At 37.9% G+C, this 72,089-nt stretch overlaps 4 protein-coding genes and 1 pseudogene across 5 annotated transcripts; 1 reads left to right on the forward strand and 4 right to left on the reverse strand.

The window, feature by feature from the left end:
• Positions 1-10,109: 10,109 nt before the first annotated feature.
• Positions 10,110-11,048, forward strand: LOC125079540 (olfactory receptor 51A7). The gene has a single exon (XM_047693219.1). It carries the CDS (start codon positions 10,110-10,112, stop codon positions 11,046-11,048), a length of 939 nt encoding a protein of 312 aa, XP_047549175.1.
• Positions 11,049-16,144: 5,096 nt separating this feature from the next.
• On the reverse strand, positions 16,145-23,706 carry LOC125078939 (olfactory receptor 51G2). Of its 2 annotated transcripts, XM_047692216.1 has the most exons (2): positions 22,791-23,706; positions 16,145-16,179 (listed from the first exon to the last, which is right to left on the reverse strand). In XM_047692216.1, exons 1-2 carry the CDS (start codon positions 23,704-23,706, stop codon positions 16,145-16,147), a joined length of 951 nt encoding a protein of 316 aa, XP_047548172.1. The 2 variants fall into 2 exon arrangements, with proteins under 2 accessions (XP_047548172.1, XP_047548173.1); XM_047692217.1 differs by lacking the exon at positions 16,145-16,179 and having other exon boundaries at positions 22,765-23,706.
• A 7,418-nt stretch (positions 23,707-31,124) lies between these two features.
• LOC125079725 (olfactory receptor 51G1) lies at positions 31,125-32,084 on the reverse strand. The gene has a single exon (XM_047693503.1). It carries the CDS (start codon positions 32,082-32,084, stop codon positions 31,125-31,127), a length of 960 nt encoding a protein of 319 aa, XP_047549459.1.
• A 12,033-nt stretch (positions 32,085-44,117) lies between these two features.
• On the reverse strand, positions 44,118-45,057 carry LOC125079312 (olfactory receptor 52J3-like; annotated as a pseudogene).
• Positions 45,058-67,311: 22,254 nt separating this feature from the next.
• Positions 67,312-67,923, reverse strand: LOC125079488 (olfactory receptor 52J3-like). The gene has a single exon (XM_047693118.1). The coding sequence runs from the start codon at positions 67,921-67,923 to the stop codon at positions 67,312-67,314; it is 612 nt and encodes a 203-aa protein (XP_047549074.1).
• Between the last annotated feature and the right edge of the window lie 4,166 nt (positions 67,924-72,089).

Raw genomic sequence — 72,089 nt, forward strand, 5'->3', positions numbered from 1 at the left:
ATATTAATTACTTCCTTTCCAATCTCCTGTGACTCATTTTATTTAACTTGGTTGCCCTCTGGCCCCTGTTCCAAAGTTCTTCCATTAACTGAAACCATAGTGTCATCTCAGCTGCTCTTTCTGCCAAGACTAAAGCCCTTTCTGTGATTCTAGTCTAACAGCTGAGACTCTGTTACCCATGGTCTGACTCAACCTGGGATATCTGCCTTCCCATTCTTTGCTTAGGCAGGTAATTTTTTTTTTTTTAATTTAAATTCAAGTTAGTTAAGATAATAGTGTTGTATTGGTTTACAAGAGTAGAATTTAATGATTCATCACTTACATATAACACCCATTATACGTGCTCATTACAAGTGCCCTTCTCAATACCTATCGCCCATCTAGCCCATCCCTCACCCACTTCCTTTCCAGCAACCATCAGTATGTTCTCTATAGTTAAGAGTCTCTTAACTAGCCAGATAAAGCTAGTCTCTTATCTAGCCAGATAAATTTTATGTTTTAAACAGACTGGTTTTCCTATTTCCCAGTCCCTCTCTCACTTTGTCTAGCCTTTTGTCTAACTGTGTGAACAATTGGATGCTTTCTAAGATGAACCATGGATGGGTGAAGTGAACAGTGCCATTGGATGGCTAAAAGGAAATTCAGTGCATTTTTAATTTTCATAGCCGAATTTTCTTCTCCGAATTTAAGTTGAACTCTCCTCTTGTGTGGCAAACATTGCTCTGAGAAAAGCTCACTCTGTTCCCTTCTCCCCTTTGGAATCTATCTTTCTTTCTTTCTTTCTTTCTTTCTTTCTTTCTTTCTTTCTTTCTTTCTTTCTTTCTTTCTTTCTTTCTTATTTTCCACCTCATAGTGCTCCTTATATCAGCTTCCATGCAGTACCCCTCATTCACAGTTCCCTTATGTGCATTACCCAGTTCTTTGAGTACTCACCTTTCAGACACATTTCAGGATACAAAGCCATTCAGGATACAAATGACAATTATGTTAGGTCCCCTTTGCACTTATCCATTCCACCACATAGTGAAACAGAAATGACTTTAGGTTACAGGCTTCTCAACCTCAGTGTACCACATCTGTTGACTAAGACCTTTATCTATAGATTCCAGGCTCTTTGAGCTGTCCTCTGACTTTTGCACTCTTGGGACAACAATTCCTCCAGCTCTGCTACCCTCAGTAAACAAATGATTTCCCTGAGAAATTTCCTAGAAATTCCTGAATGAGAGCTTGGTTCAGGACCATAGTTTTAATTCACTGGTTCCCACAAGACCATGAAAAGGTCAGACTTGGATGTCTCACAATTTTGGAGACCTGCACATATCAAGGAGAGTCTGCCCCAGAGATTAGGGAAAGTACTTGAGGCTCCAAGAAATCATTTAATTCCAAATTAATTGATATATTCTTTTTGGTTCACCATTTCTTTGTGTCTTCTTATCATCAGTAAAAGTGTTTTTTCCTGTTTTTATTATTGAAAAATAATTTACATATAGAAAGAACAGATTTCTGATTTTTACCTATATATGGTACCAAGTAACAATGAAGGATGTGCTAAAATCTCCAAATCTGATTATGAATTTTTCTTTTTAGTTGTTACTTTTTCTTTGTGTATTTTGAAGCTTTCCTATTAGATGTATAAACATTCAAGTTGTTATGACTTTATGAATTCACCCTTTTTATGATTGCAAAATGTCCCCTTCTTTTCTTGATGCTATGTCTTGCTTTAAATTCCATATGCTCTGATAATTTGGCCATTCACCATATATTTTGGTATGGGTGATACATCTTTTCTATCTTCTTCCTCTTAACTTATCTGTGATTTCATAGCCAACTTTTATAAATGGCATGTTTTTTCATCCAGTTTGACTAGTGTTAGTTTTGTAATTGGGGTCTTTAGCCCATTATATTTAATGTAATTATTAATACATTCAATTTTATGTTTATCATTGTTTTATTTGTTCCCTCATTGTCCCATCTATTTTCTCTTCTCTGTTATATAGCTTTACTTACTTTTTAAGAAATCTTTAAATCAAATCAATTCAGGTATGTTTCAGTATTCTATTTTATTTCCTCAGCTGGGTTTTGGCTTTACTTTCTGGGTTTTATTTTTGGTAGTTGCTCCTTGGATTATGGAATGCAACCTTAATTTCCAGAGTCCATCTTAAGTTACTATTATACTTCCACATAGGTAATGCAAAAAACCTTTTTTAAAAGATTTTATTCATTTGATAGAGAGAGAGAAAGAAAGGAAGAGAGTGAGCATAGCATAGGGGAGAGAAAGAGGGAGAAGCAGACTTCCCACTGAGCAGGGAGCACAATGCAGGGCTCAATCCCAGGACCCTGGGATCATGACCTGAGCCAAAGGCAGATGCTTAACTGACTGAGTCCCCCCCGCCCCTTTTAAAGATTGTAGTTATTTAGGAAACCTTTAACAGTATATTTCCATTTATCTCATTTTAAAATTGTAAGCAATTATTGTCATGTACATATTTCTACCTGTGTTACAAATTTCTCAGTATATTGTAATTCTTTTATTTTAAAAAGTAAATTATCATGTCCAGAAATTAAGAAAAGACAAAATATTTTATGTTTTCTCACATATTCATTCTTTTGAGCATTCCTCATTATTTTCTATTTATCTGAATTTCCATCTTATGTTATTTTACTTTAGCTTAGGAAACTCTCTTTAGCATTTATTGCATGCAGTTCTCATGGCTATGAATTTTCTAAGGTTTTGTTTGTAACTATACACAACTGGCTTTCTTTTTGAAAGATAAGTTTGACAAATACTGAATTCTAGGCTGACAGATTTTTCTTTCAGTACTTTCAAAATGCAATTCTATTGTCTTCCATCTCAGCATTCTTTACCATTGTTTCTCTCTTTGTATTATCTTTTTCTTTTCTGCTTTTAACATGTCTCTCTTTTTCTTCAGGATTTGGTTGTGATGTGTCTGAGTTTCAGTTTATTTGGACAGTCTCATTTTTTACATAAATTAATGTATTAAAAACTTTTCCACATTCTAATTAGGGACAAATAAATTTCTGAATTATATTATTAAAAATAAGAAAATAGATTTCTTTTTCTAATTTAAATTCATTAGTTAACATACAGTGTAATATTATTTTTAGGTGTACAACTTAGTGATTCAACACTTAACATATAACACCTGGTGCTCATTACAACAAGTATACTTCATAATCCCCATTACCTATTTAACCCATCCCCTACCTACCTCCCCTCTAATAACTATCAGTTTGTTCTCTAGTTGAGAGTCTGTTTCTTGGTTTTCTCTCTTTTATTCCCCATGATCATTTGTTTTGTTTCTTAAATTTCACATATGGGTGAAACCACATGGTATTTGTCTTTCTCTGACTGATCTATTTTGCATAGCATAAAACTCTTTAGCTCCATCTCTGTCATTGCAAATGGCAAGATTTCATTATTTTTTATGACCAAGTAAAATTCCATTGCATAGTGTGTGTGTGTGTGTGTGTGTGTGTGTGTGTGTGTATAATATTCCATTGTGTGTATGTATACATATGTATATATGCCACCTATTCTTTATCCATTCATCAGTTGATGTATATTTGGGCTCTTTCCATAATTTGGCTATTGTTGCTAATGCTACTAAACATTGGGATGTATATATATCCCTTTGAATTAGTGTTTTTGTGTTTTTTGGGTAAATACCTAGTAGTGCAATTTCTGGATTGTAGGGAGGTTCTATTTTTAACTTTCTAAGGAACCTGCATTTCTGGTTTTCAGAGTGGCTACATCAATTTGCATTTCCATTGACAGTATAAGAGGAGTCCCCTTTCTCTGCAACCTTGCTAACACTTGTCATTTCCTGTATTGTTAATTTTAGCCGTTTTGACTGGTGTTAGGTGATATATTTTTGTGGTTTTGATGCTTATTTCCCTGATGATGAGTGAAGGTAAGCATATTTTCATGTGCCTATTGGCCATCTATCTGTATGTCTTCTTTGGAAAAATGTCTATTCATGTCTTCTGCTCATTTTTTAAGTGGATTATTTGTTTTTCAGGGGTTGAGTTTTATTTCTTTATATATTTTAGATACTAACCCTTTATTAGCTGTGTCATTTGTGAATATCTTCTCCCATTCTGTAGGTTGCCCTTTAGTTTTGTTGATTGTTTCCTTCACTGTGCAGAAGTTTTTTATTTTGATGAAGTTCCAATAGTTTATTTTTGTTTTTATTTCCTTTGCCTTAGGAGACAGGTCTACTAAGAAGATGCCATGGTTAGTGTCAAAGTGGCTACTGCCTATGTTCTTCTCTAGGATTTTGATGATTTCCTGTCCCACATTTAGGTCTTTCAACATTTTGAATTTATTTTTGTGTATGGTATAAGAAAGTGGTCCAGTTTCATTCTTCTGCATGTAATTGTCCCATTTACCAACACCATTTGTTGAAGAGACTGTCATTTTTCCATTGTATATTCTTTCCTGCTTTGTTGAAAATTAGCTGATCATATAGTTGAGGGTCCATTTCTGAGTTTTCTATTCTTTTCTATTGATCTATGTGTCTATTTTTGTGTCAGTACCATACTGTCTTGATCATTATAGCTTTGCATATAGCTTTAACTCCAGAATTGTGATGCCTCCACCTTTGGTTTTCTTTTTCAAGCTTGCTTTGGCTATTCAGGGTCTTTTGTGGTTCCATACACATTTTTGGATTGTTTGTTCTAGCTGTGTGAAAAATGTTGGTGGTATTTTGATAGAGATTCCATTAAATGTATAGATTGTTTTGGATAATATAGACATTTTAACAAGAGACGATAGATTTATATTAACATTATTTATCTGTCTCAGAAATGTCCATGGGAATGTTATTTAACAGATAAAATATGTTTACTTACCTTCTCTGTCAAAAAGAAACTCAGTAAAATCCATCTCTTCCAGAAGTTATTGGTTTGATTCTATTTAAGGTAGGGTTCATTCAAGAACAGACTCTTAGGTGAAAATTAGCAGGAAGGATATCTTTTTTGTTCTTTGTCTCTCTTTCTTTGTCTCTCTGTCTCTCTCTCTCTCCCTCTCTCTCCTCTCTCTCTCTCTCTCTCTCTGTGTGTGTGTGTGTGTATGTTTAGACTTTCAGTAAAAATGCCTATAGGAGTGTGGAAGAATCTTGATTGGTTAGAAGGATAATTTGATATTCAAGGCAGTTGTACTGGGTGGCTTTGTCAATCCTACAGAAAACTGTGCACTGGGATAGCTTTTGAGACAAAGAGGTAAGATTTATGAACTTCTGTATCAACCAATCACTGAATGAAGTCTGTTCCACCAGCGAGGAACTTGGGTGAGGCAGCTTCATTTTGATCAGAAAAATTCCAGTAGAATTCAGTTATATTCCAGTAGCTGCCAATATTCCTGGAAGCTGGGGAAGTAGTGTCTCAGTTTTGCAGTAGTGCTGACTGCATTTATGAGAGTCTGCTGTAGCACAGTTCATATCTAACTGCTTCATCTAGTAAATTCACCCAGTCTGGAATAGCCCATCCAGTGTTTGGGTTGGTTCCTTTGCCTGAAGGAACATAAATATTGAAGGTTAGAGAATAAAATACAACAGGCACCACTCACTTCAGTATTCTTGAAGCCTCAACTCATTTTCTACCTCTACCACCCTTTCTAAATTCCCCTCACCTAGAACCTTTATGGTCTAGGTGTATTTCATGATGGAGTGACCCAGATCCTTATTGCCAAAAGGTATGAACCTCTAGTTACCATGCTCTTCTCAGGGTATGGCTGCTGCCCTTGTTCATTCATCATCAAAATTTGTCAGGAGAGTATGAAGAGATAACCAGCCAACCATCTGAGTACTGAACATTTTCTTTCATCCTCCCATTGTTTAGCAGCATCCTTATTTTTTCCTGATTAGGGATTAATTACCCTGCCAAGTTAGGGACTTCTTTTTGTGTCTGCTGGTCTTTGGACTTGAGAAGATAAAAGTTAATAGGCAGGAGCTATAACTTAAATTTTAATTGTACCCTTGCTATATCCCCCACTCTGGGAATCAGAACCTCCTGCCCAACAGAACCTAAACTACAAGAATGAGAAGCAAAATGCCCAAATATGTGACTGAAAGTTATGTAAGTGAGGCTACTCTTAACTTTCTACATCTTTGTTCCCAGATACATGTATGTTAGTTATCATATATATATATATATATATATATATATATATATATCTTTTTTATACTTAAATTATCAAATTTTCATACTGCTTCATAAGCTTGAGTAACTACTATTCAATTTAGGAATTAAACCACTATAGGACTTTTATAAAAATTAGAAAGATATGAATAAATTACAGGAGATAGCGTTCAAATAGTTCTACTGAATGCAAGATATAACGTAGTAGGCATGTAATTTGTGGATACCTGGTTGGAAATCTAACAGGGATGGCAGGAAATGCCTATTTCAATCTTTATCTAATGACATTTGCCAAAAATGGATCAAAAAAATAAATGAAATAACTGATAAGTCATTTTATAGCTTGTAAAGTGCTTTCATAAATATTTGATACTTGTCTCCATTTTGTGGATGATTAAACTCAAATGAAAAAAGCAAAGTGGTATGGTCAACTAAAGTATTTTGATTACAAATAATTTGTTCTTTTAACTGTATTGCCCAATTGCTATGAATGCTACATATCAAGCTTCCTCTATCAGTGTGATTTCTAGCATTTACCTCTGACTTGAGTAGTTCTCCAATTGTTTTGCCTCATAATTTCTCTCTAGCTCAGGTTGCAGTTCTTTGGCATCAAAGAGTTAATGTACTAGGCCCACCTGTTTTCCTGTAAGAAGTTTACAAAAAAAAAAAAAAATCAGGCTGTTTTTCTATTCCTCCCAAAGTTCCCTATCCCAGAGGGAAGTAGAAATAGGTACATCTAGATAAAATGGAGGTCAAAGTTGAAAGTTCTACTTTTATTTTCAGGGACATATTGAGCATCTAGTTTTGGTAAGTGGAATTAAATGAAAATTCATTTGATTTTGAAGAAATGATTATGGAAAGGAAAAGGAAGTGGTTTGCGTGTGTGTATGTATGTGTGTATGTGTGTGTGTGTGTGTGTTCTATGTATGTAAATGGAGTGTGAATGAAATTTAGGAAAGATTTTATTAACACTAGTATTAAGAAGGTCCCATTTGCTGATAATATCACAAATCAAAGTAAACTGTATTGTCAATTAAGATAGAAAAAGTCCTCTTCAGTCAGTCTAGGACTTGATGTGTGGAATGGTTGGTTTGGAAATTTTGGTGAAATAATTATTAGTAGTTGGTATTTATTGATTATCTTCGTATGTTAAAGACTGTATCAGACTACTTTATATACATGGTTTTAATAGTTATATAATAACTATTTTAGATAGATATTGTGTTTTTTTATTATGTTCAGTTATCCATTGTATAGTACATCATTAGTTTTTGATGTAGTGTTCAATGATTCATTAGTTGTGTATAGACACTGTGTTTATAATATTTAATGGAAGAGTATATACATCTATTTGGAAGCCTAAGCAGCTTACCCAGATTCACACAGATGGCAAATGGCCAAGCTGAATACATATCTGGAGGTTACTGCATCAGATCTGAGGGCTTATTTTGTACCTTAAAGATGGAAATTCTAAGAGGTCTGAGCAATGTTTGATACAATGACTATCATCCTTGAAAAATTGTCTTCCTTTGATATCCACTATATCCCACTCTGCTAGTTTTTCTCCCAGATATCTGGATATTCTTGGACAAGATCCTCTCAACAATCTTGTTTCTTCTCCGGGTTCTGAGATTTAAAATTTGTATTTTATACATTTTTCCTGGGTGATCTCATCTACTTTCATGGCCCATTTCTGCTAAAGTTTATACTGCATGTCCAAAAGAATAGTCTGAGTAAGAACAAGTTTACCATTAAGGATGTAGGTGAGCAGAGTGAGCATAAATATCCCTTAGTTACTAGTAGAGATGAAAAGGAGAAGGCATTAAGATTGCAGGGGTGCCTGGGTGGCTCAGTCAGTTAAGCATCTGCCATCGGATCAAGTCATGATCCCAGAGTCCTGGTACTGAAACCCATATCAGGCTCTCTGCTCAGCGGGGAGCCTGTTTCTCCCTCTCCCCTCTGTTCTCTCTCTCACTATCTTCCCTCCCCGCCAAATAAATAAGCAAAATCTTAAAGAAAGAATAAAAGAAATTATTCTACATGTTTTACATTTTTTCCACTCACATTTAGTTTTTGTACTTTTGCTGAGAGCCTTTTATGTTCCAGAAACTATGTTGATAACAGATAGATGAAAATAAATAAAATTTCTTCTGTGCCTTTCAGTATTTAGCAGTTGGTTTATATGGTGATGGTGGGGTTGGCTGGGGAGGGGTACGTGAAAACAGTACATTATAAAATAGTGTAGATGGGGCACCTGGGTGGCTCAGTTGGTTAAGCGTCAGCCTTTGGCTCAGGTTATGATCCCAGGACTCTTGGATCTCTCTCTCTCTCTATCAAATAAATAAATAAAATTTAAAAAAAATAATGTAGAAACTTCATGGTAAAGGACATACAACAGATGTATTCTCTGAAAGACCCAAGTCAGTACCCATCTGCCAAAGAGGAAAAGAAAAGATGAAGAGGTATCAGAATAAAATTTGCTAACTGGGCAGTTTGACAGATTAGATACAGAATGATTTTCATGGTATTTGAAAATCTACTATCACCCTCGAAATGTACATTTTTGGGTGTGGCATTAGGCATACTGCCATGATGGGAGACAAATAAGACCTGTCAAACTACTTAGGAGCTCCCAGCCTAGCATTTATAGCTCAGCTCAGAAGCCGGCAAAACACATCTGCATCGATAATGCCCAGAAAATATCAAATATATTGGTAGAGGGCTGCTTGTTACATATTATGTTTTCTCCAGTTATCGTCTAGAGAATTACAAAATACAATATCAATTCATAATCAAACTTCAATTTAGGTGATCCCAATAATTTCCTGTGTCCTCTGTATTCTCCACTGAAGACTGATTTTTCTTCTATTGCCATTCGAACTTATAAAAATTATGGAGTGAAGTTAGCGTCATGTGTAAACTCTACCCTTCTACTGGCTCTCCTTTCATTTTTGAGTCTGCAATTGAAATTATTAATTTAATAATTTTCATTTACTTATGTATATATTCATCAGGCTTACTAAAAACATAGATGGGAATTATGACGGTTATCTTAGATATGTATATTTCTCCAGCAGTTTAGTCTGATTATTCAACATCGTGATATCCTGAAGCTCAACAAATTCATAGTAAGTTGAAAGACTATATATTTTTCCTTGGAAAATATAATTTGTGAACTCTTTAATAGAGACCCTAAAAATAAAACGAGGGTTTATTTTAATATATAGGTGGATTTAAAATTTTTACAAAGGGAAACTGAACGATGAGATTTTTTCATTTAGAATGTCTTTGACTAATTCGGTCATGAATATAAAATAGAAGATAATTTGATCAGGAGAGATACGGTGAACATACAGCTGATGCTACTATATGGGATCAATACTTTCCCTTGGAATAATAACATATACCCTGAAGTGTGGGTGCACAGTTGCTTGAAGTAGGAACTCTTTCATTTCAGATTAGTCTATAAATTTACTTTCTAGCATTTAATATTTACCATAGTGTATATATTCTCAGGGGTCTTTGATTATTTTCTTAAAATGTTATTTTTAACTTTTTACATGAAGTCAGGATCTTGTTATAAAGCCAATGAGACAACTACTAAAGATCATGTGGAGAACAGTGAGAAAGATTCTGCATGCCTATCATTGACGCAAGCAAAGCAGCTCTGTTTTGATATGATGAGTTCATATTTGGCTAAAAGTGTTGGAAAGCCACAACCATAGGATAAATTGTTATAAGTGAAATTCCCATGTTGGAGAACATAAACATGTTTAAGGACTTTTGATAAATGTTGAAAATTGCATTTTATTACTATTATGCCAAATATGCCTCTGAGCACAGCATGTAAGAGAGCTGCTTATCTCCACAACACTGAATTTTATCCAGAAGTGTGACTGCTTTTTATTTATGTGATTTCAGATTTGGCTAAAAAGCTCCTATTCCCACTCATGTCTGCTTTCAATAATTCTGAGGTCCAGCTTTTTCTTCTGATTGGAATCCCAGGTTTGGAACATGCCCACATCTGGATCTCCATTCCTATTTGCCTCATGTACCTGGTTGCCATCATGGGCAACAGCACCATCCTCCTTATCATTAAGACAGACCCTTCACTTCATGAACCCATGTATTATTTCCTTGCCCTGTTGGCCATCTCCGACCTGGGCCTGTCCTTCTCCTCCCTTCCTACCATGCTGAGAATCTTCTTGTTCAATTCCATGGGAATTTCACCCAATGCCTGCTTTGCTCAAGAATTCTTCATCCATGGATTCACTGTCATAGAATCCTCAGTGCTTCTAGTTATGTCTTTGGATCGCTTTCTTGCCATTCATAATCCCCTGAGATACAGTTCTCTCCTCACTAGCCGCAGAGTTGCTAAAATGGGATTGACTATAGCCATCAGGAGCATTCTTTTAGTGCTTCCATTCCCATTCACTCTCAGGAGATTAAAATATTGTCAGAAGAATCTCCTTTCTCACTCATACTGTCTGCATCAGGACACCATGAAGCTGGCCTGCTCTGACAACAAGATCAATGTTATCTATGGCTTCTTTGTTGCTCTCTGTACTATGTTGGACTTGGCATTAATTTTTCTGTCATATATGCTGATCCTGAAGACAGTATTCAGCATTGCCTCTCTGGCAGAGAGGCTCAGAGCCCTCAATACCTGTGTCTCCCACATGTGTGCTGTGCTCACTTTCTATGTACCCATCATCGCCCTGGCTGCCATGCATCGCTTTGCCAGGCACAAAAGCCCTCTAGTTATAATCCTTATTGCAGATATATTCTTGTTGTTGCCACCCCTAATGAACCCCATTGTGTATTGTGCAAAAACTCAGCAAATCCGGGAAAAGGTCTTGGGAAAGTTGTTTAACATATGTAGGAGATAGGGGCTCCTGGGTGGCTCAGTGGGTTAAGCCTCTGCCTTCAGCTCAGGTCATGATCTCAGGGTCCTGGGATCAAGCCTCACAACAGGCTCTCTGCTTGGCAGGGAGCCTTCCCCCACTCTCTTTCTGTCTGCCTCTCTGCCTACTTGTGATCTATGTCTGTCAAATACATAAATAAAATAAAAAAAAACATATATAGGAGATAAAAATTTGAATATGGAAGCAATAAATTATCAACCAGTAAATATGAATTGGCACCTATTTCAGTACCACAGTGGTCACTATCTAGTGGAGGACTGTGGGAGTTTGAAAGGAATTTACAATAAAGTCAAGAATACATTATTAAATGGGAAGGATAAAATAATCAGGTGATAGATGATATGATTCACAGAGGATTAATTCATGTTTTGAGTAGTTGAAACAAAACACTATATAATGGAGCAGTTGGGTTTGAGTCATCTCCTAAATAATGGATAAAATTGGACAGATTGAGATTATTACTCCAGCAGCATTTATTGAATTTATATATTTACAAAGTACACTTACTATACTATCAAGGAGAAATGAACTAGCAAGGCACATAGAAGCCATGAAGGCTGTTAGTCTGGCTGGAATAAGAGTATAATATGGCAAATAGTGAGGGATAATTTTGACTAGTGTGAGTGAACCAGATTTTGGAGTATCTAGAAAAGCCTTGAATAGTCTAAATGCAGGAAGTGCTGGGGAGACAATTTAATCTCTACAGCAGACAGCTAACATGATGGATCAGATGTTACGAAAAGCATGTCTGAAAGCAGGAGCAAGATGGATTCTATTGAGAGTGATGAAGAAGGCATTGATAGGAGGCTGCCCCAACAATCCCACTATGGAGTGATTCTGGGAATGGGCAGAGACAGAATAAAATCATTTAGGTTGCTTTTTGTTGTTGTTTTTGTTGTTGTTATACAACAAACATAATTTATAAGAAATTCACAAGTTCCACTAAACAATGAGTGTACAGACATAAGTAACTGAATATTCAAAGACAGACATGCTGAAAGAGGAGGCTGGCATACTGCTTATCTGTCACAACTGGAAAGGTAGCATTGCCCTCATTTGCAAGACGATAATATTTAGTTGTAGACGGGGGAGTAAAATATTTTAAACAAGCTTCAGTCATCAAACAGTGAAGATCCTCCCTTATGAAGCTATTTAAAATTCCCCAGGTTTATCCTATCATCCCTTAAATTGAGATGGACTGTTTAAAGGATCTTTTTTTTTTTTAAGATTTTATTTATTTATTTGACAGACAGAGATCACAAGTAGGCAGAGAGGCAGGCAGAGAGAGAGGGAGAAGCAGGCTCCCTGCTGAGCGGAAAGCCCGATGTGGGGCTTGATCCCAGGACCCCAGGATCATGACCTGAGCCAAAGGCAGAGGCTTTAACCCACTAAGCCACCCAGGTGCTCCTGAAGGATCTTTTTTTTTTTTTTTTAAAGATTTTATTTATTTATTTGTTAGAAAGAGAGAGAGAGAGGGAGGGAGCGAGCATGAGCACAGGCAGACAGAGTGGTAGGCAGAGGCAGAGGGAGAAGCAGGCTCCCCGCTGAGCAAGGAGCCCAATGTGGGACTCAATCCCAGGATGCTGGGATCATGACCTGAGCCAAAGGCAGCCGCTTAACCAACTGAGCCACCCAGGCATCCCACTGAAGGATCTTTTTAAAATGTAAATGCCACCACACTTAAAATCCTTCAATAGATATCCAATAAGTTACCAGATAATGGTAAGACTCCGTATTCACACAAGGGCTTTCCATTTTTCAATGCCTGTGTTTGTCTGCTACTTTATCTGTTAATACTCTGCCTTGCACTTCGATGGTGTAATATAAATACTTTACACTGTCACTTATACCTAATCCTTTGCTTATGGTGCGTTATATATCAGGAATGCTGTATTAGTTTTTTTATTGCTGCATAACAAATTATCATAAAACTAATGGCTTGAAACAACATAAATTTATTATCTTACAATTCTATAAGTTAGAGGACTGACATGAGTTTTACTGGGCTTAAGTCAAGGTGTTGGCAAGCCTGCATTTCTTTATGGAGTTTTTCCAGCTTCTTAGCCCACCTACATTTTTTGATTCAAGGCTCTCTTTCTCCATGCACAAAGCCAGCAAAATTACATCTCCTGTGACTTTTGTCCATGGTCGCATCTCCCCCGACCATAACTAGGAAAAGTTCTCTGCTTTTGAGGATTCATGTAATTAATTTGGGTCCACCTGGATAATCTAGGATACTCTCCCTATCTCAAGGTATCTAACCTTAATTACAACCACAGAGTGTTTTTTGCCAGATGTGGTAATATATTCATAAATTTCAGGGATTAAGACATTGACAATTTGGGGGGAATGTTATTCTGCTAAGAAAAATGCCTTTCTTCAACTCTTTGAGATTTCTCCCATTTAACAATTCAGTAGGAATATACTTCCTCTATTAATACTGGCTGACACTCCAAGCATAATAAATTCATACCTAAATTTTGTTCCCTTTCACAGTGTACTGATTTCTACAATGTAATTTCAACAAATATTAACTCTTTTTTTTTTAAAGATTTATTTATTTATTTATTTGACAGAGAGAGAGATCACAAGTAGGCAGAGAGGCAAGCCGAGAGAGAGAGGAGGAAGCAGGCTCCCTGTCGAGCAGAGAGCCCAATGCAGGACTCGATCCCACGACCCTGAGATCATGACTTGAGCTGAAGGCAGAGGCTTAACCCACTGAGCACCCAGGCGCCCCCAAATATTAACTCTTAATTGTTTAAATGTTGTTTGCTTTGGCCAAAGTGTAAATCCTATGATCTACAAATGTCTGTATACCTTACTTATTTTTGCATCCCTATTGCTTAACATATACTTGGACAAAGAAGGACTCAATATTTGTTGAGAAGTTTGTGAATTCATGACCGACCATCATTGAATAAAATTGCTGCTCATTTCCTAAGCTTAAAACCCTGAGCATTTTGGGGCCCCTGGGTGTTGTAGTTGGTTAGGCATCTGACTCTTCTTTTCAGCTCAGGTCATAATCTCAGGGTCCTGAGATCAAACCCTGCATCCAGCTGAGCTTAGTGAGGAGTCTGTTGAAGTTTCTGTCTCCCCTTGCCCCTCCCTATGTGCATGTTTCTCTCTCTCTAAAATAAATAAATAAATTCTTAAAAAAAAAAAAATCCTGAGCATCTCTGTGAACAGAGGCCTGAAATTATACTGTGTTAATCACCAGAGATTAGAGCATGTCATGACTTCCTCAAGCAGCTCTTGTCCTACAGTCATGCAAAGCCTAACGGAAAGTCTATAAAGTCCACCAGAACTTTGCTGTCTGCTTTGTGAAAAGCCAAGAACTGCCTCCACTGTTATTTCTCTCAACTCAAATCTATTCTTACGACAGTGTCCACTATCTCACTTTATTTTCCATATCCAAACTGACATGAAATTCTTTTTTTTTTTTTTTGGATGGAAAACCAAACTGTAGGCTTATTGGTTTTATTTTACACAGTGCCATATAATTTGTTTCAATTAATAAACTAGATGTTTTTGTTTCATGTAGGAATATTCTTAGTGTTGTTTGCCTTTGGATTTTATGGTATATTAGAAATTCTAATTATAGTAAATAAAAGTACTACTTAAACATGGTGTACCAGAACAGTTGTAGGAAATCAAGAAAATAATGTCAAAAACAAGATCTGCTATGTGCCTTTCTCTATTTCCTTCTTAGAGATCTAAATGTATAATTGATAGCCTCAGAAAAATAATTAGCTTCAATGATCATCATTATAATTTAGACTCAAAGAAAATAAGTTAGAGAAAATTAGTCCAGCCCTTTCACTCTGTAAGGGAGGAAATGGACACCCCATGTCGATGACTTGCTCAGACTTAACCATCGCGCATGAATGATTAGTGGTAGACCAAGAAGCTAGTTTGCCTGCCTCCTTCAGTGCTCTTGCTCACTTTCCCCTTTATGCTTAAGGGGGATGTACTCAAATGTTGGGTTTGGTGCAGATTCTTCCAGACTTCTACTTTCAGCTGGCATTCCCAAAGGGAGACAATCCTTAAGGAAAATGAGTGTATGCTTAGAAATTCAGAATTAACCTTTGTGATGAAGTTATTTCTTCAAGATCCGTTGGTAAAGCTCACTTGCCCATTGGAAGCCCAGCAGAGGAAACAGATTTGTTGGTCCCTGGCCTTCATTATTATCCTCATTGTTACCCTCTCCCATTGGAGATTTTTTCCAAAGATCTTCAGAGTCCTCAGATGACCTCCAATCAGTCTCTGTACTTAAAAAACAGCATGCAGGTTATTGTCATTTGGTGACAAAATTTTGCTGAGTATCAAATGTTGGTTGTATACATCTGTTCTTCCAGTGAAGCCTAAAAAGTCTTAAGTGAAGCTGACCATACAGGTCAGGCATACAGAGCCCATGGAATGGCCTCGACCATTTGCCAATTGCTTTGTAAGTCACTTTATTGTAGATTTGATGACTTTCTCCCACGACTTTGCAAGAAGAACTGCCACCTGACATCCAGGCAGTTGAGACAATGTTACAGCAGCCTCCAGATGCAAGCAGTCCCAAGCTTCTGGATGCACCTTGGGAACAGAATGTGGAAATTACAGAGCTCTCAATAATTCTCAGAGCAGAGATTGTGTCTTCTCTGGCCTCTGTGGTAGTATTCTGATCAGTCTGACATGAAATTCTATCGACGTTTTTCTCCCAACCATCTATCAATTTTTCCTGATCTATTTCTTCTGCCATAATCCTTATCCAAATCACCATCCTCCCATGCAAGAATGTTTCTATCAGGTCTTAATTTGGACCCTTCCTTCAATCTTTTTTTTTTTTTTTTTTTTTTTAAAGATTTTATTTATTTATTTGACAGAGAGAGATCACAAGTAGACAGAGAGGCAAGCAGAGAGAGAAAGGAGGAAGCAGGCTCCCTGCTGAGCAGAGAGCCCGATGCGGGACTCGATCCCAGGACCCTGAGATCATGACCTGAGCCGAAGGCAGCGGCTTAACCCACTGAGCCACCCAGGCGCCCCCCTTCCTTCAATCTTACTCTCTAATTTGCTCTCTACTTTGCAGCCAGAGTGACCTTCTGTAAAACAACTTACGTTATCCACTTCCTTAAAACACTCTTATTTTCTCTTACTACAATTGGGGTAAAGAACAGTCTATGGTCCTAAAAAACCACGCCCCCAACCCCCCACTGGCCCCAGCCATGATCTGGCTGCTGTGTCTTTTTCTACCTTACTTTGGGTCAAGAGGCTGAAAACACCTGGACCTCTTTGCTGTGGACACCATGAAAACTCAGGCTAGTATAAATAGACAACAGCTAGAGAACAAAGATGTGCAAATGGGAAGGAGCCATGTAATTCATTGATTACAATGAATTTTTGATTTGAAAATAAAGAACCAGAGCCCAGAAAAATGCAATGCCTTTCTTAAGGCCACACAGCAAATGATAACTGAAATGGTTATAAGTGAATTTCAGAGTATTTCCATATAGTCATTTGTTTTGATGCTTAACTTCAACTTATTAAAATAGATATTATAAGTCCCAAAAACTTCTGAAAAAAAATTCCACTGGGGTAAAAGAAGGGAGAAATTGGAAGAAAGGAGAATTACTTTTTTTGAGTTAAAGAACATGTCAGACCTAATTTATTCTAGACCTCCCAAAGGTGAGGGCACTGTAGGGTTGGTTCTGGATGTGGTAGGTGGAAGAATTGAAACCATGAACAATGAAGGAAAGAAGGTGCTAGGATTTCACCCTCCTTCATGTGTGGTCAGATTTGTAGGAGGGAATAAGATCTTAGATGGGTTAATTTCGTGTTCTGGAGAAACTAGGCCAGATGTCTGAGAGGCAAATATAGTACATACACTTAATTAACGATATATGATTTATTCCATACTGTACCAAATACATTATGCACAGTATCTCATTTAATCTTTGTGGTAAATATCTGAAGTAAATATTATTCTTGTCCAAAATTTATGGCTTTGAGAAATTAAGTGATTACTAAAATTGCAGGCCTGAGGACTGAACTCAGGTCTCTTTGGGGCCACTTGCCTTTGTTCTAAAGTTTTATGTTATGCCATCTTCCAGGATATAAACAAAACAGAAAAAAATGAAAGAATTGGCTGTTCAGGGGATAATGATAGGCCAGATGTGCAAAGTGGTGGTCCACAGGATGAAGCTTGCAGAATAAGGCTTTGTTTCATTCATAAAACTGTGAATTATTTAAAAATTGAACTAGTTCTCAACCTTTACAAAAATCATGAAATTTTACATAAGAACCTGGGTATTTTCTATGCTACATTGTAAAGAACTTATTTTCATATTTTATCAAGTATTTTTTCAAAGCAACTTTTTGACTTGGGTGCTATTCATATACAATAATATACTTTATTATTTCTAATTATCTAACCTTTTTTTAGTATAGTTGACCCACAACATAATATTAGTTTCAGGTGTACAACATAATGACTTATGGCCAATTAATCTGTGACAAAGGAGACAAGAACATACAATGGGGAAAAGACAGTCTTTTCAATAAATGGTGCTGGGAAAACTGGACAGCTAAATGCAGAAAAATGAAACTGGGCCACATTCTAACACCATACATTAAAATAAATTTAAAATGGATTAGAGACCTAAAGGTAGGACCTGAAACCATAAAACTCCTAAAAGAAAACACAGACAGGAATTTCTTTGACATTGGCTGTAGAAACATTTTTCTAGATGTCTTCTCGAAACAAAAGCAAAAATAAACTATTGGGACTACATCAAAATAAAAAGCTTTTGCACAATGAAGGAAACCATAAACAAAGCCAAAGGCAACCTACTGAATGGGAGAAGACACTTACAAATGGCATGTCTGATAAGGGATTAATATCCAAAATGTATAAAGAATTTCTACACCTCAGCATCAAGAAAAACTCCTGAAAATCTGATTTTAAAATGAGCAGAAGACCTGATTTTTATTTTATTTTTAAGAATCAGCACATCTATTACTATCGGCCCAGCATTCTGGAGCTGAGTAGTTAAATCCCTTAAGACAGGGTTTGCCAGAGATCATAACCTACCACTTGCTATTTGTCTTCCACAATTTTTCTTCACTCATTTACCTTACTAGGTACCCTTCAGAGGGATTTGAGTTTATGTTCCCAGTTCTAAATTTTCTTTGAGAGAGGTAAATGAGAGAGTAGTCTTGCCTTACTATAGGTTTAATATATGGTTCCAGGTCATGAATTTATTTCCGTACCATGGCTTTCTCTTCTAGGATCCAGGGCCATAGATCCAAATGCTTAATTGACTCTACTTTTTAATGAGAATAATGATAATAATAATACTTCACAATTATTGATCATTTACTAAGTACCATATATTATACCAAATGCTTTACATAATATATGGTACCTTATTACATTTATTCCTCTATTAACCCATTAGGAGGTATTATTATCTATCCCTGTTTGGCAGATGAGAAAGTAGGAGCTTATAGGAGTAAAAAAACTTTCCTGGACACACAGCTAGTAAGAGATATAATCTGGATTCATCTCAAGCCTATTTACCTGAGCTTGAATTCTGAACCACTACAGACTCTCTCTTTTGCGTAGACAGTTGATGCTCAGTATCTTCAAAATGCTATAAATTAATTCTTCCCTTTAGGCCTGTTCCTTAGAAAGTATTCTTTATCTCACTAAGTAGAACTCTCATATACTTAATTTTTCAAAACTCAAACCAGGAAGTAATCTTCATCCCTTCTTTCCTTGAAATATAGTATATGGCATGGTGACTATAAGTTAATAGTACTGTTTTGTATACTTAACATTTGCCAAGAGAGTTGATATTTTTTTTAAAGATTTTATTTATTTATTTAGAGACAGAGAAAAGAGCATGCACAAGCAGGAATAGTGGCAGAAGGAGAGGAAGAGAGAGAATCTCCAGCAGACTCCACATCAAGCACAGAGCTCAATATGGAGTTGGATCCCTGAGATCATGTCCTAAGCTGAAACCAAGAGTTGAATGCTTCCCTGACTGAGCCACCCAGGTGCCCCAAGAGAGCTTATCTTAAGTGTTCTTATCACACTACAAAAATTGTGGACTATGGAATGTGATGATATATTAATTAGCAGGATTATATAATCATTTCATTAATTCATATATCAAAATATCATATTGTACACCTTAAATATATACAAGCTTTATTTATCAAGCATACCTCAATAAATGTGAAAAGACTGGAAGGTAGGAGAACAGTTAGAAGAGACACAGTAGTTCAAGTGAGAGATAATATTAATTAGACTTAAAGTGGTACCAATAGAAATAGAGGCATGTAGCTTTATGGTTTTCCTGAGGTTTTGTGTGTATATAGACAACCAAAATACAAACCACCCATGACACTCACACACATATTCTATTTTATTTTGTTTTGCATAAGTACCCTTGGATCTTCCACATGTAACACCCAAGGTTCACGTATATCTCTCATTGCAGAATGAGGCACTGGTTGTGGAAGGCATAACCTGTTAAGAGTTAAATGTCAGGTGTGCTAGATAGCATCAGATTAAGCCCAACTTCAAATGGGAACTGACTTCACATAAACCTTGTAGTAGAGGTTTTTTGTTTTTTGTTTTTTTAAGATTTTACTTATTTATTTGACAGAGAAAATGAGAGGGCATAAGCAGGGGGACTGTAGAGAGAGAGGGAGAAGCAGGCTACCTGCCAACCAGGGAGCCCGATGTAGGGGTCAATCCCAGGACCCTGGGATCACGACCCCAGCCAAAACAGATGCCAAACCATCAAGTTACCCAGGCACCCCTGTAGTAGATGTTTTATCTTTGGCCCTTTGTCACTCCTTTCTTGATCCTGCACTGTGCAGGAACATGACATCCTCAATCTTCCCTCTAGATGTCTAAAACCCTACTTAGCAGCATTTTATCCAGACTTGCTTTCCTTACAAATACCTCCAAGACAAAATTACAAACACTGTATTGACATATACTACTCAAAAGATAATTTTTTTAAATTTTTATTTTAATTCAGTATAGTTAACATACAGTGTTATATTCATTTCAGGTGTACAATATATTGATTCAACAATTCTATACATTATTCCATGCATATCACAATAAGTGTACTTTGTAGTCTCCATCACCTACTTAACCCATCACCTCACCTATCTCCCCTCTGGTAACCATGAGTTTCTTCTCTATTGTTAAGAGTCCGTTTCTTGCTTTGTCTCTCTTCTTTTTTTCCTTTGCATTGTTCCTTAGATTCTGCATATGAGTGAAATCATATGGAATTTGTCTTTCTTTGTCTTATTTCACTTAGCATTTATTTCACTTAGCTTATTTCACTTAGCATTTCACTTAGCATTATACTCTCTAGCTCCATTCATGCTGTTGTACATGGCAAGATTTCATTCTTTTTTATGGCTGAATAATGAATTATATATATATATATATGTCTTATATATATATATCTTTCACATCTTTTTTATCCATTCATCTATTGATGGACACAGGTTATTTCTATACTTTGTATCAGTGTTTTTGATTTTGGGGGTAAATACCCTGTGGTGCAATTCTGGATTATAGAATAGTTTTATTTTTAACTTTTTGAGAAACCTCCATACTGTTTTCCACAGTGGCTGCACCAGTTTGCATTCCCACCAACAGTGTAAGAGTGTTCCTATTTCTTCACATCCTTGCCAACACTTGTTGTTTCTTGTATTTTTTATTTTAACCATTCTGACAAGTGTGAGGTGATATCTCATTGTAGTTTTGATTTGTATTTCCCTGATGATGAGTGTTGTTGAGCATCTTTTCATGTGTCTGTTGGTCATCCGTATGTTTTCATGCCTTATGCCTATTTTTAATTGCATGATTTGGTTTTGGGTGTTGATTTTTATCAGTTCTTTATATAATTTGGATACTGACCCCTTATCAGCTATGTCATTTGCAAATATCTTCTCCCATTCAGTAGGTTGCCTTTTAATTTTGTTGATTGTTTCCTTCACTATGCAGAAATTTAAAAAAAAAATTTTTTTTGAGGTAGTCCCAATAGTTTATTTTTGTTTTTATTTCCCTTGGCTCAGGTGACATACTTAGAAAAATGTTGCTGTGGCTGATGTCAGAGAAATTACTGCCTAGGCTCTCTTCTAGGATTTTTATGGTTTTAGTTCTCACATTTATGTTTTGAAAGATATATATATTTTTTTCTTGGGCTAAGTGGTGGAAAAATTGTAGTGGACAGATAAGAGGGTATAAGAAATTATCTCTTTTTGATTCACAGGTTTATGATTTTTCTGGTATGGTCAGTGCCTCAACTTTTTTCTACTTATCACCTCCTCTTCCTTCACTCCCCTGTTCTCTACTTTTCCCTGACATGCTAGGGAACAATAACAATAGAAACTACTTCAAATATTTCTTTAGATGCATTATTCTCTCTCTCACCTCTGCCTCAGTTTTGTATATTCTATTCCTTCAGATAAGACCATAATTTTCCTGTTTGATTGCCAAACTCCAGTATGTTTCTTACACTGTGCCAACTCAAGGAAATCTTTCCTGACATTGTTTCCCCCAACTGAAAGAAGATATTTCTCTTTTTGCTCCTATATCAACTTCTTTTTATTTTGAGCAACCCAATTAACATATGACCGTATAATAAACCATCCCCAAATTTAGTGTCTTAAAAAAACAAACAAGCAAACAAACATTTATTGAGCTTGCAAATCTGCAGCTTGGGCTAGGTTCAGAGTAGCGTTGATTATTTTATTTGGTACCACCTGGAAAGGTGGGGAAAATGGGTTTTGGAATAATATGAAGATTTATTTACTCACTAGTAGATGATAATGATCCAACTAAGGCTGAGACCTTAGCTTGGTCTATTGGCTGGGATATCTACATGTGGCTTCTCCCTGTGGTCTCAGCTTCCTCTTGGTATGGTATTTGCAGGCTTTGTTCAAGAAGCAAGCATTGAGTGAGATAGAGATATAGATGGAAATAGAAATAAAGATAGAGGGGCGCCTGGGTGGCTCAGTGGGTTAAGCCGCTGCCTTCGGCTCAGGTCATGATCTCAGGGTCCTGGGATCGAGTCCCGCATCGGGCTCTCTGCTCGACAGGGAGCCTGCTTCCCTCTCTCTCTCTCTCTGCCTGCCTGCCTCTCTGTCTACTTGTGATCTCTCTCTGTCAAATAAATAATAAATAAAATCTTAAAAAAAAAAAAAGAGAAAAAAAAAAAAGATAGAAAAGGAGGGAGAGAGAAAGTGTCCGGGAGGCATATACCTGTCTAAAACATATCACCTTTTGTGACCTAGCCTCAGCAGTCCTACAAGATCACTTCCTAAACATTCAATTCATTGAAGCAGTTACCAAGTCCTACACAGTTGCAAGGAGAGAAAAAATGGACTCCATCTCTTGATGGGGGAGCAACAAGTTTCTGGAGGAAAATGTAGGATTAGAATTACCTCTTTGGCCACTTTTGGAAAAGTACAATCTGCCATGTCATACTGCCCCAATCAAGGCAAAGATAATTCTGCAAGAGCCGTGACTTCTGATCATTCCTTCATGTATTTGTTAAGTAAATAAATAATGGTCTCCTCCATTTCATGCACATTGGATATTATAAAAGATGAAGGAAGGAGTAAGGCTACACTTAATAATTAGTGCTTCTAAGACTAGACCCAACTAACAACAAAAGGCATGGGTTATGCGATCTCGGATCTGTTTGGTCTTCACACTGTAGACAATGGGGTTCATCAGGGGAGGGAATAGGAGGTACACAAAGCCCATGATCACTTGGACCAGATGAGGTGCCTGCTTCCCAAAGCGATGGATGACAGACAAGCCAATCATGGGAGTGTAAAAGAGGAGTACAGCACATATGTGGGAAACACAGGTGTTAAGAGCTTTGAATCTCTCAGCTTTGGATGCAATAGACAGCACAGTACGCAAGATCAGGGCATAGGAGAAGAGAATGAGCAGTGAGTCTATACCTACTGTCGAAACAATGACAAACATGCCATAGATGCTATTGGCTTTGATGTCTGCACAGGCCAATTTCATCACTTCCTGGTGGAGGCAATAAGAATGTGAGAGAACCGGGGACCCACAATAAGGGAATCTTTTGAGCATAAAAGGCAATGGGAAAATGAGTACTACACTGCGGCCCAGGGAAACCAGGCCAATCCTGCCAATGACTGTGTTGGTGAGAATGGAAGCATAGTGCAAGGGGAGACAAATGGCCACAAAGCGGTCAAAGGCCATGGAGAGTAGCACAGAAGACTCCAGGAAGGACAAGCAGTGAATGAAAAAGAGCTGAGCAAAACAGGCATCATGACCAATATCTCGTGCCCCAATCCAAAAGATGCCTAGTACTGTAGGGAGGGTGCAAAGAGACAGACCCAGGTCAGTCAGAGCCAGCATGGACAAGAAAAGGTACATAGGTTCATGGAGTGAGGGCTCTGTTTTAATGATAAAAAGGATTGTACAGTTCCCCAGGATGGAAACCAGGTATATAAGGCACAATGGGATGGAGATCCAGATGTGCATGTGCTCCAACCCAGGAATGCCACTCAGCAGAAAGGTGGAGGAAATGTTGCGGTTGCTTTCCAGGGATCCCAAAGTCATTGTGTGTGGAGGGAAGAGGAAAATTGGATTCCCTCCAAATTCTTGAAATGAATTCAGAAAAAGCTAGGGATTATCCCTGGGAAGAAATTAGAAAACAAACCAAACAAAACATTAGAATCAGCTAGGACTAGAATTATACAGCTCTTCCAGAGGTCATTTCTTTCTGGCCCCTTATTCCCTTTAAACATTGTTTTAGAATTTTTTTTCTTTTTTTCTCCTTCAAGCTAAGATATCTGACACTCTTCATTATTCTTGTTGGTTATACCTAACTTTGCCTATCCCTTTTGAGGAGATCTTTAAACACTTCTCACCTTCCTCTTTTCCACTAGAAGGAGAGTTCCAAAATTTCTTTCAGCTTCTCTTCGCTTCCCTTCTCTTACTTTACTTCCTTTGCTATTCTTTTATCTCTTTCCTTCCTTACTTCCTCCCTCCCCCTCTATGCCTTCTCTTCTCTACCTTTCTTTCCTTCCTCCTTTCTATCCTTCTTCCTCTTCTCTCTCTTTCTTTCTTTCTTTTCTACTTCTGCTTGACTTCATCAGGTACATACAATTGCTAAGTGTAAACACAGATGAGTCCTTCACTCATCTTCTCATCTCATCTCATATGGAAGCCTAGCTTGATCTAGACGGCTCATATGTGCTACTCAACTCACATAATCGCAGTTAGAACTGGAGAGTGAATGAATGGCTTCTGTAAAGTGATTCTTGACTGCCGAAGTACCATATCAAAGCTCTGATTCTCCTATCAGTCAATAAACTACATTCCCTAGAGATCTAGAATTCAACTGCTATGAACCTAGGTGGGGAAAAGACTGAAGCATCAACCATGACTACACCCCCAATTGCAAGACAGAGTCCATGAGAGTCCACAGAATAGAAGGCAATAAGCTGGTAGGACATATTCTCTAGGTTAGGAAATGAAGGTTCAGGAGAGTATAGTTACTGGGAAGAGGTCTTATGCCAGTTTAAGCCTCCTGAGTTTCAGAGCAGTCATCTGCCCACTTCCAATTCCTAACACCACTAGGATGTGAGATTAAAAAGGGCAGGGACTTTGCTTTGTTTATTTTTGTAAAGACAGTGCTTAGGCCTTCAGGATTTTTTTTAATGCATGAATGAAAGTTAAATTATTTAGTTAGCTGTTACTAACTTGGTGTATATTTTATTGCTTTAAAAATCTTGTGAATAAAGTTCTATTAATAATACCATTTTATAGATGAAGAAACAGAGAATTAGAGAAAATTAATATTTCTAAGATCAAAGATATAATAATTGGCCAAAATGAGATTTGAACTGATTTTTCTCTAGATTCCTGGATTTCAACAACCATTACACTTTCTTCCTGCATAGAGGACAATTCACTGTCAACTAGAAGCAGCAAGCATAAGGTCAGGGGCTTAACAGACCTCCAAAAATGTTCTGGCTATTTAGCTAAGTTAATAATAAACTTACTAGAGACATACATGCAAATATATATGTAGACATTTCCTTCCTCACTCCAAACACCAGTGAAATTAGTTGCCAGTGTCATTAACTCACTGTCCACTTGAAGGTCAGATTGGCTCTTGTGTGTTGTTCCTCAGCTTCTGCTTCTGCCATGGTCAGTGATCACCACCTCCTTCATCAAAGTGAATTCAGAAGAGCTGTGATAAACTTACCTGTCATATGACAGGCAAGCTACATGGTGGTTAACAATATAAGTCATAAAACTTAAGGCAGGAAATCTTTTGACATGAAAATGAAACAGGTAGTAAAGAAAGAATATACATTGTTTAATAATATAAAAGTTTATTTATAATACCTGATGCACATCTACTGTTTGTCAGACACTGTGTTAGAAGCATTGCAAAAGAAATAACATTGCAAGAAAAACCTTGCAAGTTAATATTATTACCTTGATTTGCAAATGAGGAGAGGCTTACAGAATTTGATGATGTGCATTAAGTCATACCGTCCAATCACTGACAGAGCTGGAATTCAAACTTAAATCTCCGGAGTTCCAAGGAGCATTCTGGGCAGCTTTTAAGCTGAGACAGCCTGAAATGGGTGAAGATTGAATGACAAATAATAGAAATAGCCTTTGTGCCCCACTTTCTTTTAGCTCAAGATGGACTCTTTTTGGAATCAGAGTTTGTGCATCACATTTTAAAAGACATAGGGCAGAATAGGGATCAGAGAGAGAGTGTTGAAGGAAGTTGAAGGAAGAGACCTGGACATAAAAGAAAATCGAGAGTAGCGAAGCAGGAGGTATCTGCCTGGGAAAGATCACTTTTAGCTTGTTGTTTGGGGAGATCTTAGTGAGGTAACTGTTCTAAGGGCTTCTTATTTAAAGGTCTTCAGAGCTTCAATTATCAGATTTGGTGAGGATTTCATTGTTCCTGACCAGTTGAAAAAGCAGCTGTCTGGAGTAGAAGGGAGTTGGAAATTTAGCAAATGGCCGGCTCTCAATTGTTCTTGGAGAATACTTCCTAGGGGTTTTGGGCAAGTTCAATGGCTGCTTCCAATTCTATCACTCGGACTCCATGGTCACCTAAGAAAATGTCCTTTCATGTCACAGACAAGCTTTTCTTTCAGAGGATCACTCTGCTTCTGGGCAGGAGACAAAGGAAGTGAATGAGTGCGAGGAAGCTGTTGTATCTTTGCTAAGCTAGTGCTAAATTCAGACCAGGTTTTGGTGAGCGAGATCTGACTGCAGTAGTCATCACCTTCCACAGGCACCCTCTATAGCCTTTCTTGTGCCTCAAAGGTCCTTCTCTCCCCTCCTTCTCCAGAGCTCAGGCTGAGCTTTCTGGGACCTCCTCTTGGTTCTACAAATTTGTCTCACATATCAAAGCTAGGTCTAGAGCCTCTGGGTCTTGCAATGGGGGAGAAGGAATGCTAATACTAGAGGCTCTTGGGCATATGGAGAGACTGGAGGGTGGGCTTTGAATTCTCTGATTTTTATGAAATTGTCTGAGGTCCCCACTAAGATTCCTTCAGGAATCTTTAATGAATTCCCTACTAGGACTGGCTCCCTGGACCTCATTATCTTATACTCTGGGAATAAGGGAAAGAGAAGAGAAGAGTCTTATGAGATATCTACATGAAAAGCCCAGAAGATGTCACACAGTGTAGCTACTTTTTAAAGATCTCATGAGATTTTGAACAACTCCATAACTTCGGGGAAGCAGAGTGGGTGTTAGTGTTAGTGTTTTATATATGATATATCATATATCATAACTCTATAGTTAATGCACATCAGCTGTGACAATGTGTATTGTGGATATACATAATCTTATGTAACCTTAAAAGGGCCTTTTTAATTCAGTGCTTCCTCCATCACTAAAGGAGAAGAAAGGAGTCAGACCAAGTTCCTGGATATATTGTGACAGCTTTGAGTTTTGGTGCCCCAACAACCCTATATATGTGTGTGTGTGTGTGTATGTGTGTGTGTATGGATGTGTGTGTGTGTGTGTATATGTGTGTGTATGAATATAAATATATATTCCTGACTCCTGCCTACATTGAGAGACTCCATTTTCTCTTCTTGTCTCTGATCTACACAGACACAGAACTCAGCCCTAATGTTTCTAGACATACAGGAGCTAATTGGAGAAACAAATTCATTCTTATAGCCTTCTAGGCAACATGAGCCCCTGCAAAGGATAGTTAAACCAGGGAGTTTTATATGTCAATACAGGGATCTGAGGAATTAATCATCCATTTTTAGACTTTGAAAGCTGACAGGCAAGACATTTTAGAGGGAGGCGTGGAGGCTGTTTCAGTGTTTTCATTACTCACCTAATTAGTGTCCAGCTACTTGAATCTAATTTTGGAATATAAAGTATAAATATTAAGGAATGTCCAGATCCCCTCGCTAACCATAAGAGGTTATTCCAATTAATTGGCCTGATTGGTCCCCTTAGAATGTTCTGGGGTTCCTCTTGTGGCCACATTCTATTAATTTTTGGTCAAGCACATTGTAGACACACTTGAGTGTTATGAAGCAATATTTCTCAAATCAGAGTCCCCAGATAATCAGGATCAGAATCACCTGTAATGCTTGTTAAAATGCAGATTTCTGGGCCTTATCCCTATAATGCAGAATCAAAAACTAACATTAGTGGCAACCACAAAAGTCTAAGATTTTTCATATATCCTTGTCCTTATGATTTGTTTTCAGGTCTGATTCCAGAGTTTTTTATTCCCTCTATAATTAAAAATGCATCTTCACCTTTTACCTGGAATTCATTTCAAAATACAGTTACCTCTTGTTAGTTTGCTAGGACCACCATAACAAAATACCACAGATTAGTTGGCTTAACAACAGAAATTTATTTTCTCATGTTCTTGAGGCCAGCAAAGTCCAACATCAAGGTGTTGATGGTTTGGTTTCTTCCAAGCCCCTCTCCCTGGAGTGCAAATGGCCAACTTCTCTCTGTGTTCTCACGTGGCCTTTCTTCTGTGTATGAATATCTTTGATGTCTCTTTCTCTTCTTATAAAGACATGAGTCATACTGGCTTAGGGCCAACTCTGAAAGCCTGAGTTTAACTTAATGGCTTCCAAAAGACCTTACCTCCAAATACAGTTACATTCTGAGGTATTGAGGGCTGGGATTTCACCATATGAATGGGTGGCACAATTCAGCCCATAACATGTATATGTATACATAACATGTATCTTATCATCCAGTCTTTTTTTCCACCCCTTTAACAAATATTTTATAACAGAAATGACTCCCCCCTCCATAAAAACACAGAAGCAATATTTATTTATAGCCTCTGAGTCCAAGTACTGAAAAAAAAAAAAAAAGTAGTGTTCGTTATGTTTTGGAAGAAAATAGGTTTGAGTCTCGATGTTATGGAGGCGGGGAGACTGATTTAGTCTTTGAACAGCTTTGATTAGAAGGAGCATAGAATTTGATCGTATTACAGGGAAGATATCCTGCCTTCTTTAAATCTTAGCTATTCAGGTTCTTTGAGGGAAAAATAGGATATGAGGTAGGAAGAGACTCCTCCCTCCCCCGCAAAAGGGTCCATATCTCCTAGCCCAGAAAGAGCAGGGAAAAGAAACAAGATAGAGGCAGAATATAAGGGAATATCTTGTACATAAAGATGCTGCCTGGAGGAGATACCAGCTGGGAGACACTAAAGGGACCTAAAGAGAATATTATTGGATGGAACTTAGACAAACTGATGCAAAAATTCATCTTGTTTTTTGTTTGTTTGTTTTTAATTTCATCATGGTTTTTAAATTCTTGTTGTTACAATTTTTCCATGTATTTAGTTGGCAGATGTTTATGAAGAAGACAGATGATTTAGAAAAAAAATAAGGAGGACGCCTGGGTGGCTTAGTGGGGTAAAGCCCCTGCCTTCAGCTCAGGTCATGATCCCAGGGTTTTAGGATTGAGCCCCACATCTCGGGCTCTCTGCTCAGCGGGGAGCCTGCTTCCCCCTCTCTCTCTCTGCCTGCCTCTCTGCCTACTTGTGATCTCTGTCAAATAAACATAAAATCTTAAAAAAAGAAAGAAAGAAAATAAGCAATATTTCTCCTCCTGTGCAACCTAGTTGTGTGAGTAAAGTGGTTTCCCATCTATATTTACAGAATGCCCACTATGTATAGTTCCCAGGAACATGCCATGCTATTTCACATCCTTTTTTCCCTTTGTCTCTACTGAGGCAAAGAGATGTCCATTCATCTGAAATGTTAGCATATGTGGGAAAACTAGAGTCCATAAACTTTCAACAGCATAATGCCAAAAGTTTAGGTTTTGAGATCTGACAGACCTGAATGTGGTTTTTGAGTTTTCCATTTATTATATATGATATTGGCTATAGTAACTGACCTCATTGAACCTCCAATCTAAAGGGATTATATGAGAATTAAAAGGAAATTGTCTATCTTAAATGGTAAGATAGCACTGAATAAAAATAGTTTGAAAAATTAAAATTTTAACAAAATGATACTGTTGTAGTAAGTAGGTAAATGCCATGACCATTTAAAATGTGTCTTATAGGCATGCTTTTCCACTAACATTCTTGAAGTTTTTATAAGACATACCTTTTTAACTCCTACTGAGGTCTTTTCTACCCTACTTAAGTGTCTGGGAGGACATTCTTCAGAAATAAACATGCCAATTCTTGATCCGGATCATAGGTTATAGTTCTACATAGCAGAAAATTCATAATTTTGATGTCTCAATAATATAATCAGGATATAGCAGTCACTTAGCTGCTACCTGGAGAATACATTCCTGTAGTAGTTTTTTCAACTGAAAAATCTTATTTTAAAATTTTGACTCTGCCATCTTAATTTTCAAAGGACAGTCAAATTGGATATTGCATGCAAGCACTTCGAGACATTCTGTAGTATATAGTAGATGCTCAATAATTGTTAGGTGCTATTACTACAATTGTAATTATTATTTTTTATTGTTATTTCCCCACTAATCAGTAAGAAAGATGGAGGTGGGGGAGGAAATACAGGCTGTTCTATTTATTTTAAAAGTTAAAATGTATACATATTAAAGAATGTTCCCAAAGCCTCTGACAAAATTTTGAATGTACATCCAGGCATCAACATAAGATGTTATTATTATTACTTTTTTTTTTTTATCAACTTTGGTTTTAAGTTGCTCTCATCCTACCTTCTGAAACTTAGTTTTGTAAGAATTATTCAATAGATATGAGTCTAAGGGTGGTACAAAGACTCTGGAAGATTCTGGAAGAAATCTTCAACTTCAGTTGGCTGAGGCATAGAAGAGATGAATCCGAGACCAGATAGTTTGAGTTTCACACAGAAATAGGATTCATCTGGCAAGTCACAGTTCCTAGATACTAACTGGTTCCTTTAAGATACTAGATCAAAATGAGGAGTAGAGCTGATAAAACAAAGAACTTACTTTGAGTGGTGTGTTAGTTAGGGTCCAATCAGAAGAAAGAAACCACACAGGAATTTAACAGAAAAGTTTAATTTATTCATTAACAAGAGATTACAGTAACAGGGAATCAACTAAGAGTGGGAAAGAAAGAATCATAAAGGGTACTCTAGGGCTGAGGGAGAGTCTCCAAGGAAGAAACAAGTTTTCAGGGGAAGAACCAACCCCATGGCTAGCATTTGGTTGTTGATGGAGAGAATGTGAGTGAAGTTCATTGAATGACAGAGAGTTCCCTAGGTTTCTGAGCCAAAGCTGGTTCACAATTAGGCTAGAACTGGTTGGTGGAGAACCACTTGTTGGAAGACTGATGAAATTTTCCAGGAAGACTGATGAAATTTTCCAGGGGGTTACTGTTGACTTTCTGAAAAGCAGCTGAGGAACAAGCTGGAATCACCAGGAAGTTTCTAGAAGCTGCTTGAGGATGTAATCTGCTATTGATTAACCGGAAACTAAAAATATCAAGAGACTTGATGCCCTGAACTCCCTCCCTTCATCTTAACCCATCTTATTGAAAACCCCTAGAGGCTTTTACAAATTCAAACTTCTTAGCAATGCGGATGCGGATTTGCTTGGTCTTGATACTATAAACAATGGGGTTCATGAGAGGTGGTACCAGTAGATACACATAAGACATGAGGAGGTGTACAATATGGGGCAGATGTTCACCAAAGCGGTGCACAAGAGACAAGCCAATCATGGGAATGTAGAAGAGCAGCACAGCACAGATGTGGGAGACACAAGTGTTGAGGGCTCGAAGTCGCTCCTGGCGGGAGGCAATGCTTAGCACAGTGCGGAGGATGAGGGCATAGGAGAGGAAGATGAGCAGTGAATCCACGCCAACAGTGCAGGCCACAACAAAGAGCCCATATATGTGATTGACAATGATGTTAGAGCAGGCCAGCTTCATGATCTCTAGGTGCAGACAATAGGCATGGGCCAGCACATGGGAGTGGCAGTACTGGAAGCGTTTGAGGAGAAATGGCAGGGGCAGGATGAGGAGGGCACTTCTAAGCATTGAGCTGAGCCCCATCTTGACAATACGTGCGGGTGTCAAGACTGTGGAGTAGCGCAGTGGGTTGCAGATGGCCACATAGCGGTCAATGGACATGGACAGTAGAACTGAAGACTCTACCAGAGACAAGGTATGGATGAAAAAGAGCTGAGTAAAGCAGGCAGGGATGCCAATCTCTCTGGCATCAAACCAGAAGATGCCCAACACGGTGGGCAGTGTAGATAGACAAAGGCCCAAGTCTGTCAGGGCCAGCATGGCCAAGAAATAGTACATAGGTTCATGGAGGGTGACATCAGTATGGATGACGTGGAGGATAGTAAGGTTTCCTACAATAACTGTGAAGTAGATGAAGCAGAAGGGAATAGAGATCCAGCCATGGAGATCTTCCAGACCTTGAAAGCCCGTGAGAAAGAAAGTGGCTTTTTGGAGGCTGCTATTATAAAAGATTGTCATGGCTTTACAGTCTTGGATTCACCAACCTCCAGTCAAGAATGGGATTCCTGGAGAGTAATAGAACTGAATTCTCACTCACCAAAGTGTCCTGGGACCAGTGAGAGAGAAAGCATCTGCAGATGAAATGAGAAAGAACTGGGGGACTTGATCTATTAGCATTTTCTAGAGGGTCTAGGAAGGGGACTTTTATAGGGGATTTCTGTAGTGTATGGATGCCACAGGATTTAGCCTTATGGGGGTATGTCTGCCCGTCTTGGACTCTCAGTGGTTTAATGAGGTCACCTCAGATGGCACCTTTTTCATATGCTCCTCTCTGAGAAAAATCCAGTTTAATCAACTAAAGAATTCAGAATCTTTATCATATATACAGGAAATTAGTACTATACATGATTTTGCATGATTGTGTACTAGGATCAAGTGCCTATCATATGTCTTTAAATGTATTTTTAGTTTGGCTGGGGATTGTGCTTTATTCCACAATGTTTAGTCTGCAGGGGAATGCAGGGGAAGCATTGAGTAAATGGTCACTGAACTTTTTGAGCTTGTAACTTGTGGCCACAGTGATGCCTTTCCTGAATCTGCATAAAATCCTTCAGTGACTAAGGATGAAAATTGTGTTGCACAATTCTGAAGTCTGGTACTGAGAAATGTCTGAGAAGAAACAGGATCTTCAGAAAACAAATAATTCTAGGAAAGGGTACACTGGGGCTTCGTTTTGGGAGATATCACAAGAGTTGTGAGTTTCCAACATCAGGGCTGTTAAGCTGGTGTTAGATGTAGAAATGAGGGTGCAGAGGAGGTATGCATCAGATCTGAAACAGAAATAATAAAAAGAAACCTAAAATGGTCAGGAAAGCCTGTAATTTTAGCTTATAATGAGGAAACTAAATCTTAAGGCTCTCAGAGTAAGCTGTGCATTTGGGGTTTGGATCAATATGACACACAGGTATAGGTCTGTCTTTGTAATACCTGAACTGGGCTCTATTTAACTTCTGCCTTCAGAACTTTTATTCAATTACATTTATTGCAAACCATACTATAATGGGGATAATGGGGTGTATGTATATTAATACAGTGTGACTAGTATATTGTTTATCATATGCATAAAAAAGCTTAAAATAGCTGAAAGAGACAAAGAATGGACAAACAGGGAAACATAATGAAAATAATAGTGTATTTTTTCACCAAAGTCATGTCACACTGTGCCTATTAAAAAAAGATAAAGTAGGATGAGGATTTCTAAAAAGGCATTGCACTTATAATGGTGAGGTTATCATCAATTGTTAGATAATATGTTGATAGATTGGAGAAAGATTATAAGGGCTGAAATTATCAATGGGTGGGGAGGAGTAAGTAAAAAGCGTATATTGTTTGTAGTTTTCTTCTAAGAGAAAATCTTAGAGGATGAGTGAAGATACCAGGATATTTTAAGGAGGAGAGATGGGGAGTTCAGGGTACTCTTTCAAAAGACTTCTTTTGTAAAGGGACATGGAAGAGTGAGGAAAAAGAAGAAAAGTCTGTACCCAGCTTTGCCATTCATGTATTAATCAAAACATGTAAGAATAAAATAATAATGCAATAATTAATAGAATAATAAAACCCCTCTTATTTTGTGATTCCAGATGTTAGAAAAGGGAAAGAGAATGAAGGAGAGAGGTGGAGACGGGAGGGAGAGGAGCTGTGAAGGAAAAGGGATTATCACAGCATTTGCAGAATAGGCTGTGGACAGCACAGGCAACAATGCAGTCTCGCTCCGAAATCAAGACAGAAAATGGCCAACAGAACTTTTAAAAAGGTCTACAATAGCCAAACTATGGAAAGAAACTAGATGTCCATCAACACACGAATGGATAAAGAAGATGTGGTATATATACACAATGGAATACTATGCAGCCATCAAAAGAAATGAAATCTTGCCATTTGCGACGACGTGGATGGAACTAGAGGGTATCATGCTTAGCGAAATAAGTCAATCAGAGAAAGACAACTATCATATGATCTCCCTGATATGAGGGAGAGGAGATGCAACATGGGGGGTTAAGGGGGTAGGAGAAGAGTAAATGAAACAAGATGGGATTGGGAGGGAGACAAACCATAAGTGACTCTTAATCTTACAAAACAAACTGAGGGTTGATGGGGGGAGGGGGGTTGGAAGAGGGGGAGTGGGGTTATGGACATTGGGGAGGGTATGTGCTATGGTGAGTGCTGTGAAGTGTGTAAAGCTGGCGATTCACAGACCTGTACCCCTGGGGATAAAAATATATTATATGTTTATAAAAAATAAAATATTAAAAAAAAGGAATGATAAGAAAGAAGGGGAAATTTTCCATCAATTAAGGGGAGATGCAAACCAGAGTTTAAAGATATGTGTAGCTTTTCAGCCACCAGACTCACAGTGAAACGTGTTTCCATCCATCTTACAGGGAGCCAATTCAAAGTTTGTGAAAGAGAAGCAACATTTGGAGGTGATCTGTTTCACTCCTCTATCTCCAGACGGGGAAGGATCATTCTGTTGCTTCCTGAGAAGTTGCATCCATCATCTCTCTCACTCTGCTATTACCTTGCCTTCCAAATATATTACTTGCATATTATATTTTGGGGGTGGGTATTAGGCAAGTTTGCCAGATTTGGGAGGGGGAAAAAGAAAGATCAAAATAAGCCATACCTACCACCGAAGAGATGGAATTGCTGTAAGACTGACTAGAGACTTGCAACCCTAATACAGATTTGGGATCTAATAAAGCCTACTGAATAAATACATAAGCGAATGGTTAGAAAAAAGAGATGAGATGCAGTAGGGATTAAACTATAATTTTTAGTGTAGTGACTACATTTTCTTCTCCAAGGCACTTACCTCCAGATTAACAGATCAGAGAAGTGTTGGCTTGTTCCTCCAGGAGACTCTATCATACATCCTTGATCGTCCCTTCAACTCCAGTTTATTGGGGTTACAGCAATGTCATTCCAATGTCTATGGCAGAAAAGAGGAGATATGGGTTGAGCAGTGATTTCAAGGACAGTCTGACTTCCTCTGACTTATTCCTCATATAACTTCACACAAAGGTGTTCAAGATTATCAGCATCTGTGTTGGTGACCATCTTCAGATTCTTCCTGCAATATACACAGGAACACACCAACAACTGGAGAGAACAATCAGAACACAGGATGAGTGCTCGCACAGCTACAAGAATATTCTCTGCTTAAAATACAGGGTCTTTTTGAAGAGCTCAAGCAGCTTCTCCCTTGGGACCTCTGCTGAGGCTGAGAATTCCCTGACGAGTTCTCAAGATGCTTAGCTGAGGATGGAGGCTGTGGGAGGCTAAGAAACTTCAACCCTGTGTGTGGGCAAGGGATAACTTCAAGGCGTTAGGATGCTTCTAGTTCTAGATTTCATTTTCTGAAACCAGGTAAGAAAGATCTAGCTAGACTTGGTGTGCAGTATTGCAAGAGCGAGAGTGTTTTGATTCAGATTCAGATAAAAGATAAAGCTGGTTCCAACCTAATCTCTGATACTTACTATACTTTCTAACCATGTGACCATGCAAACTAGGAAAAATTAACCTCCCGGAAAAATTATTTCCTTATATTCTAAGAAGGGAATCTCTCCCCTCTTCTTTTTATTCAGACCCTGGTCCCATCAGGCATGTTTTAGAGCCATCTGCTAGTGTAATTTGGTTTGAGTTTGGGGAGAAGAAAGTCCCACCTTGGCCTTCAGGCATGAACTATTAGTTTCTTAATTACTATTGGCCACTTCCTCCATACATGTGTGGCTTGGGTCCTAATTCAGAAACTTGTACTACAAATACCAGTTTAATACTTTATAATAGTTCATCAACCCATTTTAACTACCAACATGTATATCAAGAGTTCTTACAGAATTGATTTTAACATTGGAGGGAACACCTGGGCAGAATAGCTGAACTTAATCGATTCTCAGTAGACACAATTATTAAAATAATTAGTAGAGTGAGTGTGATTCTAATTTGCCAACAGTAGGCCTAATTTACACTTACTGTTTTTGTTTCCCAACTGCAACTGTCCTTCAGAACAATGTATTACTTAAAATATAACCCATGGGAAATTTTACTAGTTACCAAGCACATTTAGATATAGCCTTAAGAAAAACACATACTGGCAACAGGCCTCTGGGGGAGAGGACGATATATATGGCCTTGAAGCTGAGCAGCGGGGGATGCCGGGCCCACTCAGGGCAGATCGATGCCTTCTTCACCTGCTTCATTTTTCTGTTATCTCCCCACCCCCCACCTGAGAGTGCCTGTGGCTACTTAGATAAGTCCTTTGAATGTGCTTGTTCAACTATAAACTTTATACTGCTTGTCCAGACATATTTTGCCTTCCTTCTTGTTTATCTACAAGGCATATGACTAATGTTTGGCCTTCTTCGGCTCTTCTGTTGATTACCGTTTCTATCTAATAAAAGTCTTTTCTACTGTTGTCCCCTGCTCCCTTTCTCTTGCAGCTGACTTGTTTGTGCCTCATTCTTCTCCCATGTGCTGACAGGAAGCAGCACCCAACCAGTTTGGAATCTGTCCAATATTTTTCATTTTATTACAAAGTGTTATATGTAATTCAATTTTTTTTCCTCTGCAGGTACAGAATCTAATTCCATTTTCACAAAATAACTTCTTTATTATTTCTTTATTATTTTCCCCATTAGTTCTTAATTGATGTCTGTCTTCTCCTACTCTAGGATATAAGGGTAGGGACTCATGTGTACACTGTTCATGGCTGCATGTCCAGAGTCTAGCATTTTTACTAGTGAAACATAGTTGTAACTTCATAATTATTTATTTAACTGAATGTAATTCCCCAAAGTTGAAGACAGTAATGCTTTCTTCCATTAGCTGTGTCTTTTTAGACTAAACTTCATTTATTTTGTGAAACAATATATATGCGAATTTTGATCTTTTGTTTTCCTTTAGATTCCTCATTTGATGTTCCTTACTAACAAATTCGTGTGCTTGTTAACATATGGAAACACAATTCCTTGGCTGTTTGTCCAAAGGAGTGTCTGTCTTTTCCAAAGTCATTAACTTTATTGAGTTTTGCCCCCCATTTTCTTAATGGTCAGTCATTATTGACTGTCCATGGAATCATCCACACAATCTCCCTCATTTTTTAAATTCAAAAACATTCATTAATTTAGTAACTCATGCTATAATTTTTGTATAGGTTTTTTTTTTTAAAGATTTTATTTATTTATTTGACAGAGAGAGATCACAAGTAGATGGAGAGGCAGGCAGAGAGAGAGGAGGAAGCAGGCTCCCTGCTGAGCAGAGAGCCCAACGCGGGACTCGATCCCAGGACCCTGAGATCATGACCTGAGCCGAAGGCAGCGGCTTAACCCACTGAGCCACCCAGGCGCCCTTTGTATAGTTTTTTAAGTATTACTTTTTTTTATTATGTTCAGTTAGCCACTGCATAGTACGTTATTAGTTTTTGGTGTAGTGTTATTAGTTAAGTACAATCTCCCTCATTTTTAATTACCTGTCAGAGTTGACTCTCAGAGTTATCCAAGAATGTTGAGAATATGAGAGAAACTTGGCTTTTAATAAAGTATAATCTCATTGTGTTTCAGTATCATACTAGCTGCATTTTTCTGGATTTTCCTCTTCTTCCCAACCTCTAAATGGGTGAACACCCACAGTATTATCCAAGGATTGTTTTCCTTTGGGACCCTTATCTTATTAAGAATGAGTGTTTAGGACACAAGAGAAAGGCCACAGTTGCAAATAAATACATGATATCCACCATTTTATGAGTTTGCCCACCTTTTGAAACTCCCTATCTGAGCCATAGAACTTACTTGCTTTTCTGACTCTTAGATTTGGCCAAAATTATGATGATAGATTGACAGACTGACCATTTGTACTCTGGCCTTGGTTTCACCATTGTCTTGAAGAATATTTTTTTAGAACTAGGTATTATTGAGATTTAATTTAAATGTATATGGCAAGCATCCATAAATGTAATTATTTTATCATATATTTAGTATTTAAATCTTTTATGTAGTAATATAACACCCTGCTACATGGTTTAGGTAGATTTTTCTCATTTGTGTTGTTATGCTATAATTTTATCCATTTTACAGATAAAAACCAAATCTTAGAGAGGTAAAACAATTTGTCCAGAGTCCTGTATCTATCTGCCACTGGGAAATAAAGAAAAAGAATCATGCGATATTTGAGCTATAGACCCTTCTCACACATCTCATTCAGACTGGGTATTTCTGAAATTTCCCAGAACACACTCCCATCTGCATGTACATTCTATCTCTCTTTGGTAATTCTGAAAGAGTCTCAATTTCCATGAGCAAATCTTTTGTTTTGCCCTTTTTTAAAGTATGTATGTATGTATGTATGTATGTACTTATTTGAGGGAGAAAGAGAAAGCAGGGGTAGGAGCAGAGTGGGAGGGAGAGTTATCCCAAGCAGATTCTCTACTGTGTGTGGATCTCACAACTCTGAGATCATGACCTAAGCTGAAACCAGATTCAGAGACTTAACTGACTGAGCCACCCAAGCACTTCCTGTTTTGCTTTTGTTTAACATCTAGCCCTTCTTTTCAGGATCCAAAGAGATAGAGAGTGGAATGAAATGATGTCAAATATTCTGAAAGAGTAGATTTATATCTTACTTCCTTCTGGCCTTTTTTAAAAACAATGTAACACTCTACCCCAAAGTCAATGGGAAGGAAGAGATTAGAATCAGGAAAGAATTTATAGACTCCCTTTTGTGCTTTGTAGACAACATCTTATGAAGCCAAGAGAGTCCTTGGGGATGGTTATAAGCAAGAGCTGTTTGGAGAATAACACCACACACCTCATGGAAAATCTTCTAAGGGGTTGGTTGACTCAGGGGACATGGATCTAGGCCTGAGCTCATAATGCAGACACAGATAGAGAAAATAGAATATGATAAGAGCTTGGAGGTCATAATGAGATTCAATAGCTATTTACCAACTTTTTTTCTTGGCTCATTTGGCAGCACATGGCACAGGACTGGGGTTCTGCTCTTGTTGGGACTCAGGGTTTTATGTGCTCACTCTTTATATGTGATTATAAAACATAAAAGCCAGAATGTACATTGAAAGTATAGAAAAAAAAATGGCAAAAATGGAAAAAATGGAAATCAATCAAGATCTCTAAAACAAAGGAGCCTGGTGGGTAGATGTGAGGGCTGGGGTGGAGTGGATAGCCCGGCATTTATCTAGTTCAGTGGCTGTCAATATATTTATCTTCGAAGTGGATTGTCCCTTTGAAGTGGTTGCCTTAGCAACCAAACTTAAGGGAGTAGCATTACAAAAAAGAAAACCAACAGTGTTTATACTAGAATTAAATTCACGAGGTTGATTATAATTTATGAATTAAAATGTATTATAGAATATTTTCTCATCACATTAATTATATTTTCATAATCATGTAGTAAAGTGCAACAAAGTAGGTATTTAACAAATGGTTTTTGAATAAAATAATGGCACATAATTAAGTGTGTGTCTTCACTGAGCACTCTAATATGCAGTTATAATGAGAATCTTGGACTGTTTCTTTGATCAACAACTTACCAAACAGCTTGAAATGGCAAAAGCAAAATATAGAACATCTCCAACTGAAACTGAAGAATCTCAGGGAAAAATAAAAAAACAAGTGGTTGATGAATGGTCATGCAGAAATAGAAACAGAGTGCCTATGAGAGGGGAAAAGATAGACAAAGAGAACACTGCAAAACAATTATTTTCTAAACATGTATAAGAAATGGAGGCATTTATTCTGAGTTTCTTGCCATTGATGAATCTAAGATTTGTAGAACCTGCCTGATTTTGAAAATATCCTTAGATAAAATGACCAGGAACAACTTTTATATAGAAATCACACTGTATTTTATGTATTCTAAGATGCACATTCTTCACATTTTAAGATCTCTGAAATTGGAATGCTGTTTACAATCAGTGTGTCTTTGATTTGATGCAACTGGGCACTCACTTCTGCACATCAGAACTGAAGTCTAGAAAGTGTAGGTTCCCAACTTACTTGAGGTTTTAATTTATAAGGTTATCTATGAGGAAAATATGCTAAAGGGCCCTAATAACACTAAGATGTTTAAGCTACACAAGCAAATACTCACCTATTTTGAAAATTACACTAGGGGTGCCTCCGTGGCTCAGTGGATTAAGCCTCTGCCTTCGGCTTGGGTCATGATCTCAGGGTCCTGGGATTGAGGCCCTCATCGGGCTCTCTGCTCAGCAGGGAGCCTGCTTCCTCCTCCTCCCCCAACTGCCTGCTTCTCTGCCTACTTGTGATCTCTCTCTCTGTGTCAAATAAATTTTAAAAATAGTAAAAGAAAAAAAGAAAATTACACTAATTTGCTCACATAACTCCAGTATCACAAAGGAATATTCTTTTTGCCTGATTCCCAGACCTAATACATCTAGGAAATAATGGCCCTTTTTTGTCCTTTTAATTTTATACAGTGTATCACACCTTGCAATGTTTTCCCCAAATCTCTCATAATTGGCTAATAGCCAATAGAAAAACAAAACAATAAAAAAATCATAATTTTAAAAATCTTTAAACTATTATCCCCTGGTCAAGTTTATATGCATTCCATATGTCTTTGCTGTTTTTTCTTGTAAAGGAAGAGTGTTTTAGCATCTTAAAAGTGGATTCTTTTGCTTTCCCAGAAGTTTTCTCAGTCTTCCATTGAGTGCCTTTCTGAGGGACTGCCCTGACAGCAGATTATGCTGAAGTTCTGTGTAGTCTAGCTCCAGGAAATCTGCGTAACCATGGGGTTAACCATTTCTTGTTTGACAATTACATTTAGACTACCATTCCTAATCTCTGACGCTATGATATTTGGGCTGGGTATTATTTTGGGGAGGATTGTAGAGTGTGTTGTACTGTGCATTGTAGAGTGCATCCTGTAGAATGGGTGGGCAGCATCCCTAATCTTTACCCAGTAGATGATGATACAGACCTCCCAGGTTGCAAAAACCAAAAATGTTTCCGGATATTGCTGAATGTCTTCTGGTGGCCAAATTTTTCCCAGTTGGGAACCATTGTTTTAGGAGGCCCAGAGTTAGGCTTTCATTCTTCCAGGAACATGTGGGAATAATCAGGGTGACCATAAAGTCCTCCCATCCCTACTGACATTTTTGTAGCTTCATCTTGCTTTTGTCTTATTTTATCAAGGAGGTCAGAAACAACCTGAAATATAAATTGTACTGAGTGTGACATGCCTGTACAATAAATCATGAGAATTGATAATCTTTAAATCCATTTTATTATCCCTCCTCCTATTAACATACACTCAAAGCATTCACTTTGTACCACCTATCTTCACACTGGGAAAATATGAGCTTCCATTTCTAACAATTAATAAAGGATGTCAACATGTGTTGTGTGCTATAGCTCTCAGTGCCCATGGTTACATCTGTGATGTTATTCAGGCACAGAGGCACTTAGCTCCCTGATCTGAGATAGAATTGTGGAAACAGATGCAATGCTGAATGTGAAAGCTAAAATGTAGCCAAATAGTACTATCCTGGGGTATAAAAGATAAGGTGACTACCAGCTTTGATTTCCTGTATGTGTGGGAATTGAGTAAAATAATCTCTCAGAGCCTCAATCTCTTCAGTGGAAAAAATAGGAAGAATGATTTATAAAATTAGTTATTGTGAGAATCAAAATAGAAAGTGTGCCTGAAATTGCCCAGAAGTATATTTTGTATATGTTAGCATTTCAAATGCAATGCTTATATCTGAAAGTTTTTCATTAATTGTGAGATGATATCCCCTTACAGGCTGATTATTATTCTTAAGCATTTGTTATTGATAGAAGTTGTTGCTTTATTTACCTGAGGAAAAAAGTGTAGGAGATTACAACTGGTGCAGTTGGTAGAGAGGACTTTGGTCGATGAGTGGGGATAAGAAAATGTAAGAAACATTTTCTGTGATTCCACAAGGTTTTTAAGTCAAATTAGGAAGAGAATGTGGACTATTAGTCACCCATCAAACCCAAGACAAAAAATTCCTCCTTAATCCCATATTTGTCCTACTTTCAAAATCTGTGAGCATCTGTGCTATGCCTATTTTTGAAATAAACTAGTTAAGAAAGTTATATCCCATATGAATGGAGTATTTCTGAACTCTTCAACAAACAATTCCCTTTATAAAACATGGCCTCATTTCCATATCCATTTGTTAACAGTTATTTGTTGGAGGCATATTCTGTGCCAGAATTATCCTAGATATTAAGCACAGAGACACAAAGAAAACAGATATGTCTTTCACCCCACTAATAGCACACTCTATTTAAAAAGTAGAAATAAAAAACCTATAAGATACATCTGTAATTACAAATCATAAAAATAAGTAAAATGAAGAATAAAGAATAAATAAGCAATAAAAAGATTTTTTAAAAGGAGGGTCATACTTTGAACTGTGAGAGCTCAGGTAATCTACTATGAAATTATGTTGAAACTTTAAAAATGAATAATAAAGAGTGAAAAGAAATTGAAGACAAGATCATCTAAGAATAAGGGTCAGATGTGAAAACCTAAAAGAAACAGAAATATTTGTAAATTCAACAAATTTTCAAATGCCACTGTAGCTGTAGTTTATCTGATAATACTGGAGAGAGAGAGAGGGTCAAGGACATGTGTAGATTTTTAGTTTTAATTCAAAGTTTTAATTCGAAGTTTTAATTCGAAGCCCAAAGAAGTTAGAGTACATATTTAAAAGACGTAGTGTATCATTCAAATTTTCGTTTAAAAAGAGAACTTTCATCTTACATAGAAAACCATTTAGAAAGCAGCAAAAAGTAGCCATTTAGAGACCATGGAGGTTATTGCAATGATTCGCTAAAGACATGCTGGTGACACATTAGGGGGATTATAAAGGAGATAGTGAGGAGATGAATTATGATATAATTTGGGTCTAGAATCAAAAGAATTTAGTATAGATAGATTGAATATAGGATTAAAAATACATTTCTGTATTTTTAAGATGAGCTACCATATCACATCTTGATTGGAATTTATAGAGAGATGACATTTGATATTTTCATTTTTTCTTAACTGGGATGGAGACCTCAGAAAATATACTTCCTATATTTTTGTTTTATGTCCTTGTTTAGTATCCAATTTGAATAAGATAAATCTGATGATAATAACAAGAAAAATACGTTGATGATTATTTGTGGCAAATACTAGGTTTCCTCAACTCACCTTTAAACTCTTATCCAAGACATTCACAAGATATGTTTTCTATAATATATGACTATTATATCTGCTTCTGACATAATTTTTCTAGAACTCTTCACTCTAATTTGCCTGGTTTTCACACAGTACACGATAAGATTTGTCACTGGAGGAACAAATAAAAAACATTAGCTATGAGAACATTGAAGAGAGGTGAGTTGGCAGGGGATAGAACTAAAGGTAGTTTGTGAAATCATAATTCTGTGCAAGTTCCAAGAGGTAGGATGAAATTGAGTTGTGAGATTCCTTTGCCTTCACAGTGTCATTCTAGAAATCATATATTCTACACCACATCTTATCTAGGATGAAAAAGCAAGGATTAATTAAAAATGCACATTAATTGATTACAGTTTACTAATATTTTACAGGGAAAATGAAATTAGATTAATATCTGAATGCAAAATATATTTCTAGTTTCTCTCTAGGAAAAACATGGTCAAAAGGAATTTTCTTCATCTATTATATAGGTAGATATTAGTCTAAATTGACATCCATTTCTTACTATATGTTAGTCCCATAAATATTGTATTCTGCTGAAAAAGAACTAAAAAGAGCCTAAATTTCAACAACTGCATTATTTGGTCCTTGAACTTGAAATATTTTGAAGATAATTCAAATCATAGAATCAACAATGGGACAAGATCAAATGCCCCAAAATATAATTTGGCAGCACTAAATTTAGACAGAAAAAAAACTCAAATGAGACCTCATTTTCCCTGCTAGGTCAAAATTCTTGGTAAACAGAGGCAAGAGTACCTACTTTTTAGCAAAGACACGGAGCACTTGCTCTCAAATCTGTTTGGTCCTTACACCATAAATGATGGGGTTGAGTGAAGGTGGGATAACCAAATAGAGGTTGGCAACAAGAATGTGAATGTAGCGTGGTATGTTGTGTCCAAATCAGTGAGTTTAGGAAGGAGAACACTGAGGGGATATAGAAAACACAGATGACACCAACATGAGAGCCACATGTGCTGAGTGCTTTTAGCCGAGCATCCTGTGATGGGAGGTGGACGACAGCTCGCAGAATGTAGACATAGGAGATGCAAATAAGAACCAAGTTCAGCAGAAAGAGAGAGAGCACGAAGATCCCATAGATGGCATTGATATGGTTGTTTCCACAGGACAGTTTTGCGATGCCCATGTGCTCACAGTACGAATGAGCTATTACATAAGCCTGACAAAATGGTAGGTGGTAAATGAGATACACCATGGGAAGTGTAAATAGAATTGGACGAAACCCAATGTATACACTGATACCCACCAACACCGGGGTTGTCAAGATGGTTCTATAGTGGAGTGGAGCACAGATAGCCACATAGCGGTCAAAGGCCATGGCCACCAGGACCTCAGACTCCATGCCAGTGAAGGCATGGATCAAAAACATCTGGGCCACACAAGCCCCAAAGCTAATCTCATGAGCATCAAACCAGAAGATACCCAGAATGCGGGGCACAGAGGTTGAGGAAAGGACCAAATCGATAGTTGAAAGAAGGGCCAGGAAGTAGAACATGGGCTCCTTCCGCAGGCTCTGCTCCATCTTGATGACCAGCAGAATTGTGGCATTGCCCAGTAAAGTCACAAGGTAAACTGAGCAGAAAGGCAGGGAGATCCAGGAATGGGCCCCTTCCAGACCTGGAGTTCCAGTGAGGAAGAATGTGGTTGGATGAAAAGTACTCCTGTTGGGATAAAACATCCTTCCAAATGACAGAGAAGGAAATGTCATTCCTACAAAGAGGGGGAAAAGTTTGAAGGTGGTCATGAAAATGACTAGCTTAATGATCCGATATATAGTGAAAATGAAAAAGGTTGTTATTTGAAAGGGCTTGTTAATGTATTTTGTTATTATAAGCCAAGGAATACTCATTTTGAATGGGCCACTCTCAAAAGAATTCAATCCTCTTTTTTTTTTTTAATCTTCTTTCTTTTAACCTACAAGGCTTATCAGCAAGCCAATGGCAAAATTATAAGACACAGAATGTGCTATTAAATATGAAATAATTTTGTATGCTCTGTACCTTTTGTAAAGCTCCTGTCTGAAGAGAGATATGCAAAAAATCAAGGATGACCACATGGAAATGCAGTTACAATCCAAGAGGTGACAGAGTAGCTAGAAGCAACGTGACAGGCACAGATGTACAAGACACTTTCGTAATTAGGAAATGCAGAATTTATCTAATGATTAATTCATCACTTATTGACATAGAGAAAATGCCAAGATCTGGCCAAACATTCTATCAAAGATAAGCAGAATATCAGAAGTACATTGCTATAATCAAAAGCACAGGCTAGGTCATACACCTCTATACTTGAAACATCCCAGAAAGAAAGATAGTGATAAACCGTATGTCTGTTTTTGTTCATGTCTCTATGTTCCCAAGACCAACCCATTGCATAGCCCATTGTCTTACATAGTGTTAAGGGAGTGGTGGTTTCTAGCAGTATTTGAAAGCTTCTTTATTTATTCTCCATGCCATATCAGTTTGTCTGGGAAAACCTGCCAAGTTTATGACTGCTAAAGAACGAACATGTACTGTGTTCACTCCTTCTGCCTGATGAACTAGGAATGTGGGTAAAAGACTGCCTAGAAGGCTTCAGGGGGCAGTGACCTGAAGAGGGCATTTTGAGCAGCACAAAACTGTCTGGAAAATAAAGTCTGTACAGAACTGCTCTCTGTAGTTGTTTAAAGGACACAGAGAAGGTGGCTTTTGCAATGCCTTCAAAATGATGAAGGACCTAGTCACTCATAAGCTAAAATAATGAAATAAATGGACATTCTCTAGGTCTCCACCTCGAGACAGAGGTGGAGAGGTCAGAAATAGTAGCACAGGCTCCAGTTTTTATGCATTATATAGCTTCATATTTCTCTGGGAAGCATAACAAGGTAAAAATAATGTTATATGCATTCTAAGATTAGACTTGTGTGTGTTTGTGGAGGGGACAGGAGAGCTATATTTTGCAATGCCTCCTTTATCTTTTTTTTTTTTTTTTTTTAAGAACTGAAACTCCAGGTAACAGCCGCTGTCCAGTACTGGGATGCTACCCAGGAATAGGCCTTCTAAGACTCAGATGTCTGCCTTGGGTTTCTCTCTGAAAATAAACTCTCAATAACATGGCACTGCTCATCTCAGGTTTCCACTATGTTTTGGAGGTCCATCTCATTCATTCCTTATAACCCATAGCAGAAACAGAAATGATACTTTATTGACCAACTATATAATCATAATGCCTTGGATCTTCTAGATATTTTCAAAGACACCCAATCTCCATTTAAAATTTGAAAAGTTGCAAGGTTAAACTTAAAACAGTAAAAAAAAACCAAAAAAACAAAAAACCCACAAAACACCAAAAAACTACTATGAAAAAAATTTTCAGTTAAAAAAAAAAATATATATATATATAGCAAGTTTCTTCCCCAATTAGATTCAGAAATTGGGCTACATGATGCATAGAATATCATATCACAACAAGCCAGTAGCTCTTCTCAGCTACCTTTGACCATCTCCCTTTCATTTGACTGCAGTACCTACTGAAATCAAAATAAAATTCATTTTTTATTTTGATGATCCATTCTTCCACAAGAATAGAGACAACAAGGAAAATCTCAAGTAGCACAGCTCTGTATGCTTTAAAAAAAAAATACAGTCCAAGGAGAGTCATTTTATACTGAGGCTTTAGCTGCTTATAAAATTAGAACTCAGTTTTCTAGTATAAATTGTGCCCTGGGATTGAATCCTCTGACATTGTGGGCAAAACTCCTAGACTATGGTTAAGAGAAACAGAAGCCTACGAAAAAGTGGCATGAGTAGGAATTTATAGAGACAAACTACAAATGTGGGGCAAAAACACACAAATATTATCATTACTATATGATATAAAAATAGATACATCCTATCTCCCCCTAAGTAATATTTTGCAGCCTAATTCTATGGATTGTTTCTTAGATCAAAGTGTACTTAATCCATATTCTAATTTCAAAAATAATAGCCTGGTGTAGGAGATCCCATTTTCAACCTGAGTACTTGCTATCTCCCTGCACTGTCCTGACCACGTGCCCTAGGTTCATTGAATGCTTGAATATGGAATGACATCTGTGAGTTTTGGGTCCCACTATCCTTTGTCCATGATTGATCTTCTCAATCTTCCTCCTTGATAGTTTATCATATCTATGTCACAGAAGCCAGAGAGAGAAGTGTTGAATATATCCTATCCTAGAGTTGGTCTGATTCAGTTCAGATACTGGATTTCCCACTCATACAATTTGAAAGAGTTTATACTGTTATGAGATATTAATTACTCTTTACACATAGGATAGAGTTCACCAGGGAAATACGTGGGCCTAAGACTTTCATTATAGGAAGTATTTGATTACTCAATTCAATTACAAATGTCCACTCAACTTCTATTTTTCATCTTCAGTTACCTTTAAAGACATTTTGAGATAAATAAAAACTAACAGATTCCTTCGCCAGCCAATTGGCACAATAAGAAATGCTAAAGGATTACTACCAGCTGATGGAAAATGGCCAAAGCTTTTAAATGGCTGTAAATGAAGAAATGAGGATCTTTGGAAATGTCGAATAATCATGTTATCTACTTCAAATATGAAATGAGCTTTGTGCACAAAAATTGTTATTATACTGCTTTGAATTATTGCAAAAAAATTAGGTACTTAAATACACAGAAGATTTTATTCACTCAAAGATATTACACTTTCACAAAGATATTACACTTTCACTAAAATCACAAGTACATTAGGCATCTACACATAATGTATACACTTTCATCTATAGGTGTACATGAACTATATAAAATAATATATGATAGAATTTCAATGAACAGGTCAAAAATACGAAACAACATATTTTGAAACAGCAAAACAATGTCAAAATGTTTGGGGGGTCATTGGAATACAGACAACATTATTGCCTCTCATTCTAATTTATGGAGTTTGAAATGTTTAAGTAATGAGACCATACAACAATTTAACAACAAAAACTATCATAAATGAATATTAACTGAAAAAAAATTACTCCACTCAGATCAGACCTATTATCAAATACAATATCTTAGAAAAGTTGGTTTCCCAAGCTTTTAAAAAATGTTACAGTTTCTGCTGTCAAGATGGCAGTCTATGTAACTATTGTCATTCCCCCAGAAAGCTTGATATATTAAAACTGATGTTAAAACTAAGTGATATATAAGTTAAAACTAAGTGATATATATATATATATATATATGTATATATATATATATATATGTGTGTGTGTGTGTGTTTATATATATATATATATCTTCAAAATCAATAGAAACCGTCATTAAAGGACAGGAGTGAGCAGTCTAGCATATACTTGAAAACACAAGGGGTCGTTAGATTTCAAAGACAGGGAAGGGATGTGAAGGTTTCTGTCTTGAGGTTTTCAGAAAAGCCAGAGGCAAAAAGCACCAAAAGGCAAATTCCTAAAGAATTAGGTGGAGTTTCATAGTAGTGTCTCTGCCACACAAAACTCCTACCCTGGGTGCTACAGTGTGTCATCTATATCTTCCTTACAGATCTGAAGTTCTCAATCATCTAACTACTGAGAATGTGGCCCCCTTTGTTTCTATTGTCTAATGGACCTTCCTCAGCTGAGGTCAAATCCCCCTCCCAGAGACCCCCATAATGCCTGGTTGATGAAGGAGCATAAAGCTTACTGGATTCACCACAATGAGGACAACAATGAAGGGCCACTCCAGCTCCAACACTCCTGTGTAAACTTCTGGCTGACACTTTTGTTCATATTTCATTACAAATCATTTTCTCCCTCTTTCTTCATTCACCTGTCCCCGGTGCTGATCTTGGGAGCAAAGCTGTTATTAGTTTTCTAATGCTGCTGTGAAAAAATAACCAGGAATGTCGTGCCTTAAATCAATGTAAATTTATTATCTTGCAGTTCAGTTTGTTAGAAAGCTGATGCATATCTCACTGAGATAAAATCGAGTTTTCAGCTGGTCTGCATCAGTTTCTGGAGACACTAGAGGAGAAAGTTTTTTGTTTTTTTTATTGTTTGTTTGTTTGTTTTTTTACTTTTTTCCACCTTCTATACGCTACCTACCTTCCTTAACTCATGGCTCTATTCTCCATTTTCAGAGCCAGGGATGAAGTTTTAAGTCCTACACATATGATATTGCTCCTACTTTGCTTCAAACATGTAAATGCACCCCAATGTTCATAGCAATATTATCAACCATAGCCAACTTATGGAAAGAGCCCAAATACCCATGAGCTGATAAATGGATAAAGGAATAGTGGTACGTGTATGCAATGGAATATTACTCAACCATAAAAAAGAATGAGATTTTTGCCATTTGCAATGACCTGGATGAAGCTAGAATGTAGAATGCTAAGCAAAATATGTCAGTCTGAAAAAGAAAATCATCATATGATTTCACTCATATGTGGAATTTTTTTTCCTCATTTATTTATTTATTTATTTGAATTTTAATTTATTTTTTATTTTCATTTTTTATAAACATATATTTTTATCTCCAGGGGTACAGGTCTGTGAATCGCCAGGTTTACATACTTCACAGCATTCACTATAGCACATACCCTCCCCAATGTCCATAACCCCACTGCCCTCTCCCAAACCCTCGTCTACCAGCAACCCTCAGTTTGTTTGTGAGACTACAAGTCACTTATGGTTAGTCTCCCTCCCAATCCCATCTGGTTTCATTTATTCTTCTCCTACCCCTTAACACCCCATGTTGCATCTAAACTCCCTCATATCAGGGAGATCATATGATAGTTGTCTTTCTCCGATTGACTTACTTCGCTAAGCATGATACCCTCTAGTTCCATCCACGTCATCGCAAATGGCAAGATTTCATTTCTTTTGATGGCTGCATAGTATTCCGTTGTGTATATATACCACATCTTCTTTTTCCATACGTCTGTTGATGGACAACTAGGTTCTTTCCATAGTTTGGCTATTGTAGACATTGCTGCTATAAACATTCGGGTGCACATGCCCCTTCGGATCACTACGTTTGTATCTTTAGGGTAAATACCCAGCAGTGCAATTGCTGGGTCATAGGGTAGTTCTAATTTTCAACATTTTGAGGAAACTCCATGCTGTTTTCCAGAGTGGTTGCACCAGCTTGCATTCCCACCAACAGTGTAGGAGGGTTCCCCTTTCTCCTCATCCTCGCCAGCATCTGTCATTTCCTGACTTGTTCATTTTAGCCATTCTGACTGGTGTGAGGTGATATCTCATGGTGGTTTTGATTTGTATTTCCCTATGCCGAGTGATGTGGAGCACTTTTTCATGTGTCTGTTGGCCATCTGGATGTCTTCCTTAAAAAATGTCTGTTTAGGGAGGAGTCAAGATGGCGGAGAAGTAGCAGGCTGAGACTACTTCGGGTAGCGGGAGATCAGCTAAATAGCTTATCTAAAGATTGCAAACACCTACAAATCCAACGGGAGATTGAAGAGAAGAAGAACAGCAATTCCAGAAACAGAAAATCAACCACTTTCTGCAAGGTAGGACTGGTGGAGAAGTGAATCCAAAGCGACGGGAAGATAGACCGCGGGGGGAGGGGCCGGCTCCCGGCGAGCGGAAGAGCAACGGAGCAAAATCAGGACTTTTAAAAGTCTGTTCCGCTGAGGGACATCGCTCCAGAGGCTTAACTGGGGTGAAGCCCAGGCGGGGTCAGCGCGGCCTCAGGTCCCGCAGGGTCGCAGAAGGATCGGGGGTGTCTCAGTGTCGCAGAGCTTACCGGTATTGGAACGGGGAAGCCGGCTGCAGAGACAGAGCCGAGGAGTGACTCTCAGCTCGGGGTTGCCTTGAACCGGTCGCAGGCTCGGTCAGCTCGGAGCGCGGCCGGAGGCCAGGGTGACGGGAGTCATTTGGCGCTGTTCTGTGAGGGCGCACTGAGGAGTGGGGCCCCGGGCTCTCGGCTCCTCCGGACCGGAGACCGGGAGGCCGCCATCTTTATTCCCCTCCTCCGGACTCTACGGAAAGCGCTCAGGGAACAAAAGCTCCCGAAAGCGAACCCGAGCAGATGACTCAGCACGGCCCCGGGTAAGGGCGGTGCAACTCCGCCTGGGGCAAAGACTCTTGAGAATCACTACAACAGGCCCCTCCCCCAGAAGATCAACGGGAAACCCAGCCAGGACCAAGTTCACCTACCAAGGAGAGCGGCGGAATTCCAGAGGAGAAGAAAGCAAAGCACGGAACTCATGGCTTTCTCCCCATGATTTTTTAGCCTTGCAGTTAATTTAATTTTTTTTCTTTTTCAATTTTTTTTTCTTTTTCTCTTCTTCTGCTAAATTTTTTTTAACTTTTACCGTTTTCTTTTTTTAACGTTTTTTAAATAGTTTATCTAATATATATATATTTTTTCCTCTTTTTATATTTTTTCTTTATCGGCTTTCTTTTTTTTTTAATTTTTTTTTTCTTTCTTTCTGAACCCCTTTTTATCCCCTTTCTCCCCCCTCACAATTCAGGATCTCTTCTGATTTGGCTAAAGCATATTTTCCTGGGGTTGTTGCCACCCTTTTAGTATTTTACTTGCTCCTTCATAAACTCTTATCTGGACAAAATGACAAGGCGGAAAAATTCAAAACAAAAAAAAGAACAAGAGGCAATACCAAAGGCTAGGGACCTAATCAATACAGACATTGGTAATATGTCAGATATAGAGTTCAGAATGATGATTCTCAAGGTTCTAGCCGGGCTTGAAAAAGGCATGGAAGATATTAAAGCAACCCTCTCGGGAGATATAAAAGCCCTTTCTGGAGAAATAAAAGAACTAAAATCTAACCAAGTTGAAATCAAAAAAGCTATTAATGAGGTGCAATAAAAAATGGAGGCTCTCACTGCTAGGATAAATGAGGCAGAAGAAAGAATTAGTGATATAGAAGACCAAATGACAGAGAATAAAGAAGCTGAGCAAAAGAGGGACAAACAGCTACTGGACCACGAGGGGAGAATTCGAGAGATAAGTGACACCATAAGACGAAACAACATTAGAATAATTGGGATTCCAGAAGAAGAGGAAACAGAGAGGGGAGCAGAAGGTATATTGGAGAGAATTATTGGAGAGAATTTCCCCAATATGGCAAAGGGAACAAGCATCAAAATTCAGGAGGTTCAGAGAACCCCCCTCAAAATCAATAAGAATAGGTCCACACCCCGTCACCTAATAGTAAAATTTACAAGTCTTAGTGACAAAGAAAAGATCCTGAAGGCAGCCCGGGAAAAGAAGTCTGTAACCTACAATGGTAAAAATATTAGATTGGCAGCAGACTTATCCACAGAGACCTGGCAGGCCAGAAAAAGCTGGCATGATATATTCAGAGTACTAAATGAGAAAAACATGCAGCCAAGAATACTATATCCAGCTAGGCTATCATTGAAAATAGAAGGAGAGATTAAAAGCTTCCAGGACAAATAAAAACTGAAAGAATTTGCAAATACCAAACCAGCTCTACAGGAAATATTGAAAGGGGTCCTCTAAGCAAAGAGAGACCCTAAAAGTAGTAGATCAGAAAGAAACAGAGACAATAAACAATAACAGTCACCTTACAGGCAATACAATGGCACTAAATTCATATCTCTCAATACTTACCCTGAATGTTAATGGGCTAAATGCCCCAATCAAAAGACACAGGGTATCAGAATGGATAAAAAAACAAAACCCATCTATATGTTGCCTACAAGAAACTCATCTTAAACCCGAAGACACCTCCAGGTTTAAAGTGAGGGGGTGGAAAAGAATTTACCATGCTAATGGACATCAGAAGAAAGCAGGAGTGGCAATCCTTATAGCAGATCAATTAGATTTTAAGCCAAAGATTATAATAAGAGATGAGGAAGGACACTATATCATACTCAAAGGAACTGTCCAACAAGAAGATCTAACAATTTTAAATATCTATGCCCCTAACGTGGGAGCAGCCAACTATATAAACCAATGAATAACAAAATCAAAGAAACACATCGACAAGAATACAATAATAGTAGGGGATTTTAACACTCCCCTCACTGAAATGGACAGATCATCCAAGCAAAAGATCAACAAGGAAATCAAGGCCTTAAATGACACACTGGACCAGATGGACATCACAGATATATTCAGAACATTTCATCCCAAAGCAACAGAATACACATTCTTCTCTAGTGCACATGGAACATTCTCCAGAATAGATCACATTTTTGGTCCTAAATCAAGTCTCAACCGGTATCAAAAGATTGGGATCATTCCCTGCATATTTTCAGACAACAATGCTCTAAAGCTAGAACTCAATAACAAGAGGAAATTTGGAAAGAACCCAAATACATGGAGACTAAACAGCATCCTTCTAAAGAATGAATGGGTCAACCAGGAAATCAAAGAAGAATTGAAAAAATTTATGGAAACAAACGATAATGAAAACACAACAGTTCAGAATCTGTGGGACACAACAAAGGCAGTCCTGAGAGGAAAATATATAGCGGTACAAGCCTTTCTCAAGAAACAAGAAAGGTCTCAGGTACACAACCTAACCCTACACCTAAAGGAGCTGGAGAAAGAACAAGAAAGAAACCCTAAACCCAGCAGGAGAAGAGAAATCATAAAGATCAGAGCAGAAATCAATGAAATAGAAACCAAAAAAACAATAGAACAAATCAACGAAACTAGGAGCTGGTTCTTTGAAAGAATTAATAAGATTGATAAACCCCTGGCCAGACTTATCAAAAAGAATAGAGAAAGGACCCAAATAAATAAAATCATGAATGAAAGAGGAGAGATCACAACGAACACCAAAGAAATACAGACAATTATAAGAACATACTATGAGCAACTCTACGCCAACAAATTTGACAATCTGGAAGAAATGGATGCATTCCTAGAGACATATAAACTACCACAACTGAACCAGGAAGAAATAGAAAGCCTGAACAGACCCATAACCAGTAAGGAGATTGAAACAGTCATCAAAAATCTCCAAACAAACAAAAGCCCAGGGCCAGACGGCTTCCCGGGGGAATTCTACCAAACATTTAAAGAAGAACTAATACCTATTCTCCTGAAACTGTTCCAAAAAATAGAAATAGAAGGAAAACTTCCAAACTCATTTTATGAGGCCAACATCACCTTGATCCCAAAACCAGACAAGGATCCCAACAAAAAAGAGAACTACAGACCAATATCCTTGATGAACACAGATGCAAAAATTCTCGCCAAAATACTAGCCAATAGGATTCAACAGTACGTTAAAAGGATTATTCACCACGACCAAGTGGGATTTATTCCAGGGCTGCAAGGCTGGTTCAACATCCGGAAATCAATCAATGTGATACAACACATTAATAAAAGAAAGAACAAGAACCATATGATACTCTCCATAGATGCTGAAAAAGCATTTGACAAAGTACAGCATCCCTTCCTGATCAAAACTCTTCAAAGTGTAGGGATAGAGGGCACATACCTCAATATTATCAAAGCCATCTATGAAAAACCCACCGCAAATATCATTCTCAATGGAGAAAAACTGAAAGCGTTTCCGCTAAGGTCAGGAACACGGCAGGGATGTCCGTTATCACCACTGCTATTCAACATAGTACTAGAAGTCCTAGCCTCAGCAATCAGACAACAAAAGGAAGTTAAAGGCATCCAAATCGGCAAAGAAGAAGTCAAACTCTCACTCTTCGCAGATGATATGATACTCTATGTGGAAAACCCAAAAGACTCCACTCCAAAACTGCTAGAACTTGTACAGGAATTCAGTAAAGTGTCAGGATATAAAATCAATGCACAGAAATCAGTTGCATTTCTCTACACCAACAACAAGACAGAAGAAAGAGAAATTAAGGAGTCCATCCCATTTACAATTGCACCCAAAACTATAAGATACCTAGGAATAAACCTAACCAAAGAGACTAAGAATCTATACTCAGAAAACTATAAAGTACTCATGAAAGAAATTGAGGAAGACACAAAGAAATGGAAAAATGTTCCATGCTCCTGGATTGGAAGAATAAATATTGTGAAAAAGTCTATGCTACCTAAAGCAATCTACACATTTAATGCAATTCCTATCAAAGTACCATCCATTTTTTTCAAAGAAATGGAACAAATCATCCTAAAATTTATATGGAACCAGAAAAGACCTCGAATAGCCAAAGGAATATTGAAAAAGAAAGCCAAAGTTGGTGGCATCACAATTCCGGACTTCAAGCTCTATTACAAAGTTGTTATCATCAAGACAGCATAGTACTGGCACAAAAAGAGACACATAGATCAATGGAACAGAATAGAGAGCCCAGAAATGGACCCTCAACTCTATGGTCAACTCATCTTCGACAAAGCAGGAAAGAATGTCCAATGGAACAAAGACAGCCTCTTCAATAAATGGTGTTGGGAAAATTGGACAGCCACAAGCAGAAAAATGAAATTGGACCATTTCCTTACACCACACATGAAAATAGATTCAAAATGGATGAAGGATCTCAATGTGAGAAAGGAATCCATCAAAATCCTCGAGGAGAACACAGGCAGCAACCTCTTCGACGTCAGCCGCAGCAACATCTTCCTAGGAACATCACCAAAGGCAAGGGAAGCAAGGGCAAAAATGAACTATTGGGATTTCATCAAGCTCAAAAGCTTTTGCACAGCAAAGGAAACAGTGAACAAAACCAAAAGACAACTGACAGAATGGGAGAAGATATTTGCAAATGACATATCAGATAAAGGGCTAGTGTCCAAAATCTATAAAGAACTTAGCAAACTCAACACCCAAAGAACAAAGAATCCAATCAAGAAATGGGCAGAGGACATGAACAGACATTTCTGCAAAGAAGACATCCAGATGGCCAACAGACACATGAAAAAGTGCTCCATATCACTCGGCATCAGGGAAATACAAATCAAAACCACCATGAGATATCACCTCACACCAGTCAGAATGGCTAAAATTAACAAGTCAGGAAATGACAGATGCTGGCGAGGATGCGGAGAAAGGGGAACCCTCCTACACTGTTGGTGGGAATGCAAGCTGGTGCAACCACTCTGGAAAACAGCATGGAGGTTCCTCAAAATGTTGAAAATAGAACTACCCTATGACCCTGCAATTGCACTGCTGGGTATTTACCCTAAAGATACAAACATAGTGATCCGAAGGGGCACATGCACCCGAATGTTTATAGCAGCAATGTCTACAATAGCCAAACTATGGAAAGAACCTAGATGTCCATCTACAGACGAATGGATAAAGAAGATGTGGTATATATACACAATGGAATACTATGCAGCCATCAAAAGAAATGAAATCTTGCCATTTGCGACGACGTGGATGGAACTAGAGGGTATCATGCTTAGCGAAATAAGTCAATCGGAGAAAGACAACTATCATATGATCTCCCTGATATGAGGGAGAGGAGATGCAACATGGGGGGTCGAGGGGGTAGGAGAAGAGTAAATGAAACAAGATGGGATTGGGAGGGAGACAAACCATAAGTGACTCTTAATCTCACAAAACAAACTGAGGGTTGATGGGGGGAGGGGGTTGGGAGAGGGGGTGGGGTTATGGATATCGGGGAGGGTATGTGCTATGGTGAGTGTTGTGAAGTGTGTAAACCTGGTGATTCGCAGACCTGTACCCCTGGGGATAAAAATATATGTTTATAAAGCTGTAAAAAAAAAAAAAAAAAAAAGAAAGAAAGGATGAATCCCCAAGTTTTGTAGCAACATGGACGGGACTGGAAGAGATTATGCTGAGTGAAATACGTCAAGCAGAGAGAGTCAATTATCATATGGTTTCACTTATTTGTGGAGCATAACAAATAGCATGGAGGACAAGGGGAGATGGAGAAGAGAAGGGAGTTGAGGGAAATTGGAAGGGGAGGTGAACCATGAGAGACTATGGACTCTGAAAAACGATCTGAGAATTTTGAAGGGGTGGGGGGTGGGAGGTTGGGGGCACCAGGTGGTGGGTATTGTAGAGGGCACGGATTGCATGGAGCACTGGGTGTGGTGCAAAAATAATGAATACTGTTATGCTGAAAAAAAAAAATAAAAAAATTTAAAAAAAAATGTCTGTTTATGTCCTCTGCCCATTTCTTGATTGGATTATTTGTTCTTTGGGTGTTGAGTTTGCTAAGTTCTTTATAGATTTTGACACTAGCCCTTTATCTGATATGTCGTTTGCAAATATCTTCTCCCATTCTGTCAGTTGTCTTTTGGTTTTGTTCACTGTTTCCTTTGCTGTGCAAAAGCTTTTGAGCTTGATGAAATCCCAATAGTTCATTTTTGCCCTTGCTTCCCTTGCCTTTGGTGATGTTCCTAGGAAGATGTTGCTGCGGCTGAGGTCGAAGAGGTTGCTGCCTATGTTCTCCTCAAGGATTTTGATGGATTCCTTTCTCACATTGAGGTCCTTCAACCATTATGAGTCTATTTTCATGTGTGGTGTAAGGAAATGGTCCAATTTCATTTTTCTGCTTGTGGCTGTCCAATTTTCCCAACACCATTTATTGAAGAGGCTGTCTTTTTTCCATTGGACATTCTTTCCTGCTTTGTGGAAGATTAGTTGACCATAGAGTTGAGGGTCGATTTCTGGGCTCTCTATTCTGCTCCATTGATCTATGTGTCTGTTTTTGTGCCAGTACCATGCTGTCTTGATGAGGACAGCTTTGTAATAGAGCTTGAAGTCCGGAATTGTGATGCCACCAACTTTGGCTTTCTTTTTCAATATTCCTTTGGCTATTCGAGGTCTTTTCTGGTTCCATATAAATTTTAGGATTATTTGTTCCATTTCTTTGAAAAAAATGGATGGTACTTTGATAGGAATTGCATTAAATGTGTAGATTGCTTTTGGTAGCATAGACATTTTCACAATATTTATTCTTCCAATCCAGGAGCATGGAACATTTTTCCATTTCTTTGTGTCTTCCTCAATTTCTTTATGAGTACTTTATATTTTTCTGAGTATAGATTCTTAGCCTCTTTGGTTAGGTTTATTCCTAGGTATCTTATAGTTTTGGGTTCAATTGTAAATGGGATGGACTCCTTAATTTCTCTTTCTTCTGTCTTGTTGTTGGTGTAGAGAAATGCAACTGATTTCTGTGCATTGATTTTATATCCTGACACTTTACTGAATTCCTGTACAAGTTCTAGCAGTTTTGGAGTGGAGTCTTTGGGGTTTTTCACATATAGTATCATATCATCTGCGAAGAGTGATATTTTCACTTCTTCTTTGCCGATTTGGATGCCATTAATTACCTTTTTTTTTCTGATTGCTGAGGCTAGGATTTCTAATACTATGTTGAATAGCAGTGGTGATAATGGACATCCCTGCTGTGTTCCCGACCTTAGTGGAAAAGCTTTCAGTTTTTCTCCATTGAGAATGATATTTGCGGTGGGTTTTTCATAGATGGCTTTGATAATATTGAGGTGTGTGCCCTCTATCCCTGCACTTTGAATGGTTTTGATCAGGAAGGGATGCTGTACTTTGTCAAATGCTTTTTCAGCATCTATGGAGAGTATCATATGGTTCTTGTTCTTTCTTTTATTAATGTGTTGTATCACATTGATTGATTTGCAGATGTTGAACCAACCTTGCAGCCCTGGAATAAATTCCACTTGGTCGTGGTGAATAATCCTTTTAACGTACTGTTGAATCCTATTGGCTAGTATTTTGGTGAGAAATTTTGCATCTGTGTGATCAAGGATATTGGTCTGTAGTTCTCTTTTTTGATGGGATCCTTGTCTGGTTTTGGGATCAAGGTGATGTTGGCCTCATAAAATGAGTTTGGAAGTTTTCCTTCTATTTCTATTTTTTGGAACCGTTTTAGGAGAATAGGAATTAGTTCTTCTTTAAATGTTTGGTAGATTTCCCCCGGGAAGCCATCTGGCCCTGGGCTTTTGTTTGTTTGGAGATATTAGATGACTGTTTCAATCTCCTTACTGGTTATGGGTCTGTTCAGGTTTTCTATTTCTTCCTGGTTCAGTTGTGGTAGTTTATATGTCTCTAGGAATGCATCCATTTCTTCCAGGTTGTCAAATTTATTGGTGTAGAGTTGCTCATAGTATGTTCTTATAATTGTCTGTATTTCTTTGGTGTTAGTTGTGATCTCACCTCTTTCATTCATGATTTTATTTATTTGGGTCCTTTCTCTTTTCTTTTTGATAAGTCTGGCCAGGGGTTTATCAATCTATTAATTCTTTCAAAGAACCAGCTCCTAGTTTCATTGATTTGTATTTGTTCTATTGTTTTTTGGGTTTCTATTTCATTGATCTTCTCTGAGCTTTATGATTTCCATTCTCCTGCTGGGTTTAGGCTTTCTTTGTTGTTCTTTCTCCAGCTCCTTTAGGTGTAGGGTTAGGTTGTGTACTTGAGACCTTTCTTGTTTCTTGAGAGAGGCTTGTACCGCTATATATTTTCCTCTCAGGACTGCCTTTGCTGTGTCCCACAGATTTTGTACTGTTGTGTTTTCATCACCATTTGTTTCCATGAATTTTTTCAATTCTTCTTTATTCCTGGTTGACCCATTTATTCTTTAGAAGGATGCTGTTTAGTCTCCATGTATTTGGGTTCTTTTCAAATTTCCTCTTGTAATTGAGTTCTAGCTTCAGAGCATTGTGGTCTGAACATATGCAGGGAATGATCCCAATCTTTTGATACTGGTTGAGACCTGATTTAGGACTGAGGATGTGATCTATTCTGGAGAATGTTCCATGTGCACTAGAGAAGAATGTGTATTCTGTTGCTTTTGGATGAAATGTTCTGAATATATCTGTGATGTCCATCTCATCCAGTTTGTCATTTAAGGCCTTTATTTCCTTGTTGATCTTTTGCTTGGATGATCTGTCCATTTCAGTGAGGGGAGTGTTAAAGTCCCCTACTATAATTGTATTATTGTTGATGTGTTTCTTTGATTTTGTTATTAGTTGGTTTATATAGTTGGCTGCTCCCACGTTAGGGACATAGATATTTAAAATTGTTAGATCTTCTTGTTGGACAGATCTTTTTCATATGATATAGTGACCTTCCTCATCTCTTATTATAATCTTTGGCTTAAAATCTATTTGATCTGATATAAGGATTGCCACCCCTGCTTTCTTTTGATGTCCATTAGCATGGTAAATTGTTTTCAACCCCCTCACTTTAAATCTGGTGGTGTCTTCAGGTCTAAAATGAGTTTCTTGTAGGCAAAATATAGATGGGTTTTATTTTATTATCCATTCTGATACCCTGTGTCTTTTGATTGGGGCATTTAGCCCATTAACATTCAGGGTAACAATTGAGAGATATGAATTTAGTGCCATTGTATTGCCTGTAAGGTGACTGTTACTGTATATTGTCTCTGTTCCTTTCTGATCTACTACTTTTAGGCTCTCTGTTTGCTTAGAGGACCCCTTTCAATATTTTCTGTAAAGCTGGTTTGGTATTTGCAAATTCTTCCAGTTTTTGTTTGTCTTGGAAGCTTTTTAATCTCTTCTTCTATTTTCAATGATAGCCTAGCTGGAAATAGTATTCTTGGCTGCATGTTTTTCTCATTTAGCGCTCTGAATATATCATGCCAGCTCTTTCTGGCCTGCCAGGTTCCTGTGGATAAGTCTGCTGCCAATCTAATATTTTTACCATTGTATGTTACAGACTTCTTTTCCTGGGCTGCTTTCAGGATTTTCTTTTTGTCACTAAGACTTGTAAATTTTACTATCAGGTGACAGGGTCTGGACCTATTCTTGTTGATTTTGAGGTGGGTTCTCTGCACCTCCTGGATTTTGATGCTTGTTCCCTTTGCCATATTAGGGAAATTTTCTCCAATAATTCTCTCCAATATACCTTCTGCTCCCCTCTCTCTTTCTTCTTTTTCTGGAATCCCAATTATTCTAATGTTGTTTCGTCTTATGGTGTCACTTATCTCTCGAATTCTCCCCTCGTGGTCCTGTAGCTGTTTGTCCCTCTTTTGCTCAGCTTCTTTATTCTCTGTCATTTGGTCTTCTATGTCACTAATTCTTTCTTCTGCCTCATTTATCTGAGCAGTGAGAGCCTCCATTTTTGCTTGCACCTCATTAATAGCTTTTTTTATTTCAACTTGGTTCGATTTTAGTTCTTTTATTTCTCCAGAAAGGGCTTTTATCTCTCCGGAGAGGGTTTCTCTAATATCTTCCATGTCTTTTTCGAGCCCGGCTAGAACCTTGAGAATCGTCATTCTGAACTCTATATCTGACATATTACCAATGTCTGTATTGATTAGGTCCCTAGCCTTCGGTACTGACTCTTGTTCCTTTTTTTGTGGTGAATTTTTCCGCCTTGTCATTTTGTCCAGATAAGAGTATAGGAAGGAGCAAGTAAAATACTAAATGGGTGGCAACAACCCCTGGAAAGTATGCTTTAACCAAATCAGAAGAGATCCTAAATTATGGGGAGGAGAAAGGGGATAAAAAGAGGTTCAGAGGAAAAAAAAAAAAGAAATGAAAGAAAAAAAAGAAACAAAAAAAGAAAACGAATAAAGAAAAAAATATAAAAAAGAAAAAAAATATATATATTAGATAAACTAGTTTAAAAACTTTAAAAAAGTAAAGGGTAAAAGTTAAAAAAATTTAGCAGAAGAAGAAAAAAAATTGAAAAAGAAGGAAAAAAAATTAAAAATACATAAAAAATAAAATTAAGTGCAAGACTAAGGAATCATGGGGAGAAAGCCATGAGTTCCATGCTTTGCTTTCTCCTCCTCTGGAATTCCGCCTCTCTCCTTGGTATTGAACCTGCACTCCTTGGTAGGTAAAGTTGTTCCTGGCTGGATTTCTTGTTGATCTTCTGGGGGAGGGGCCTGTTGTAGTGATTCTCAAGTGTCTTTGCCCCAGGCAGAATTGCCCAATCTTACCAGGGGCCAGGCTGAGCAATCAGCTAGGGTTTGCTTTCAGGAGCTTTTGTTCCTTGAATGCTTTCTGTAGAGTTCCAGAGGACGGGAATGAAGATCCGGCCTCCCAGTCTCCGGCCTGGGGGAGTGGAGGCTCGGAGCCCCACTCCTCAGTGCGCCCTTAGAGAATAGCCCCCAATTACTCCCATCTCCCTTGCCTCAGGCTGTGCTCCGAGCTCACCGGGCCTGCGACCGGTTCAAGGGAACCCGAGCTGAGAGCTCACTCCTTGGCTCTGTCTCTGCAGCCGGCTTCCCCGTTCTAATGCCTGCAAGCTCTGTGACACTCAGACACCCCCGATCCTTCTGTGACCCTGCGGGACCTGAGCCCACACTGACCCTGCATGGGCTCCACCCCGGTTTAGCCGCTGGAGTGATGTCCCTCAGTGGAACAGACTTTTAAAAGTCCTGATTTTGTGTTCTGTTGCTCCACTGCTTGCCGGGAGCCGGCCCCTCCCCCCACAGTCTATCTTCCTGTCACTTTGGCTTCGCTTCTCGCCAGTCCTACTTTTCAGAATGTGGTTGATTTTCTGTTTCTAATATTGCTGTTCTTCTTCTCTTGGATCTCCTATTGAATTTGTGGGTGTTTACAATCTTTAGATAAGCTATCTAGCTGATCTCCTGCTACCTGAAGTAGTCTCGGCCATCTTGACTCCTCCCCGCCTCATATGTGGAATTTAAGAAGCATAACAGATGAACATAGTGGGGGAAAAAGAAAGAGGTGAACCATAAAGCAGACTATTAACTATAGAAAACAAACTGAGGGTTGTTGGAGCAGAGTTGGAGGGGATGGGTTAAATGGGTGATGGGGGTTAGGGAGGGCACTTGTGATGAACACAGGTGATGTATGGAAGTGTTGAATCTCTGATTCCCACTCCTGAAGCTGATATTACACTGTGTGTCCACTGGAATTTACATAAAAACTTGTAAAAAAATGAATGTGAAATAATTACACAACTAAGTCATCATATCTTTCTCTGGCTCTGTTTTCTGTTTCTATTGTCTTCTACTTCCAAGGATTCTTGACTACATTGGCTCTGCTTCGATAGTCCAAGACACTCTCCCTATCATGATCAACCTTAATCCCCTGTGCAAATTTAGTTCTTCTTTGCCATGAAACTGAACATATTCACAAATTCTGAAAATTAGGATGAGGACCTCTTTAAAGGGACATTATTCTGCCTCCAGGCAAATCTCCATTTCAGAATGTGCTTTCTAAGAAACCCAACCTGAAAACTTTGCTTAGTCAGGGTGTTTGAAGAGCCTACCAGGAAATCACAATGGCAAAGAAAATCTCACAGTAAGTAGTCACCAAATGTACAAAGATTATTAACAAAATAAAGAACTAACAATATAATAAGAAACTATATAAAATTGAACTAAAAGTAAACCCTTCAGAGTTTTAAAATACATGTAGTTAGCAGCCTTAAGAGAGGAGAGAGAGAGACAGAATTGCAATCATGAAGAAAAGGATTTTTTTTATTAAAAAGATCTTACATGTGGAGTATAAGAAACAGTGTAAAGGAGCATAAGGGAAGGGAAAGAAAACTGAAAGGGAAGTCATCAGAGAGGGAGACAAACCATGAGAGACTCTGAACTATGGGAAACAAATGAAAGGTTGCTGAAGGGGACGTGGATGGGGGGATGAGGTAACTGGGTGATGGGCATTAAGGAGGGCACAGGATGTGATGAGCTTGGGTGTTATATGCAACTGATGAATGGTTGAGCACTACATCTGAAACTAATGATATGCTATGCGTTGGATAATTGAATTTGAATTTTAAGAAAAGGATCAGACATAGAAAATTTAAGTGTTGAAATAAGTACATTAAGGGACTAAAGAATAGGATGGATACTGTTGAAAATAAAAATTGGGGGTTTTAAGAATAGACAGATATATTTTTAGGATTATAGGAAAATAAATAAATAATGGAGGAAAGAAAAGTTTAAGTACATGGAATAAAGATAAGGTGTCCCAACCTTATTTTTACATATTTACAAAAGAATATGGTGGTAAGTGGGGAAGGAACTATTTAAAGAAATAAAGTTTGAAAAGTAATAGATAGAGAAATATCTAGAAGTAATAGATATATGGTATATATCATGTAAGAAAAGAAGGACTGATTGAATACTGAACATGCCTTTTTAAAAAAATTTATAAATCTAGACTCATAATGAAATTTCAGAACACTGAAATAAAGATGATTCCCCAAAAAAAGAGAAAAAATCTTTCAAAAGAGTAGAAAAATAACTGGCATATTTTCCACTAACAACTTTAGTTGCAGGAAAACAAAGAGTTGAACAATGAATTCAGAAATGTTGTGGTATAGAACTTGGTTCCAAAATTCTATTAATTTTTAATTTATTTTTCAAATATGAGAGCAGATGAGGACATATTTAGCCATGAAAATGCAATTAAATATTACCAATGAGGTGGGGTTGTGGCAGTGGGAAAAATAGATATTCTCCACAAACACTGTGAATCCCAGAGCAAGAAAATATTCATGAAGATTTATTGCAGAAAGGAATAATTAAAAATATATACGAGCAAATAAAATGGCCATTTAAGAAGGTTTTTTAAGCCTAGAAACACAGTTCCAGGTAATTCCAAAATGAAAGATATAGATGTACAAGAACAGGACAAAGCAAAAGAGGGCTAAAATTTTTGTTTTGTTAAGAGTAGGGTATCTACAAATTACTATAACTAGAAAACTAATATTTGACTAATGCTAGGCAACAAAGTTAAATTAAGGAAGCAAGAAAGTTAGAAAAAAGAAAGTATTGAAAAATATGAATTTTAAAAAAATTTAATTTTTGTGTGTGTGTGTTTCAAAATTCCTTGTTTATGCACCTCACCCAGTGCTCCATGCAATACATGTGAAATTTTTAAGAAGTGATCAAAAACAATGATGAAGAATTCAGAAATATGTTCTTATTGACAGTTCTGCTACTCAATAATTTTACTGCAAATTATAAAAACCTGCATAAACATCTGAAAATACACCAAGAAATAAATGCAAGGAAATGCAGGATACTTTCTAATTAAAAAATAATAATAATGTGAATATCTATTAATTAAGAGATGACTACATAAGTAAAACCAAATGTTAAAAAATAAAACATGAAATATTTTAAGCCATATAAATAAATAACAAATGACCTAATTAAAACATTGTGACTGGGGTGACTGGGTTAAGCCTCTGCCTTTGGCTCAGGTCCTGATCTCAGGGTTCTGGGATCAAGCCCCACATCAGGCTCTCTGTTGGGCAGGTAGCCTGCTTCCTGTGCTCTGTCTCTCTCTCTCTGCTTGCCTCTCTGTCTACTTGTGATCTCTCTGTCTGTCAAATAAATAAATAAATATCTTAAAAAAAAACATTGCGATGGTTATAAAATTAAAAATTTCTGTACTGTGTGTCAGATCAACAAATGATACATTTTGCCTCTGGAAAATAGGACAAAATTTGTATTGTAGCAGTGTTGAAAATAATTTCCACCTTTTTTCTGTGTATATTTTTATTGAGCAACATATTTGAGATGAGTTCAGTGTTTGAAGGTTGTTAATTCATGAGTTGTAGGAACAAACGTCTGCATTGTATATTTACCTTACTTTTTTTCATAAATAATCTGAAAAAGAAAAAAAATTTAATGTAAAGCAATATGACAAGTTTGATGATGCAAGAGGTTGTTGCTTGGTCTTTGGGACATATTACTATTGAATTAACTGAAAGCCATCAGTAGGATCAAAAGAAGGTGACTATTCATAGATTGGTTTGAAAACTTATACATCAAAGTCAGTGGAGGAATGAGAGATAGATCATGGGTCTAGAATGAGAGCCCTTGCATTTGGGAAGGGAGTATTTCATGGTCAAATGCAGATTGAGAGGATAAAAGTGAATAAAATGTTAGGCAAAGGCCAGCATGCATCACATAAATAGAGAAAATACTATACATGATTGAATTATAAAACTACACTCGTATTTATGGGCCTAACTAGAGGGAGACAGTCAGTGATGTGGTACTGTTGATATGTAAGAAATAGTTTTGAGGGGCACTTAGTTGGCTCAGTTGGTTAAGTGTCAACGCTTGATTTCATCAGAGGTCATGATCCTAGGTTCCTGAGATTGAGTCCTGTATTGGGCTCTATGCACAGTGTGGGAAATCTGTTTGAGATTCTCTCTCTCTCCCTCTGCCCTTCCTCCCCATTCTCTCTCTCTCAAATAACTAAATAAACCTAAAAAATAACAAGAAAGAAATACTTTCAAAATTGCATGTTTGTTTTGGCTATCATTCCCCTGAATCTTACATGTTTGGCAGATCATTCCACTTCAAGCCACAGATTGGCAGATTTTTTTTGAACCTATGAAGTTTGCTCTTTTTAAAGAACATAACACAATTCAAGCTCCACAAACCAGACATTTTGTGTTACTTTGGTTCATGGATATATCCCTAGGAATTAGAATTATCCAAGACATACAAAAAAACACCAAATGAATGTAAATGAAAGGAATAATAAAGTGAATGCATGAATGAATGGACAAACCAAACCACCCATGAAGTAGGATACAGGGTCAAATTTCCAGTGCCACATTTCTCTAATTACAGAATGCAAATAAATAAATAAATAACAGTATAATATGTTACTACCCAGAAAAAGAGAATCTTTCTCCTATGAAGAACTCTGCATGAAGACATGCAGATAGAGGCCACACAGCTCCATCCAAGACACTCCATTAACCTTTGACCTTGAGCTCCAGTGACGTTTCCACAAGTCTTAGAATCTGTTAGTCAGCAGCTAAGAATAAATCAAACTGCATCTCAACCTGGAAGCAACATATTAGGACTAGGAGATGTTTGTTAAAGCAAGAACACACATGTTTTTCTAGATGCATCAAAATCCTTAGTAAAAGAACATGTCATGAGTCTTATTTTTTGATAAAGATAGGGAGTACTCGCTCTCAAATCTGCTTGGTCCTTATACCATATATGATGGGGTTGAGTGAAGGTGGGATAACCAAATAGAAGTTGGCAACAAGAATGTGAATGTAGCGTGGTATGTTGTGTCCAAATCAGTGAGTGAGGAAGGAGAACACTGAGGGGATATAAAAAACACAGATGACCCCAACGTGAGAGCCACATGTGCTGAGCGCTTTTAGCTGAGCATCCTGTGATGGGTGGCGGAAGACAGCTCGCAGAATGTAGAAGTAAGAGATGCCAATAAGGACCACGTTCAGCAGAAAGAGAGAGACCATGATAAGCCCGTAGATGGCATTGATACGGATGTTTCCACAGGACAGTTTTGCAACGCCCATGTGTTCACAGTAGGAATGAGGTATTACATGAGTCTGGCAAAAGGGCAGGTGGTAGATGAAATAGCTTATGGGAAGTATAAACAGAACTGGACAAAACACAATGAACACACTGATACCCACAAATACCCAGGATGTCAAGATGGTCGTATAGTGGAGTGGAGCACAGATGGCTATATAGTGGTCAAAGGCCATGGCCAGCAAGACCTCAGCCTCCTCGCCAGTGAGGGCATAGATCAAAAACATTTGGGCCACACAAGCCCCAAAGTTAATCTCATGAGCATCAAACCAGAAGATACCCAGAATGTGGGGCATAGAGATTGTGGAAAGGGCCAAATCGATAGCTGAAAGGAGGGCCAGAAAGTAGAACATGGGCTCCCTCTGAAGGCTCTGCTCCATCTTGATGACCAGCAGAATTGTGGCATTGCCCAGTAAAGCCACAAGGTAAACTGAGCAGAAAGGCAGGGAGATCCAGGCATGGGCCCCTTCCAGACCCGGGATTCCAACAAAGAAAAATACTTCTGTCCTGGTATGTCATGCTGTCACTGGTCAAAGGAGGTGAAACTCTCCTCTTCTACGGAAAAAATGAGAGAGAAAGATGAAGAGATCAGAAGAGAGATCAAAGTCTGAAGGGGATGTCATGTCAATTGCTGGCTCAATGTTTCAGCATAGAGTTGATGTCAAGCTTAATACATAGTAAGTGTGCCAATGAAGGACATATAAGAGATACCTCACAGCCATTTCATAAGGCAGGTCGAGGATATATTCAGAATTTCCACCCTGCCTGCTGATTGAGTTCTAATCCCAAATATGGAGCCTTGCAACAGGCTCAGTGAAGATTTCTAATAATTAGAGCTTATCATTCACTTTGAAGGAGAAAAGATGTGACTCCATTCTGGGAAATGTCACTCTGATGAGTGACATTGGCAACACCAAGATTACAGATGAAGTCAAGTTAATATACTACAGAGGCAGTCAAAAATGCCTTTAAGCAAAAAAAGACAGAGACATAGAAAGAAAGAAAGAAAGAAAGAAAGAAAGAAAGAAAGAAAGAAAGAAAGCAAGAAAGCAAGAAAGAAAATACCTTTAAAAATTCATAACAAAAATAAATTCTGGATTCAGGAGTATAGGTACTCACACAATTAAAATCTGAATTCTTCTGACTGATCTGTAAAAACTCTGACCGTGGCCTAGCAGCCTCTCATACACACCATATCAAATAATAAGGGTGACCCCTTGGGATGCCTGGCCAGGAGTAGAAACAGGAACTCTTATGATTTACAGGCAGTACCGAGTATCAGTGGGAAAGGGGAAAGGAGGGTTGTCTAATGCCATGTCACACCTGTTCACTCTCACAACATATCCAGTACTCTCAGAGCACCAGTTATCTTATCGGTGTTCATTTTACCACTGCTACGGAGCCAACACTCAGATACTTCCCTTACCAGTCCAAGACCCTGGTAGAGAGGTGAGTTGGGTAAAAAGCCTCAAATGATTTTGGTACTAGAAAAGATATTTTTTGCAGCTTTCTGGGACAATCATGTCTTAATAGAGAAGAGTCTAGTTCTGCAATGATCTGAAGGGTATGGAGAAAGACACAAGTAATGCCTTCAAAATACTACAGCATGCATCAAACTGCTCTGAATGAGGTAAAGGAACTTGCCCTGGAATGTACAGTTCAGCAGTTGTAATAAAAACTAAAGCTGAGATAGGAGCACCTGGGCAGCTCGGTTAAGCGTCTGACTCTTGATTTCAGCTCAAATCATGACTTCAGCATCAAGAGAATGAGTCCTGCAGTGGGCTCCACGCTCAGCATGGAGTCTGTTTGAGGTCTCTCTCTCCTTCTGCCTCTGCCCCTCTCCTGTTCACACATGCCCTCTCACTCTCAATAAATAAATACAATTTTTAAAAAGCAGAGATATTCATTTTTGTCTTTGTCATACTTTCACTTTATTGTTTTTATTTTTTTCAATATAGAAAACATATCACGGTAAAAAAAAAAATAAACTCTCATTTGTGAGTTCAGTCCAATGAAGAAAGAACAGTGCTTCTAAGTGCACAAACTCTTCTTTCTCTGTAAAAACATAAACACCCTGGTCAAGTAAGAAACTATTGCCTAGAAGGGTGATGGCCAAGGCCAAGTTGGAGTGTCCCTGTTGTTTAATACAGAGCAAAACTAGGAGCCCACTCACAACAGCAGCTCTCCACTGGCCTCATTCCTTCCTACTTCCTACTTCCTACTGACATGGAAACTGATTTCGTCTAATGCAACTGACAGGATGATATGAAGGGCATTGCATCTTCCAGAGACTTTTCAACATAATCTCATCCCCATTTAAAGATAATCTCATCCCCATTTAAAGACAATCTCATCCCCATTTAAAGATACAATTTTGTTTTTTTCCTGCCTGGTGCAGTTGGCCACTTGGTCCACCTCTCAGGCTGTTCTGCCCACGGTATGGAGAAAGACACTTAAGTAATGCCTTCAAAATACTATAGAATGCACCAAACCACTCAGAATGTGGTAAAGGAACTTGCCCTGGAATGTATGGTTCAGCAATTGTAATAAAAAATAAAGCTGAGATAGGAGCACCTGGGTGGCTCGGTTAAGCGTCCAACTCTTGATTTCAGCTCAGGCCATGACCTCAGAGTCGAGAAATTGAGTCCCTCATTGGGCTCCACACTCAGCATGGAGTCTGCTTGAGGTTCTCTCTCTCACTCTGCCAGTGCCCTTCCCCCACGGACACATGCTCTCTCACTCTTAATAAATAAATATTATTTTTTTAAAAAACAGATATTCATTTTTGTCCTTATAATAGCTTTACTTTATCATTTTTATATTTATTCAATGTAGAAAACATATCAGGGTAAAAAAAAATAAACTATCATTTCTGAGTTCAGTCCAACGAAGAAAGAACAGTGCTTCAAAGTACATAGACTTGTCTTTGTCCGTAAAAACTTAAACACCCTGGCCAAGTAAGAAACCATTGCCTAGAAGGGTGATGGCCAAAGCCAAGTTGGAGAGTCCCTGTTGTTTAATATGGAACAACACTAGGAGCCCACTCACGACAGCAGCTCTTCACTAGCCTCATCCCTTCCTACTGACATGGAAATTGATTTCACCCAATGCAACTGACAGGATGATATTAAGGGCATTGCATCTTCCAGAGATTTTTAAACATAATATCATCCCCATTTAAAGATAATCTCATCCCCATTTAAAGATACAGTTTTGGTTTTTTCCTGCCTGGTGCAGTTGGCCACTTGGTCCAACTCTCAGTCTGCTCTGATCTGCCCACGGATCTCTGCATTTCCTGTCACACCTGTTCACCAGACACCAGCCGCTGATTCACATTTGCCTTCCATATGAATAGAGACTTTCACACAGCATCAAGTAGGGCGGCCCTTATACCTCTCTCTGAGGACTTCATGGGGAGTGCCTTTATGTTAGCCTCCTAGCACCTAAGGGATATTTCTAAGAAAACATCCCATTTTAATCCCAGCTTTATGTGAAGTTCTGGGATTGAGTCCTTGGAGACTGTGCACAGACCTCCAGATTCTATTCCCCAGACCAAAAATCCCAAGGAACATAAAATCAAACTGAAGGATATGGAGGCAAAAGTTGAAAAGTAGGGATAAAGCACATGGTTTTTGTCATCTATACTTGACACATGTGAAAACAGACTGTCTCTCTGTGTGAATGCAGCTCTGTGGTCCAATTCGAAGGCTTACTGACCTACATAGAGAAAAAACTGGCTTATTTATTTATTTGTCCATTTTTTCATTTATTTATTTAATTGAACTAGGTAATTTAAATTCAAATATTTGAACTAGTATAGAAGCCTTTTTTCTTTTCATTTTGCTATTTCTTTTCACTAAGTTTTTTCCAACCTCCTCTTATAAAGCTGCTTTGAGTTTCCCTAAGTAGCACCAAGGGCAGAGATCCATGATCTTTTTTCCATATTGTTTTCTGTACATGAATTCTCTATCGTAACCACGATTTCACCTGTACAAATTTCAAAAGTCCTATTGATTAGTGCCAAAATTTCAATCCTGGTACCTGAGTGCTGGTTCAAGTTCTGGCTCTGCCACATTAGCTGCGTGACTTTTGATGACTTATGTATCATTTCTGTGCCTCAGTTTCCTTAACTATAAAATGGGAATCAAAATAATGTCTTTCTCACTGGGTACATTTGATACAAATTAAATCTCTCTGTGTGGAGGCCGAGAAAATTAAGGCCATCCCACCTCAAGTTTAGCTGATGTGGGAAACAGAGGCAGAAGAAAATCATTAAAATTCCTTACCTATTGACAAGCCCTTGAAACAGACAGAGTGGCTGTCCTCTGGGGATTCAACTGCCCTCACCTTGAGGTTTTGCTAAGGACAATCCTATCCTGACTGACCACCTTTTCCAACAGATCCAACCAGGATTTTATAAGTCTACTTTAACAATTCCTTTAGGAAACTTTATCTCTAAACCTCCAAGATAGTGTCAAGAATCATTCCCAAGCATATGGCCCACTGATATACATCTAAA

This window comes from Lutra lutra, chromosome 10, assembly GCF_902655055.1.
Source record: "Lutra lutra chromosome 10, mLutLut1.2, whole genome shotgun sequence".
NCBI classification, from domain to species: domain Eukaryota; kingdom Metazoa; phylum Chordata; class Mammalia; order Carnivora; family Mustelidae; genus Lutra; species Lutra lutra.

Bases quoted from the DNA above. Each gene is read 5' to 3' on its own strand.
- LOC125078939 (XM_047692216.1), bottom strand. From the start codon at position 23,706: ATGACTTTGGGATCCCTGGAAAGCAACCGCAACATTTCCTCCACCTTT. The intron at 16,180-22,790 runs GCATAACCCATG...GGATAACGTAAG, and splicing joins GACCAAACAGATCCGAGATC to TTGTTTTACAGAAGGTCACT.
- LOC125079540 (XM_047693219.1), top strand. From the start codon at position 10,110: ATGTCTGCTTTCAATAATTCTGAGGTCCAGCTTTTTCTTCTGATTGGA.
- LOC125079725 (XM_047693503.1), bottom strand. From the start codon at position 32,084: ATGACAATCTTTTATAATAGCAGCCTCCAAAAAGCCACTTTCTTTCTC.
- LOC125079488 (XM_047693118.1), bottom strand. From the start codon at position 67,923: ATGTTCTACTTTCTGGCCCTCCTTTCAGCTATCGATTTGGCCCTTTCC.